General features: G+C 35.8%; 4 protein-coding genes across 7 annotated transcripts; all 4 read right to left on the bottom strand.

Annotated features, from left to right (window-relative positions):
- Nucleotides 1-36,391: 36,391 nt before the first annotated feature.
- LOC111895165 (transcription factor MYB4) lies at nt 36,392-38,125 on the bottom strand. 2 transcript variants are annotated; one of them, XM_023891264.3, is made up of 3 exons: nt 37,824-38,125; nt 37,552-37,681; nt 36,392-37,316 (listed from the first exon to the last, which is right to left on the bottom strand). In XM_023891264.3, the coding sequence occupies exons 1-3, from the start codon at nt 38,005-38,007 to the stop codon at nt 36,602-36,604; spliced, it is 1,029 nt and encodes a 342-aa protein (XP_023747032.1). In that variant the 5' UTR covers nt 38,008-38,125; the 3' UTR covers nt 36,392-36,601. The 2 variants fall into 2 exon arrangements, with proteins under 2 accessions (XP_023747032.1, XP_023747031.1); XM_023891263.3 differs by having other exon boundaries at nt 37,794-38,124.
- Nucleotides 38,126-45,327: 7,202 nt separating this feature from the next.
- On the bottom strand, nt 45,328-48,371 carry LOC111895184 (uncharacterized). Its single transcript, XM_023891284.3, has 5 exons — nt 48,265-48,371; nt 47,391-47,494; nt 47,155-47,306; nt 46,844-47,069; nt 45,328-45,686 (listed from the first exon to the last, which is right to left on the bottom strand). Exons 2-5 carry the CDS (start codon nt 47,443-47,445, stop codon nt 45,565-45,567), a joined length of 555 nt encoding a protein of 184 aa, XP_023747052.1. The 5' UTR covers nt 47,446-47,494; nt 48,265-48,371; the 3' UTR covers nt 45,328-45,564.
- On the bottom strand, nt 48,328-50,532 carry LOC111895183 (putative pentatricopeptide repeat-containing protein At3g16890, mitochondrial). The gene has a single exon (XM_023891283.3). It carries the CDS (start codon nt 50,460-50,462, stop codon nt 48,372-48,374), a length of 2,091 nt encoding a protein of 696 aa, XP_023747051.1. The 5' UTR covers nt 50,463-50,532; the 3' UTR covers nt 48,328-48,371.
- A 5,435-nt stretch (nt 50,533-55,967) lies between these two features.
- LOC111895175 (uncharacterized) lies at nt 55,968-59,933 on the bottom strand. Of its 3 annotated transcripts, XM_023891276.3 has the most exons (8): nt 59,780-59,931; nt 59,550-59,575; nt 59,376-59,434; nt 57,863-57,925; nt 57,697-57,744; nt 57,513-57,575; nt 56,375-56,437; nt 55,968-56,289 (listed from the first exon to the last, which is right to left on the bottom strand). In XM_023891276.3, exons 3-8 carry the CDS (start codon nt 59,430-59,432, stop codon nt 56,281-56,283), a joined length of 303 nt encoding a protein of 100 aa, XP_023747044.1. In that variant the 5' UTR covers nt 59,433-59,434; nt 59,550-59,575; nt 59,780-59,931; the 3' UTR covers nt 55,968-56,280. The 3 variants fall into 3 exon arrangements, with proteins under 3 accessions (XP_023747044.1, XP_023747045.1, XP_023747043.1); XM_023891277.3 differs by lacking the exon at nt 59,550-59,575 and having other exon boundaries at nt 59,780-59,933; XM_023891275.3 differs by lacking the exon at nt 59,780-59,931 and having other exon boundaries at nt 59,550-59,756.
- Nucleotides 59,934-72,089: the final 12,156 nt, after the last annotated feature.

Here is a 72,089-nt window from a genome sequence, read left to right as displayed (position 1 = left end):
TCGCCAACCCGTCAACCCGTTTATTTTTTGGGTTGGGTTGGGTTACTTCTTTGGGTTCACAGGTCAACCCGCCAACCCGTATATATTTAATTATTAATGAAATTTGATTTTCTTCCGTATTCGTAATATTTCGTATCATTCTATTACTTCCATATTCGTAGATGGCTAGTCTGTTTTTACGGTGCACAAATCAAAAAAGAAAAACACATGTCGTCATTTTTAGATACTCACGAGTCACGAACGAAGAACATTTCCACTTTAATGTTTTCATTATTCAATTTTATTTGGATGTTTTTGAAAACCTCTTTTTCATGTTAATTACTTTAATTAGTTTATGACTTTATGTTGAAAAAAACTCATTTTTGAAAATGCATAGCTTATTTATTAAACAAGTTATATGGTTTGGGTTCGACTCACTTATTTGTGAACCTGTGAACTCATATACTTAAACGTGTTATATAAGTTGGGACCCACCAACCCGTGACCCGCCAACCAGTCAACCCGTTTATTTCATGGGTTGTGTTGAGTTACTTCTTTGGGTTCGCGGGTCAACCCGCCAACCCGTATATATATTTAATTATTAATGAAATTTGATTTTCTTCCGTATTCGTAATATTTCGTATCATTGTATTACTTAAATATTTGTATGTGGCTAGTCTGTTTTTGCGGTGAGCAAATCAAAAAAGAAAAAACGCATGTCGTCATTTTTAGATAAACACAAGTCACGAACGAATAACGCATCCATTTTATATGATTGTTTTCATTTTTCAATTTTATTTGGATGTTACTGAGTTTATATGTTGAAAACCTCTTGTATGTTAATTACTTTAATTAGTTTATGACTTTATGTTGAAAAAAACTCATTTTTGAAAATGTGATGCTTATTTATTAAACGAGTTATATGGGTTGGATTCGACCCACTAACTTGTGAATCTGTGAACTCATATACCTAAAACGGTTATATGAGTTGGGACCTACCAACCCGTGACCCGCCAACCCATCAACCCGTATATTATATATGTTGGGTTGGGTTTCTGTTTTCTGACCCGCCATCCCGTGACCCACCAACCCGATTGTCAAACCTAGATGATAATGTTTACCAAATTTTTTTATATTAAGTATTAGGAAAATGAAGTTAATCATTAACTCGTTTTTCATTTCTGAATCATTATGCAATCATATGTTGTGTTAGTTAATACGTCAATTCGAACGTAACACTTTTGAATTATAAAAACACATGAAATTCAATAAAAAAATTGGTTAAATTTCTCAAATATAATTCAACGGGCAAAGTTATATTCAATTTTTATATTATAATGTTTGTTAAATATTCATATTAAATATATCATCAGTCAATAATTAAATATATCAAAAGAATACCATAAAAATGTTCTAAATATCTTGTTTATCTTTTTTTTTTTTTTTTTTTTTTTTTATTTTTTATTTTTTATTTTTTTTTAGAAGGGCTGGATTTTAAAATATCTTGTTTATCTGTTGTGCAGCAAATTTATTAATCCAAAATGTTATGATCTTTTTCTATATGATTATGCAATTTGGCGTATATAAATTATTAGAGATTTAGATGTGTTTTATGTGTCGTGAAATGTACGACAAAACATGTTTATGCATAAGTAAATGAGTTGAGATCTTATGCATACACATTTTACCGTTTACACAGTATACTTGTCCGGAGATTTCATATATACAAGTTTTGGTCATAATTTCTGCCACGTAACATCGTAGATAAATTCACTTTTACATTGTGAGTTGTAGATCATGACTCGTATCATTCATGTCAACCACCCATTTCTTAAAACTTTATTGACAATGATAGCCCTTAGTTTTTGGATTCTTCAGTGGACTACGTTAGCAAATTAACATTTGGGTACGTGCAATAAATAGCTATCTGCCTTCATTTTACTCTACAACTTAATTTTGTCAAAAGTTTATATATAGTTGTTGGATATTTTATGTTTTGTAAACTAAAACAAAAATTTTTTTTTTTCATTAACTATTACTGATTTAATATCGTATAATACATGGATAGTGGTATCATCTTTAATTTCATAAGCAATAATCATAATTTGGTAAATACAAACCATAACAATTAAAAATAAAACATCTTAACTAGACAAAGTAAACAAGATAGTCGTGACAATGTACAACTAAAGACACAAGATCACAAATGGACCAATCCAAAATGCATGAAGTTCTAATGTTCTTTGAGGCTTCACGTAATTTACAATGCTTGATTTCGAGTTAAATGGATAAATTTTTTTAGGCAATGAATGAGAATTTTGAACAAAAATGATGAACTCTTAGAACTTAGAAGACTAAAATCTTGACTATAGAATAAAAACTAAAAAGTGGTTTTGGATATAAGTAAAACATGTCCGATTGCAATCAGGTATTGGGTGACAACAAAACAAGTTAAGTACTTTAGATAAATATCAAAAAAGCAAACTTTGGTGAATTCACGAAAAATTCTAAAAAACATAAATAAAAAGAACACAATGTTTAACGTAGTTCGTACCAGATGACCTACGTCCACGGGCGAGAGAGAGAGAGAGAGAGAGAGAGAGAGAGAAGATCTTATTAACTTTCTGGAACTATTACAAGCACTCAAAATTATATCTCACTTTGAGCTCTCACAGAAATCTAGTAATTTACAATGATGAGGTATGAGCCTATTTATACTTAAGGAATCAGACCTAAAACCCTAATGGGCCAAGGGACTTGGCCCATGAATGGCGACAACCAATCATATTTTGTCATGCAACATCTTCTGAAACATTCTTCCATGTCATACAACCCATGAGCATTAGCAAAACACATGATGGAACACCTTCAAGGCTGACCTTACTATGGTTTTAATTAAGCTAGGGGTTAGGGCCCCACTTATAAAGGGGCCCCATTTCACCCCAAGAATTTTATACGTATGCTCCTAGTCCGCTACTCCTTTTGCTGTAAGCTACCCACGCCACATTAAAAAAATTATATTCATCAACCAAAATTGATTAATTGAAAGTATCGATTCTTGAATCTTGTTACAAGTGAGCATCATCTCCTGGTCTTCTTCCTTCTCTTCTTTGAATCTCGACTCTTTAAAGTTGAAAACCGAGCCTTGAAAAATACCTTCTATTCTTCACGTCTTCTTCTCTTCCTAGTGCCTTCTTTGTTCTCTGACTGAATATTGATTGTCCATCCTCTGAAAAATACCTCCCAATTCTCCATTATTGATTGTTCAAAAGACTCAAAACTTCAAGTCTTCAAGGCTGTCAAGAAGACAATTAGACAAGAAGTCAAGAACTGAATTACTAAAACGGTTTGTACAGGTTCCCATTTTCCAGTTTTGAGTAATTGACTTTTCCATTACCTGATTATGTATTAGGGTTAAACAATAGTCTATTTTAGGGTTAATTTTTTTAAAAAAAATTATCCATTGTCTAATTATAATTCTCCATTTTTGAGTAATTGAATTTTCCATTATCTAATAATGTATTGTCCTGATTTAGGGTTGGAACGAATTTGGTTGGAATTTGAGTTTTCCATTATCTTTTATTTTCAAGATTGTCAAGAACTAATTGTGTCAAGCAGGAAAAGATGGTACTTTTGTTCATTTGTAGTTGTCTACTTGTTTTGGTTCTTTTCCAAATGTATATGTTATGTTAACTATTGTTACATTGTCGTGTAAAAAGAAGTTTTTCTAAATTAAACTTGTTAAAAAATTATTTAAGATCTATAGTGTCACAAGCAATATTAAATGGATTAGTTATTTTGTCAACTAAAAAACATTTAGCAAAAGAATTTGATTATGAAAATTTTATTAACGAATTTGCATCTAAAAAAGGCTAGAAAAGTTAACTTTATGTCCTAAATATTTTCACAAAAAACATATATATATATATATATATATATATATATATAATTAAAAACAATTAACCGAAAATTATAAACTTTTTAGTTTATTATTGTTGGTCCAAAATTTTGATTCACTTAGAGCTCCTAAACTGATTGAGCCGCTATTGACCACCTTGACCATAATGGAGCATCAAGATGTACATGTGGCGCATCATGAACACTAATGGTCTAACATCCATCATGGTGGCACACTATGGTGTAAACCTTGAGCAATACCAACTTCTGATCATCTTTGAACGATCTTGAGCTCATAGAGGACTTCATTGATGGGTTTTGGCTATAAGAACATCCTATGTGCTCATACAAACCCTAATGCTTGGATCTAGGTTTCTCTATTGTACATGCAAGTTATCCAAGACTACAAACCATAGATCTAGAATATGATAATCAATATAACATATAATTGATGGGTTTTGGTCATAAGACATCCTATGTGCTCATACAAACCCTAATGCTTGGATCTAGGTTTCTCTATTTTACATGCTTTGAATCCAAGACTATAAACCCTAATTCTAGCATATGGAAATCGATATTAACATATAATTAGGTTTATGATATTACCTTGATTGTTATGTAGCAATAACGATCCCAATTCCTCCTTGAATTGACCTTGGAAGGCTTAGAGTCACAAGTGTCACTCCTCTAATGGCTTACAAACACCAAGAGCAAATGGAGAAGGTATAAAGAGAGAGGGGAGGTATTTAATTCGTTTCTAGGACCTCTTGGGAAGGCATGGACGAATTCATGAGCCTTGGGGGTCTTTATATAGGTGTAGAGATTAGAGTTTTAGTCCTTATCATTATCTAGTTGCTTGCCCACCAAGTAACCATAAGATAAGTCTTGAAACCCTTATCCTTGTCGAATTCTAAGGCCTTATCACCTTAAATTCGTCCAACCTATTAATAAGATAATCCTTACCTTATTTTGTAACTATCACATAATTACAATTCATCCCCTCTAGTTTAATTAATTACACTTGATCACAAAATTAATTCTTAATTAATTATTGACCAATATTAATTAAACAAATATGATTTCTCTTTTAATATATTATTCTTATAACATATTAATAAATCATAATAACCTATCTCTCTATTTATTTCTCCAATCAAGTTGCTTTGGTGAAGGCAACCCAAAAGGACCATGCACCATCGGGTCAAGTACATACCAAAATAGTTATGGACTTAGACACTAATCCAACAATCTCCCACTTTGATAAGTCTAATAACTATTATGCGTATGAATTCAGATCCTGATCTGCAATCGTAGCTTTCCAAAGCCGCTGTCAACTCTGATCCTATCAGATACGCGTGTCCTTAAGATAAGGGGTCATATATTCCTCCATTCTAGATATCATATGAGATATGATTTCAAATCATTGTCTTTGTACTATATCTCGATTCCGATTTTTGACGACTGACTAATTGAACAAATCAAATTAGCCCTAGCCCGGCCGAGCATTTACGTTTGTCATCACTAAATCATCGAGGGGCCCCACAGATATCGCTTTTATCCTAATTTGGATAAAAGGAACGGATAAACTTTGATATAATGCTTGCTTGCACTCACGCACCGAATCACACACAACAATATGTTTTATAACACCAAGTTACTAGTGCGTTTACATATTATCAATGTGCAACCGATTCGCAAGATACAACTCACACATCTCGGTTTCAAGAATATAAGATGTTATCGTCTCACCAATCACTCGTGATACAATTCATGGAGTGATCCAAGTGATCGTGGGTTTAATCCAATGCTCAAATCACATTCATAAGCACTCATGAACGTTGCAGCAAACATTTGCTTATGTCTAATGCTCTTTAGACAATCCACACACCAATTCACGACAGTCTTCATTCATATCTACTTCCAACATATGAACGACTGTGGCCCGTTTGAATAATTCGATTATTCTTAATAAACTCAATTATTCTGGAAGTCAAAACATGCAAATGTGAAACACAAGCATAATACTAATCCCATATGGCCTCAAACCTTTGAGTATAAATAAAACGCCTTTTATTTATCACCATATTGATTACTCATTATTTGTCGTTTCGGGTAATCAACTTCTTACTTGAATTACAACACTTGTCCCATGCTCCTAGTATGCACACAATGTTTACCTATGGTTCTTACTTTGTGAAATAGATCATATTGAACACATTTCCAATCATTCTCATTTCACAACTCCTAATCCTTTTCCATAAGTTTAAGAATATCAAATTCTTGCCACTTATAGAGTATGCTAGATTCTAACATTTTATGCAACGATCCTTTCGTAATGTCACTGCACCAAAGTCACAAAGACTATTGCCAATGATATTACAAAGTCCTCTATCGGAGATTGTTGCAAGACAATTCCTTAGATATGATGTCTCTCACTCAAAGTACTTTCCTTTGAACATCCTTTTGCATAAAAGTTTCTAATCTTAGACATAGATTTTTCAATATTCAATTCCCAATATGGACACGCTTCCATATTTTCCATATGACAACTCATTCTTAATAGAATCTTATCTATTCATAATGATGTCGATATAGTCCATCCAATATGGAAACATTTCCATATTTTCCAATACTATACTTCCAACTACTCACAAGCGACCAATCCTCGTCGAACTTTGGATTGTCCTTTGATAGTTGTTTAATTATTTTAGTCAAAACCGATTCTAGTCCTTTTTCCCTCTAAATGCGTTAGACATTTGGAAAATTTTAGAATGGTCAAACATTAAAACATTTGCAATCGATCCTATACCCGAAGCGTATGGGACACGACGCATAATGTTTTATTTGCTATGTTCTCAAAATTCGAATTGTGAAGAGGAATGCCGTAATCATAATCGAAATTTTAAGAACACACTATGTACCTTTGACTAAATTTATTAACATTTCTCAACCTAAGCCTTTAGATTTGAAATGAAGCATAATATTCTCTCCCTTAATTATAGCAAAACCACTATTCCATCCTTACAACTTTGCAAAGAATGACTCTTGTTTTCTATAATTAATATTGCCAGCTTGCAATACTTTCCTTAATAATCATACAATCATAACTTTTATGCTCCCACTATCATGATGATTATTATAAAACATAACACTTATGCTCCCACTAGCTTCGACATGTATTCATAAACATCTTAACTTTCAGAAAAACAATACCTATTGAATTTCTTAAGTCCATGTTTCTAATACTTAATGCTTTGATAATCTTTTATCAAGGCCTCTTAAACTTATACACCTTTGCCTTAGATCGTTCATATGTGTGTCTAAACATTTAAGACTAATTGCCAAACCTCACAATTCAAATCATGGAAAGGGATACCGTAACCATAATTGAATTCGAGAATGCAATTTTACAATCACTATCTTCTTAAAATCTTTCTTAGTGAAAGCATTTTCTCACAATCATTTTCATGAAAGAGGAAATCTTATGACACTTATATTTTACACAGTGTATGTGTTCCTATCAATGTGAATTTGTTGAAACTAAGGTTTACGACAAATTCAAACTCATATGGACCGATCTTTCTTAATCTTGATTTCTTGCCTTATGGTAGCACAGCTGCCCACCATGTCTTCCAAGTAGTTAAGCAGCTCACCCTTTCCTATCAATGTACCTTTCATTGATTAAGGTGCTTTGCCTTTTATTCGTTCAAAATGAGAACTCATAGAACTCACATGCATAATTAACTCAATTGGAACAGCACAGAAACAAAATAATGTCAACACGATAGGTTGTAAACCTCAACTCGTGTGCTAGTGATGATCGATAAGGTTCATTTGATTTGTTCCTGAAACCTTTCAAGACTATTAAGACTCCCACTGACTCCTTGACATATAAGACTCTCTTGTCAATAACCATTTCTTGACAAACAAATATTCAAGAGTTAGTGTAGCTTTTATCAAAACACTTCATAAATTGGTCCTAGTTGGTCTTTGTCTTATTCAAGACATCACAACTTTCCACATTTAATGAATGTTATAAACCTTCTTTATAAATACTCAATGTCACAATCTTAACCCTGAGACTTGTTTTGGAAAGAAGTATGATTGACTTTTTGATTTAACCATTTCTTCAATTCTTGATTCCTCTTCTTAGACATACAATTGTGCTAAGACTCACTTAGAGGATCAATTGAGATTTGGTTCTTAATCATTAAGACCTATCATAAAGCATAAAAGGTACTCTCCCTTCTTCTTAGAATGGAGAAACTTTGATCTTTCTGCCTACTTGATTCTTCTTATTCGTTCTGCTATTGATTTAAACATTTTCAATCAATTCAGAATTACACTTAATCTTATAAGTATAATCATATTTACTAAACCTTTAGTAAATCATGACGAATATCATTGTTACTCTTATGGTGGACTTGATTAACACACAACTTTGTGTATTCGATCTCCAAGTCCTTTACTTGACACTTTGTCAATGAATTAGTCCAAATATGAAATTTCTCATTCATCGTGCAACCAAGTTGCATGATTCCAAGTTTCTGTCCAATTGAAACTTGGGCGATGAGAAAACTCTCCCTATTTGGTAAACTCTCGACTTTCCATAAATAACATAAATAAGAATCATATCCATTTGTTGTAGAAATATGCAAACACCAATTTTCATAACGATTTCATTGCAAGGAAATAAACAAATAAATAAATAAGTCAAACAAAAATTTACTTTATTTATAAAAGCAGCGGAAAACATTTGTCCTTACAATGCAAAATCCATTGAAAACTATGTATTTCAAAAGGAAAATTTCTAACAACTCTATCATAACTATCTAAGCTCAAAATCTAATCTTCAAGTCCATACGACCAAGATCCATTCCTTGTGATTAGATTCATCTTGCTCTTTCACCAAGCTTCCTTTCTTTTCACCGATCCTGCAAAACATTCAAATGCAATCTTATCACATCATGTATTAAGAATCAATGAATAGGAACTTAACGGAGTTAGATAGTGGATTTTACCTGAAGCGTAGCCATACTCCTTGACTCTCCCATCTTCTGGACTTTTCAGGCTCTTTGGGCAGACTTGTATCCAACGCCCTTTCTTTTGGCAGCAAACGCAGGTCGGTTCTCCTAGAACGTCCTCGGAAGCATGGTCGGTTGACTTTTCCAACAAATACGCTCCATTGTTTCGCCAAATCATTTCTGATTCAGCAGCAATGAGCATGTAAGTTAGGTTAATGAGGTTGTCGTCATGGTCCATCATATAATACTTTCTTTTGAACTCATTATATGATTTAGGAAGTGACTGCAAAACCCAATTTACAGCCAACTCATCTGGAAAGGACATACCCAACATTATCAACCTATCAATGTGTGATTTCATTCCTAGAACGTGGGAACACACGGGTTTACCATCTTCATGTTTCATTTCCAATAGGGCCTTAGTGATATTGAACCTTTCAATTCTTCGATCTTGTGGGTTGGGGAGAACAATAGGAGGAGGAGGAGGAAGTGAAGCATGATTTCTCGTTCCTCGATTGAATCGTGGAATACCATCTTCATGTGGAATGCTTGTTCCACGGGATTTGGGAAGACCATAGTTGTCGAACTTTGACGGGAGAAAACGAATTCAAGTTAGTCGATTGAATGAGTCCTTAGCAAATCACCCAAATGAGATACTAAGGCTAGGACCCAACACAATATTCTACAACTCGGGAGAGGGATGTCGTAACCCTAATTGCAGAATATTTGAAGGTAAGTGAATGACAATTCACTAATTTCCACCATGAAAAAAATTTTAAGTTTTAAATCTATGAAAACTCCTAGATCCTTTGAGATTCATTGAACTTTCAATGGCATGTTTAAATCTCGATGTGCCCCTCTTGTTTGTGACTGGGATGCCGAGGATCACAAAGCGGGTGTGAATAACCATGCAAACTTACATGGTGCCCTCACATGTTACAGTCACCTATTCGATGTGCCGGTAAACCACACACGCTCCACCGAACTATGACAAACATTGAGTCACCCTTTTCTACCTTTGCTTAGAACCATTTAGTGTGCCGGTAAACCACACACGCTCCACTAAAGTCTTCGCAAGGGCACAAAGTGTAATTTCATGGAATTGCATCAATTCACTTTTGCCTAAGTAACTATGATTGGGAATTTTATGAAAACATTTAGTTACTTTGATAATTCATTATACTTATAATGGAAGGTTTCGTCCTATCCTACCCGTTCGGCTAACGACCCTCCACTACTCAAGAGTGCGGTGGGTAAGAGTGGATACCCATTCAATCGCCATTTTATAGGCAATTTCCTTAAACACCCCTTATAGACCAGCTTCATGAATGAGGCCTACTAACGGTAAGACTGACTTTTACTCATACATATATATAATGTTAGACTTTTAATGTTATATATAGTATAGGGTGTATTTTACACTTTTAAAATACTAGGTGGTCTAATTTAACAATTATACTTTTAATTCAATTAAATTGTAAACCTAAACTTTTATGGATTTATTAAACTTCTTTTAATTATACACCTTAATTAATTAATAAAACCATAAGGGTGTGATTTGAACTTTTCAAAACAATACTAGGGTTTTAGAATTTAACATTCCTAATTAAACTTTTAATCAACTTTTAAATTCCAAAACTTGAGGGCAAGTTTTGAAACATTTCAAAACATTAGGGTTTAGAATTTAAGTACACATCAAATTAAACTATTAATCCAAAATTTTAAATTCCAAAACTTGAGGGCAAGTTTTGAAACCTTTTTCAAAACATTAGGGTTTCAACTATTTAAATTTCAAAACTAAACTTTTGAGTTCTAATTTAAACTATAAAACCTAAAGGGATTAATTTGAAACTATTCCAAACTTTATCAAGAATATTCTAGATCACATAATTCAAATAAGGCAATTAACTATAATTGGTGGTTATCTAATTAGACCTAGTTCAAATTCTTGCAAGATAATGATCAAATAATTTCCATAACTTAAAATATATCAAATAAGGTAACAATTATCTAATTAGATGACCAAAATCTTTTATTTTGACAAGGATAATCATAAGGGATTAACAAAATTCGAATTTTATTAAGTTTAAACAATTATGGCAATTATCCTAAGTCAAAATAGGTAAAACTCCCGAAAATCCGCCTGTCTGACAGCTAAACTCGCTGAGTCCCCTTATGGACTCACCGAGTAGGGGCCTACTAGCCGAGTCCATAATGGGACTCGCCGAGTACATCAGGCAGGAGGCAAAAAATGATTTTTTTCAAGCATGAACAAATTATCAAGGCATCAATACAATAGAAACCAATCAAGGCTCTGATACCACTGATGGGTTTTGGTCATAAGACATCCTATGTGCTCATACAAACCTTAATGCTTGGATCTAGGTTTCTCTATTGTACATGCTTTGAATCCAAGACTATAAACCCTAATTCTAGCATATGGAAATCAATATTAACATATAATTAGGTTTATGATATTACCTTGATTGTTATGTAGCAATAACAATCCCAATTCCTCCTTGAATTGACCTTGGAAGGCTTAGAGTCACAAGTGTCACTCCTCTAATGGCTTACAAACACCAAGAGCAAATGGAGAAGGTATAAGGAGAGAGGGGAGGTTTTTAATTCATTTCTAGGACCTCTTGGGAAGGCATGGACGAATTCATGAGCCTTGGGGGGTCTTTATATAGGTGTAGAGATTAGGGTTTTAGTCCTTATCCTTATCTAGTTGCTTGCCCACCAAGTAACCATAAGATAAGTCTTGAAACCCTTATCCTTGTCGAATTCTAAGGCCTTATCACCTTAAATTCGTCCAACCTATTAATAAGATAATCCTTACCTTATTTTGTAACTATCACATAATTACAATTCAGCCCCTCTAGTTTAATTAATTACACTTGATCACAAAATTAATTCTTAATTAATTATTGACCAATATTAATTAAACAAATATGATTTCTCCTTTAATATATTATTCTTATAACATACTAATAAATCATAATAACCTCTCTCTCTATTTATTTCTCCAATCAAGTTGCTTTGGTGAAGGCAACCCAAAAGGACCATGCACCATCGGGTCAAGTACATACCAAAATAGTTATGGACTTAGACACTAATCCAACAATAATAAGGGTTTAAATCATATATTGATTGTTATGTAGCAATAACAATCTCAATTCCTCCTTGTATTGACTTTAGAAAGCTTAGAGTTACAAATGTCAGTCCTCTAATGGTTCACAAACACCAAGAGCAAGAGGATGAAGAGGAGAGAGGATGGAGGCTGCCCTAAAACGTGTGAAACCCTATAAGGATGATTAGCCACGTTTTTGGGTCATAAGGGGATGTATATATAGTTAGGCTATTAGGGTTATCTAACAAAGAAACCCTAATTTGGATGCTTAAGCCCTAAGCAACCCATGGATCCCTTTCCTTAAGGCCTTGGACGATTTCTTATGGGCTTCCCCATAGAATTCGTCCACTCCTTAATATAAGGCAATCCATGGCCCAAATTGCAATTATCTTATAATTACAATTCCATTCCCTTAAGTTTAATTAATCTCTTTTAGTCACAAAACTAATTACCAATTAATTCTTGACTAATATTAATTAAACAATATGATTTCTCCTTTAATATATTATTCTCATAATATATTAATAAATCATATTTAATCCTTTGTCTCCATAATTCATCCTATCAAGTTGCTTTGGTGAAGGCAACCCAAAAGGACCATGCACCATTGGGTCAAGTACATACCAAAATAGTTATGGACTTAGACACTAATCCAACATTCATAGCATACTTGGCTCATCATGGACCAAGATGGTCCATCTTGTGCCATCATGGCGCAACAAGAATATGGATGGCACAAGTGACTTCAAGTGTGGCAAAAGAGCATCAAGATTGGAGCAACAACACCACCATGACACAACAGGAAGATGCATGGCACAAGAGCATACCTCATGGCGCAAGAGGAGTACCCCATGGGATAAGAGGGATCCTCATGGCGCAAGAGGGAGCTTTATGGTGCAAGAAGGAATGTTATGGCACAATAGCATCCTTCTTGGCCCATCCCTTTAACATATGGCACAACAAGACCCCCCTGTTGCTCCATATCACTCCCAGCACTCTAAACCTCTTCCAGGTGCTCCAAACCCCCTTCTGCATGATCTGTTCCTTTGGCACTTGATCTGTTCCTTTGTCAGACGATCCATTCCTTTCTCAGATGATCTCTTCCTTTGTCATATGCTCCATGAACCCCAAGTGCTCCATTATGATCTAAGTGCTCCATGTTGGACAAGACTTCATACCCCAACAATCTCCCACTTGAAGGCTTGAACAACTTTATCTACCATTTAAATTTCGCTATTACTTAAAGTAGTCTCTCTTTCTCTCTCTTTCCCTTTCTATCTCTCTCTGCCAAGCCCTTTTCTTCAAACTTCCGAAAGACCAGTTGAAGCCATGCAAAGCTTCAACTTCTTAGTGTAGCCACCTTTGTGAACATATCAGCTGGATTCTTCATTCTAAGATTTTTCTTCAAGTTTAGAGTTCCTTCATTGATTATCTCTCGAATGAAATGGTACCTTATCTGAAGGTGTTTTGTTCTGCTGTAAAACACTGGATTCTTTGCTAAGGACTGAACTTTGGTTGTCATATTACAGTACACAATCTTCCTATTGCATTCCAAGTTCTGACAAGAAACTCTTCAACCATATGAGCTCTTTGGCAGCTTCTGCAAGTGCCATGTATTCTTCTTATGTGGTTAAAAGAGCAACAATCTTTTGTAACCTTGAGATCCAACTAATTGTTGTACCTCCAATTATGAACATATAAACTGTTGTGCTCTTGCTTGAATCTGCACATCTACCCAAGTCTACATCAGCGAACCCTTCTACAAATACTCCTTTTCTTCTGAAACATAAGGAACACTCAACTGTTCGTTTTAAGTAGTGTAGCAACCATTTCACTCCTTCCCAATGTTGTCTTCTTGGATTTGACATGAATCTGCTCACAACTCCCATTGCATGAGCAATGTCTAGTCTGGTGCATACCATTACATATATTAAACTACCAACTGCAAATGTGTATGGAACTTCAGCCATGTATTCTCTGTCTTCTTCCATTTTTAGGGATTGCTTCATGGTAAGTCTCAACTGACTCCCCGATGGTGTACTTCTGGCTTTCGCATCTGCCATGCTGAACTTCTCTAAGACTTTCTTAATGTACTTGTCTTGTGAAAGTTTTAGTGTACTTGTAACTCTGTCCCTGGCTATGCTTATGCCAAATATTTGTTTAGCAGCCCCTCATTCCTTCATCTCGAACTTACTGGCTAACTGCTTCTTTAGCTTGTTTATCTCCTACATGTCAGATCCCACAATCAACATGTCATCAACATATAACAATAGGATGATATAAGAGGACTTGAATTTCTTCGAATAACAACAGTGATCCATCTTACATCTATTATACCCATTCCTCTACCTGAAGCTATCAAACTTTAAGTACCATTTCCTTGGAGCATGCTTCAAACCATACAGTCTTTTCATTAGTTTTCACACCAGATCTTCCTAGCCAACAGTGGTAAAAACTTCTGGTTGTGCCATGTAGATGTCTTCTTCAAGGTCGTCATGGAGAAAGTTTTTTTTTCACATCTAGTTGCTCTAGATAGAGATCTTCAGAGGCTACAATTCTCAAAACCATTATGATTGTAGTCATTTTCATAATTGGAGAAAAGATCTCATTATAATCAACCCCTCTTTTCTTCTGGAACCCCTTGCTACTAGCCTTGCCTTGTATCTCTTGGTGCCATCAATCTCATCCTTAACCCGAAACACCCACTTGTTTTGCAGTGCTTTCTTCCCTGCTGGGAGCTTGACTAAGGACCAAGTGTGATTCATGTCAAGTAAGCTCAATTCTTCTTCCACAACCTTCTTCCAATATATGGATTCTTTCATCCTCAAGGATGCTGGATAATTGTATTGTATGTATAACTTGAGAAAAACCTAGATCCAAAGCATTAGGGTTGCATGTACACCATAGGAATGATGTAGTGCTCATAACCCATCGATAATAACCATCGGGCCCCGCCCAGTAAGCATACAAGCACATACCCATGCAAGAGTCACACAGACTTCTAGCATCTTCACATAACATATCATGGGCCGGATATGGAGCCTTAGACCTGTTAAACCTAGTGAGGAAACTCACCTCAAACTATTGAATCACACTGATAAATCTTTGGTTGTTGATCCGATAAATCCCCGCGCTATCAACACCAATAACATCTGATTAATAGTTGGATCTCGACTCACACTAGGAGTCCAAACTAGGGTAACAGACCTTTTTACCATTTCCCTAACTTGGCCCAAGTCCAAGGCCCAAACCAACTGTCCAAGAGGCTCAAAAATCTAAAATAATCACCCAAAGCCCAAATATGGCCCAATTTTCCAAATTGGGCCCAAATCCCTTTATTGGCCTTCAACCAAAAGAGTCCAATAAAATAACATTAGCCCAAAAATAGAATTATGATGGCCCAACAAGGCGTAAGACTACTAAGAGAAGCCCACTACTGAGTATGCAGGGCGTACTCAGCTCCTACGATTAACGTACTCGCTTTGGGGCTTGTACGCACAGCGTACCAGCTTGTACGCTCATCGTACTCCCCATCTTGGCCAACTTCCATCATTCAGTTATTAATCAATTAAGACTTCAACCCAACACTCAGATTTTACTTACTTAAGGTGGTTTATCACGTAAAGTTGGCAACTTTACGTGCATGCATGGTTTGGTGGGGCTCTTGAGCTCAAAAGAGTTTAACAAATGACTAAGATATGCATGAGTCCATAAATACCATAAAGTTCGCATTTTATGCTTAAGGGACCCTTAGTATGTCCAAATCTAAAACGTTTAGCTTCAAGAACGGCCTTAGCTCAACAAGACCAACCAAAAGGGACCAAAATGACCATAAATAAGCTAAAGAGTATATTATATCATCTTGGACTTTCAAATTTAATTGTTTGAATGACTATTTGATAGATTAAGTAGTTTAGTTTCATTTAAAGTCTCTCAATAATAAATTTTTTTAAATATAATTATATTATTTATAATTTGGTTATGTTAGACTGATATGAAAATTGATTAACTTCAGGAACAAAGGCTTACAATTGCAATCATCAATCAGAAGTTGCATGGTTCAAACTTTTAATTTGGTACATGTTTTTCTTATTAATAGGTTGAAAAACATTAAGAAAAAATGAAATAGCAATGAGAAATGCTTAACATGGATTAATTATAACAAATGTGGTAAGAAAAACTTTCATGGCTAAAATATTGTAACATAAAGAAACCTGAACAATGCAATGCTATTAATGGGTTGAATTTTAAAAGGGAAATAAGCTTATAATAATAACAAAAGTACAATGCTAAAAATGGTAAAATTTTCAATGTAAAAGGCCTTGACAAGTAAAAACTTGATTGAATTTTCACTGTAAATAACATTAATAACAAATAATTGAAATTTACAATGTTGAACAACCGTAGTCCTTTCAAAAGAAATGTGTATATAAGAATAAAAGCATAAAGTACAATGTTGAAGGTACAATGCAACAACTTGTATATTTTTCAGAGTAAAATATCTTGATAAGAAGATTTTGGATGGAGTTTTCAAAGTAAAAGCCTTTATGAGAAACTTTTTGAAATTTACATTTCGATGAAAGAAAAAAAAAGTGCAATGCTAAAAAAGAAACTGAAATTACAATGCTACATATGGTAGATTTTTCAAAGTAAAGTACTTAGAAAAAAATGATAGGTTTTAAAAAAAAATTGCTTATACATGAAATTTTTTATGGATTTTCAAAGTAAAATGGCTTGATAAATTGAATTAAATTTGAAAGTAATAATTTTGGACAAATGAAAGCTACCAATTGGTAGGTTTTCTTTTAGTCACAAAGTTGTAACATAATTAAAACTGAAAAGCGCAAAGATAAGTAAAATTTTAACATAATGGACTGAAAAGATATTGTTCCTTGACACCATTTGTGCACTTAAATAGGAGAATTGAAGACAATAAGTGAATACATATAAGCTTTCTTAGTAAGACATGGACTGTGCAATAAGTGAAGCACAATGGCATCAGGAGGATTGAATACAATCAAAGCCTATAGTTTTGTAGCATTGAGGTTGAAACTGTAAACATTAGTGCACTTAAATAGGGACAACTTCTTAATATGGTAAGTTGATCTCAATTCCACACAAATTAATCCCAAAATCAACATTCCATAGTTCAAGATAATTAAGATTGACAAATGCTTCAAACTCATTTGGTGGCTTGAAAAAACAGTTTTCTAATTCTAACATTGACTTGAATTAATGTGGATTGAGTTCCTTGACACCATTTCTTCATAAGAGTAACATCCAACAAATATTTCAAAGTATAATATCCTAATAAAAAAACTATTGAAAGTACAACGCTAAAATTGAGTTTGGGGTTGTAATTTTCCTTTTAAAACGTCTAAATGAGAAAATAAACTTAAGGGACTCGTCGAGTTGATGAGCCAACTCGACGAGTCGGCTAGGGTTTTCCCCCGACAAGTCTGGACATTAGTAACTCGACGAGTTAAGTTGGATTTTCGTGACATTTCTGAAGGAACGAGGGGACTCGATGACTCACATAGATGCACTCGATGACTCGGGTCGACATGGACTGTTGACTCGAGTGTTGACTTCGGTTGACTTTAGGGTTTGGTCAAGACAGGGATTATGGAGACCATGGAGGGATAAAATGGTCTTTTACCCATTCCAAGACTAGAGAGAGAAAATAGCTTGGTTTATTTAGATTTGTGATTTAAGTGTTAATTAGAGATAATTATCGCATGTGTTAGGCGGAGGTTAGATCAGTGATTCGTGTACGAGGTTTATTTGCATGCTTACGCGGTGAGTCTTCTCACTATACTTACCTTGATTGGTAATTTTGTGTGGCCGGAGGGTATTGTGTGCATATATTGAGTATTGTGATATCCTGCATTATGTCTTTGTGATTTATGTTGTGTATTATGCTGAGCTTTACTGAGTTAGGACCGGAGGGTCCACCCGAGTTGTGGGACCGGAGGGTTCCACTGAGACACATCGACCAGAGGGTCTTATTTGAGATATAGCCATGAGAGGTTAATGAGTTATGTGTGGTATTTTGGGGAACTCACTAAGCTTCGTGCTTACCATGTTATGTGATATGTGTTTTAGGTACTTCTCAGGATCACGGAAAGGCGTCAGCTTGATTGTATACACGAGATGAAGTTATGTTTTTGAGGATCCTGCATTTTTATTCAAACAGTTATGGATATGTGTTTTTGATAATTTGACACTTTGGGGTTTTTGTGAAATGTGATTATGAGAATTATGTGATTTTATAATGAAAAAAATTGTTTGAAAATTTACGGTGTTACAAGTTGGTATCAGAGCCTTAGTTTGAGGGATTCGGATGTACCTTCGGGTGTGTTTGGACTCAAACTGAGTATTTGAGAAAAAATTTCAAAAGAAATGATTTTTCCAAAATGAGAAAGAGTTTTAAGAGAAAAATGAGTTGGAGTAGTGTGTACAATTTGTTGGAATAGTGTCCAAGGTCATTAACTATTGGTGATATTTCTAATAATAGCAGGGTCCTTTTGGGTTGCTCTCAAGACCCAAATTGAGTAGAATAAATAAAGGAGAAATTAGTTTATTAATTATTATGGTTAATAATTAATTAGAAACTAATTGGAAATATATTTTGTAAATATATTTTGGGAATTAATTAACGTCTTAATTAATTAAAGGGTTGAATGTTCATTTGTTGATAGTTGGTTAATCAGGAGTGTTCCAGAACCTTATGAGATTAGGGTTGGATGAAAATCACTCCATCCCACATGGGAAAGGAGTGAAATTTCGTGGTTAGGCCTTCATCCCACATGGGAAGGAGTACTAAACCCTAGGAGGCATCCAAGACTATAAATATGGCCTTAGGGATTTCATTCCTCCTTGCACCTTGGCTTGAAGTATTCGCCAACCCTTCTTCCTCCTCTTCTTAGGGACGATTTCTAACTTTCTTTGGGTTTGTGAAATTGACCCTTTTCCTAGTTATTTTTATTCCACTTTTTGGTGTCATTGGGTGTGATACCATTAGAGGGATTCTGGTTTGGATCCTTTCATCCAAGCAACTTCATGGAGGTTCAAGATCTCAAGCATGGAGATCAAGGGCTACATAACATGTATGTTTTCTTACTTATGTTTTAGTTTTCTAGGGTTGATGTAATTAGCATGAAGCCATAGATCCATAGGATACATGTACACTTAGGTATATCGTTGTTTCGATTTTTCCGCTGCCTAGTGTTAGAGTGTATTTGATGCATAGAAAACCCAACAGTGGTATCAGAGCCATTGGTTCATGGTTACTTTCACCCTAGATCCATGTTTTCTGTAAAAACTTGTTTGAAACTGAATGATGGAAAAATAATTGAAAAATTCGTAATGTGTTAAAACTTTAGTCACAACTCACGACGTGAACTAGGAGTTCACGACATGAGCTCAGCAGAATCAGAATTTCAGATTTTTTTGCCATTTTTCGAATATGTGGCTTTGATAAACATGGATAAATACCTAATTTAAATTGTTTTTGAATCTGGAAAATTGATAAATATTATTTAAATGTGTTTATTTGAATTTGAATATTTATTTGATAATGGATAAATGTTATTTAAATATGTTTATTTGAATTTGAATATTTATTTGATAATTGATACATATTATTTAAATGTGTGTATTTGAATTTGAATATTTATTTGTTATTTAAATTGTGAATTTAAATATTTAACATTCTTTATAATATGGATTTATAAATTTGAATATTACCCCTCGTAATTTATTAATTGTTACATTGCGTCCTCGCAATTAATTAGAATTAATAACAGACAACTAAATTTAAAGAGTTTTAAATATACTTATTGTATATATATATATATATATATATATATATATATATATATATATATATATATATATATATATATATATATATATTAGAATTGTGTCTACTATATGTATAAGAAAGTTAAAACATGCGCCCTCGCATGTTTAAATATTGACATGGTCAGTCTGACCGTGACTAGGCTCACCCATTCTAATGTAATGGTTTAAGGAGGTCTCTTTGATTCCTAATGAGGTCGTTTTTAATATGTTCCGCGCTTACCACCCTCACCGTCCTATTGTATTTTGATAATGGAGTTACCGAAAAGGTTTGATAGTGATAATGACCAATCTAAAAGTATTCTAAATACAAGTATAAAAAAATTCCGTTTTATTAATAGAATGTGAGTTTGTATTATCCATGAAAATTGCACATTCTCTTTATATTCTATTGGTGGAGCTCATGTGGTTAACCGACACATAAATCTAGAATATAGTCGAGAATGATATGGAACTCGCGAATCTCAAGCGTAACTTGAGTCGGGGACCGTGCGATGTTGCAAGGTTAATTCTCAATCTATTTAATGTGAATCTTATGTTATCCATTAAAGTTGCACATTCTCTTTATAACTTGTTGATGTAGCTCGCGTGTTGAACCGGCACGTCAATTTGAGAGTATTGGTAGAGAATGATGTGGAACTCACGAATCTCAAGCGTAACTTGAGTAGGGGACCACGCGATTTTGTATGGTTGATTCACCATTTGTTCAATGATCCGCGGCGACCTCGTCGTTGAATTTGAGATGAACATAATCCGAGATTAACATGCCATTGATAGTTAATGAATCTCAAAGATCTAGGAGTTTCGTAGTGATCGAAATTGGCAAAGGGCTTTGCCTACCTAAATAACTTTATGGTGTGTTTACGGCATCCTTTTACACATCATGGAGCCAAATATGGATCCTAGCCTTCTAAAATAATTTAGGGTGATTATTTCCTAAGGATAAGTAAAACAAACTATAATGGAATTTGTAATTGAATGATGTCTATAACCTTATCCACTAAAATCTACTGCTATAAAACCTTTGAAAGGATTAGCTATGAGGATGATCAATCTTGTCAAATTCGTAGTTTGGGAATAGTTCTCATAAAAGAAAGGAAAGATCATGCCTTTGTTAAAGCTCTTCCTAAGTTACTTCAAACATTGCATTCTAAATTGTTAGAAAGAGCAATTATCAAATGTACGTTGTAAATTGACATACTGAAGTAAAATGGAATTTCCTTGAGTTAGGAGTTGACTATGGTTAGTCGACTAGCTAGCATGTACATATGATCAGTTCATTCTGATTTTGATATGAACAACTTGGAATATCCATTAAGGAGTTGTGTAACATGTTGTGGTTTCCTTTTGGAACTAACATGGCTAATCATAGAAACTCATACTTCGAAACACTCCCATATTTTACTCTCATGAATAGAAGTGTCAAGAAGAAGAAAGCCAATTGCACATGGTTTAAAAGGTGATTAGTATACCTAATCTAGGCCCTAATACCTAGGACAAAGGAAGGCGTATTCTAAGACATGTTCTGATAGCTGCTTGTTTCCATAACAAGAAAAGGACTAAGAAATCAAACTTACCCAAATGTATATTTGAGGTGAAAGGACTGGAACATGAAGAAGTTAAATTTGATCATGGATCATGAGCCCATGCTACTTTCCATTGGATCAAAGGATAACTAGTTCTTCCATGTTTGTTATTCAATCAAATATATGGACTTATAATGCCATCAAAACATTACTTCTAAACCTTGAGTCTGTTGCTAAGGATTAGTGCTGACATTTGCAAGAATGTGCAGTCACTAAAATGAAGTAAGAAGACTAAAACATGGAGAAGATAATTTGATCATGAATGCCAAGCCCTTGCTACATTCATAGGATCAAAAGACAACTATTTTCAAAATATTTAGTCTATGGTATTATAATTGAAATTGTTTATACTATGATTCTTGAGATAGTTCTAACTTATTTAAATGTGGAGCATTCTAACATGTTAAAAGAAAGTCATGAAATCTATGAATCTAGTATAGTAGAAATAGTTCCAAATTGATTCGAACATTTGAATAAGGTGTATTATTGTGAATATATGTTGATGTTAGTTCAACTAATGGATCGTTCAGATTGACCATAATAAGTACTTATTCCAATACGTCCAAATGTTTGGGTGAAATGTATTTGTGGAAACATAGTATTGGATTTATAAATGAGAAATTCATTACCAAGTATCCAGCTGGAACAAATTTTGGATATCATTTGACCTTGAGTCTTATGATAAATGCAAATCTTGTTTATCAAGATAGATGATGAATGCGTCACTGGGTGATGTGAGTATTTATTGGAATTAGTTCACACTAATGGACCGTTCAGATTAACCACGATACATAGTGAGACCAACTTCGTATGAATGTGAGTCCGGAACCTCTCAGGTGTTCAGAGCTCTCATATAGCGAAGTTAAGAATCAATTGGGCAATAGGATGAGACACTCATAGTGAGAATCTCAGTCCAAAATTTATCAATCATCTAAGTGATCGTGAAAGAGTTTCATGATCTATTTCCGCCCAAAACACTACCACCGAGAAGTGTTAGTTGGGTAGAGAAACAAATCGCTCATTGATTTTTTACTAGATGAGTCGCACTGTGTTTGCTAACAATTCGTAGATTGTACCATGAATAGTGCTACAAGAAGACCTTTGGTCTTGTGCCAACTAAGTAGGTTCTTGAAACACTATATGGTATGTGAAGTGGGATTCTACCCTCACTGCCATATATGGAAATCTACGATTATAAGGCTTACGCTCGTCATGAAGTGCTCGACAATCTAGGACTTTGAATAGAGATGTGTTATCTCGTTGGAGATCCCATCAAGCATTTTAGATAATTGTTTAACAACCTTATAAGAACAAAGTGTATGTTGCTCAAAGGGTAGTCTTCCAAGAGAAGGAGCTAATTTCCAAAAGGGCTAGTGGAAGCCACATTGATCTTGATAAGATTCAAGAGTCGAAGAGCCTAAAGTTGTACATAACATTCAATTTGGAATTGAAAGAGCTATTAAGGAAACTAACATATTTCCATTTTTCCTTATAGATCTGATAGAAGACGTCATGGACCTAGTTATATAAGAGTTTATATTGCTAAGGTATTTGAGTCACTAATAGATAGCAATCAGAGTGTACTAGCTATCGGAAGCTATGGTAGGACCTAAAGGCAACAACATAGAAAGAGGAATTGGAAAGCGAGATTCAATCCATGTATGTTGTTATTTGGTGGACCTAGCACTTGATGTTAACCCTTAGGTGCAAGTGGATCTTCAAGTAGAGACAATCATGGATAGGAAAAAACATATAATTAAACCAAGATAGTTTTTGAAGGATGTAGGCTTAATAAGTTTATTTATGGACCGAAATAAGCATATCACAAGTGGGATCATTATTTCAATGAGAAAGTTCAAGGAGTTTGAATTTCGAGAAATAAAGATAAGCCATAAATATATCAAAGCTAGTGGGAGTAATTGGAATCTTTGTTTCAATGAGAAAAGTTCAAGGAGTTTGAATTTCGAGAAGCATAGATAAGCCATATATATGTCAGTGCTAGTGGGAGCACTGTAGTCATCCTTATATTGTACATAGACAATGTACGATTTATAGGAAACTATATTCTAACTTGGCAAGTGTAAAAGCTTGGCTTGGTATGAGAACTATGGAGACTATGATATACATGGGAGATACAAGACACGTGCATAATAAGGATCTATGGAGATAGATCAAAGTGATTCATTGGATTAAGCCAAAGTACATGGAATGTTGAGGAAATTGGAAAACAATTTTAGGCTTATTACAATATGGCATGACATTGAGCCATGCTAATGTCTTGGTTCTATTATTGAGATAAAGCAAATGATTCGTGTCCCACATGCTTCTGCTATGGGATCGATCATACATGTCATGACATGTTCCACATCTAATGACTTGTATGCCTCGTGCAACACAAGTTGGATTAGTTTAATTTTGGGAAGAATCAATGAATCAAGATCAAGAACATTATTAAGTGTCCTTGGAGGACTGAAGATATGATCTTGATAGTATGGAAGAGATCATTGTAAGAGTTACACTGATGCTAAGTTCCATACTAAATAGACATTTCTGTTTGCAGTCAGATTTCGTGCTTCTCTGAATGGTGAAGTTTTAGCTTGGAAGAGTACCAAGTATTACACCAAAGTGGATTTTGCAAACTTAGAGTATGTTGCGGTTGATTAAATTGCAAAGAAGACAATGTGGCTGAAAGAGATTCATTAGTGACATCTTTGTTGAAATTCAATCATTGATGGTCCTTATGAAGTCTCTTTGTGACTTTAAGGGTGAACTTACCTCGAGTTTGGATCCCAAGTCACACAAGCTCACATGACATATACTCAGTATGTACCATCACGTTTGATAGTGATTCAAATGTGAAAATGTCATAGTCAATTAGGCATATCGAAAGATAATCTTGTCGATCTATTCCATAAGCCGATGTCATTGACCAAGTCTGATAGTCGGACAAAGTCAAGAGGCATTAGATTTGCAAATGAATTGGCTTAAACTCTCTTAGTTTGGTTTGTTTTAAAACCCGAGAACTTTAAGCAGTATAAGTTTTAATTTGATTTGCCGATTATTTAATGGTGATCTTAATATATGATGGATTTCGGTCATTTCAATTAGCCTATCACTGTGTTCTCACTTTTGCATGTTTGGAACCCACTTTCCGAGTATTAATTTACTCAAACGTCCACAGTCGGTCATACTCTTGGAAGTAAGTAGTGATTCAAGACTGTCATGTGTATTAGTGGGTTGTCCATAATGATTGGACATAGCATAGAGATTGCGATAAAACTCATGAGTGCTTAATAGAGATTTAAGTATTGGACCAACCCATGCTTAGAGATTACTTCATGGATTCAGTCACGAGTAATTCTAAGATGATAATATCTTCTATTCTTCAAACCTAGATACATGTGGGGTTTTGCTCTATGATTATGTTATGTATTGGTCTACTCCAACGCTAACCGTTACTGGTAGTTATAAAGGGTATGTCCATGTGTGACATGATAAAATAGACAAAAACTATGTAGTCAAATTTTATTCATTCCTTCTGCCTTAATAGGAGAAGTGATATCTATGGGCCCCTAGATGATTTGGTGCTGACATCTAAAGTGCTTGGCCGAGCCCTGATTGGAATTGATGTGTTCAATTTAGTAGTCAGATGCAATCGTCACAAATCTATATCGAGATACATAATCTTGAATTCTTGAGATTGAACATTATCCATGTCTCGAATTCATATAGATACCATAGAACGAAGGGATAGTTGATCACTTATCTAAGGGTTGAATCTTGATTAGATCAAGACTTCGGTAGTTGCATTGGATGGCTAACTCTCTGTTGATTATTGGAGAAATATTAGTCCTCATATAGTTGATGACTTGTCCAAATAGGAGACTGTTGGAATAGTGTCCAAGGTCATTAACTATTGGTAATATTTCTAATAATAGCAGGGTCCTTTTGGTTGCCCGCAAGACCAAAATTAAGTAGAATAAATAAAGGAGAAATTAGTTTATTAATTATTATGGTTAATAATTAATTAGAAACTAACTGGAAATATATTTTGGAAATATACTTTGGGAATTAATTAACAGTGTAATTAATTAAAGGGTTAAATGTTCATTAATCGATAGTTGGTTAATCAAGAATGTTCCAGAACATTATGGGATTAGGGTTGGAAGAAAACACTCCATCCTACATGGGAAAGGAGTGAAATTTCGTGATTAGGCCTCCATCCCACATAGGAAGGAGTACTAAACCCTAGGAGGCATCCAAGGCTATAAATAGGGCCTTAGGGATTTCATTCCTCCTTGCACCTTGGCTTGAAGTATTCGCCAACCCTTCTTCCTCCTCTTCTTAGGAACGATTTCTAACTCTCTTTGGGTTTGTGAAATTGACCATTCTCTTAGTTATTTTTATTCCACTCTTTGGTGTCATTGGGTGTGATACCATTAGAGGGATTCTGGTTTGGTTCCTTTCATCCAAGCGACTTCATGGAGGTTCAAGATCTCAAGCATGGAGATCAAGGGCTACATAAGAGGTATGTTTTCTTACTTATGTTTTAGTTTTCTAGGGTTGATGTAATTAGCATGAAGCCATAGATCCATAGGATGCATGTACGCTTAGGTATATTTTTGTTTTGATTTTTCCGCTGCCTAGTTTTAGAGTGTATTTGATGCATAGAAAACCCAACACAATCAGCCAGAGCCTGGACGGTGATTTCCTAAAATACCCTTACTTATTTGTATTATGAGATATTAAGGATGTATGCTAGAGGATAGGCTAGGTATTTCATATCTTAGGGATAGAGTTGCCTGATTTGTGATGCCTTAGCTTAAGAGATGCTATTGATCGATGTTATATGTTATTTGCTTTGAGTATGTGTTGAGTAAGAGTATCTAGCAGGAATCACTTAAAAAGAGTTCTGAGTTAAGAGACAATATAGGAGAGATACCTAGATGAGCATATTAGGGTCTACTGAGAGAGTAGTCTGATGATATTCATGAGAGATAGAGTACTTGTGAATTGGGATCCTGGAAGGAGGACTTGGGGTGACTATAGGTTGGTGTGGAAGGTAGTATTGGGCCTATACTACCGATAACACCGGATCTGTATGCAACCCAAGTAAGAATCCTTAGTGTACTTAGGAGCATTTAGGGCGGGAAATCGAGTGTGAGTATGCTCCAACGAGTCTCTGATGATTTTTGTGTTGTGTTTCAGAGACATCATGGTGGGTACACGCCACAACCCCGAGGGCAGTAGTGCCACTGACAAGGAGATCTGCATGATCATTCATGAGGAGGTGGTCGCAGCTATCTGAGAGGCGATACTAGAGATGTTTGGGTCTATCAAGACCACACTGATTGAGACATTCGATGAGCGAGATGCTGCTGTTACTGAGGCTGCTGCTGTTGCAGCCACCGCAACCGTAGCTGCTGCTAGGCCATAGGGAGGTGACTCGTTGTTGTTCCGGGAGTTCAGCAACACGAAGCCACCAGAGTTTGATGGTACACATGATCCGATTGCTGCTATGAGATGGATCTCCGACATTGAGGGGTGTTTTTACACGTGTTCATGCCCCGAGCACCTGAGAGTTCGGTTTGCACTGAACCAACTTTGTTTGTGAGCGAAGGACTGGTGAAAGTTCATGATAGCTATCTTTACTCCTACAGATCATGCTGCGGTGACATGGGAGAGATTTACATAGTTTTTCCGAGACGGGTATGTTCCCCCGGTGGAGAGGGAACAGTTAGCCCAGGAGTTTCTGTCTCTCAAGCAGAAGATATAAAGTATGACTGAGATCTCGAGGATGTTCCATGAGATGGCGTTGTTTTTCCCTAAGCACGTGTCAACTGAGCAGGCACGTGTGAGCCGATATATGAGCATACTAAGGAGGGATAAACAGGAGTTCGTGGAGAACTCGTCATACTGGAAATTGGTTGAGCTTCAGACCAATTCCAGTAGGAGGGAGATTAAGCTAGAGTTGCAGACCAGAGAGGAGGAGGAGTCCCGAGGTAGAGACAGGAGGTCGGTACAGTCGCAGTCGGCGACAAAGCGGGCAAAGCCCGCTGATACGAGAGATGGGGGCCAGAAGGGCCGCACTTGTGGCAAGTGTAGCAAAAGTAATAAGGGATCGTATCGGGCAAGGATTTGCTACAAATGTGGCAAAGAGGGGTACATGGCGAAGGATTGCCTCAAGGGGTTTGCAGTTTTCTTTCACTACAACTAGATTGACCATCGGAAGGCTGAGTGCCCTCAGCTCATTCAGGGATCAGCCCAGGGTTCTGCACTTGCTGCTTTACTTGCTACTGATAGTCAGCCAACGAAGGTCGAGACACCGAGATCTCGTGGGAGAGCTTTTTAGCTGATAGCGGAGGAGGTCCGTGCAGCACCTGATGTCGTGCCTGGTTCGTATTTCCTAATTTATATTATTTTGAGATCTGTTGTGCTTATACTATGTTGTATATAATTACTTTTCTTGTGAGTTTTGTACCTGATTTGGTTTTATTTGACTCGTGTGCGAGTCGATCCTTCGTGTCTTCAGCTTTTAGTCGTCACATCAGTACAGACGTGAGGCGTTGAGTCGACCTCTAATTATTTCTATATCCGACGAGCATGCGGTTTTTGACACTGATGTATTCCGGGGATGTGTACTAGAGATTTTTGGTGTTGAGTTCCCGATGGACCTGGTGCCAATAGCGATGGGTGACGTCTGTGTAATCGTGGGCATGGATTAGTTAAGTCGGTTAGGAGTTGTGATCGACTGTAAGCGTCAGATGGTGACCATACGAGACCCTAGTGGGGGAGTGCTTACGGTGTATGGCTAGGATACCAGATCTGGATCAGTTTTCTGCTTTGCTGCCAGATCGAGACAGAGTCTACAACAGGGTTCTATGGGCTTTTTGGCGTACGTGATGCATACGCAGGTTGCTACAGAGAGGATGGGTTCTATCTCCGAGGTTCTGATAGTGTGCAAGTTCTCGGATGTTTTCCCCGAGGATTTGTCGGGTGTGCTTCCCAAGAGGCAGGTGGAGTTCCAGATTGATTTGGTTTCGGGTGCGATGCCTATTGCCAAGGCACCTTATCACCTTGCTCGCCTGAGATGCAGGAGTTATCCTCACAGCTCCAGGAGCTGTTGGGGAAGGGTTTTATCAGACCGAGTAGCTCACCATGGGGTGCACCGATCCTTTTTGTTAAGAAGAAGGATGGTTCACACCGGATGTGCATCGATTACCGGGAGTTGAACAAGTTGACGGTAAAGAACCGGTATCCGGTATCCACTACCAAGAATCGACGACTTATTCGCTCAATTTCAAGGGGCATCTTGGTTTTCCAAGATTGATTTGAGTTATGGATATCATCAGACGAGAGTTTGCGAGGAAGATATCTAGAAGACGGCCTTTAGGACTCATTATGGGCACTACAAGTTTGTGGTGATGCCTTTCGGACTCACCAATGCACCGGCAGTGTTCATGGATCTCATGAACCGGGTGTGCAGGCCCATGTTGGTTCTGTCGGCGATCGTGTTCATCGACGATATTCTGGTATACTTGAGGTCCAGAGAGCAGCACGAGGTGCATTTTCGGGAGATTCTTGGAGTATTGAGGGCGGAGAGACTTTACTCCAAATTCTCCAAGTGTGACTTCTGGTTATAAGAGGTCCATTTTCTGGGACACCTCGTTAATCATAATGGGATATTGGTCGACCCGGCCAAGATTGATGCAGTTATGAGATGGGAGGTGTCGAGATCCCCGTCTGAGATCAGGAGTTTTCTGGGTTTGGCCGGCTACTACCAGAGATTTATTAGAGATTTCTCCAAGATTGATGTTCCTCTTACTAGATTGGCCCAGAAGGGTGTTACTTTTTCCTGGGGGCCCGAGCAGCAGGCCTCATTTGAGATTCTTCGCTAGAGATTGTGCGAAGCTCCAGTGTTAGCTCTTCCCGAGGGAGTAGAGGACTTTGTAGTTTCCTGTGATGCATCTAAATCAGGGATGGGTGTGGTGTTGATGCAGAGGGGGAATGTGATAGCATATGCATCAAGGCATTTGAAGCCTCATGAGATGAGGTATCCCACCCATGATTTGGAGTTCGCCTTATGTGTATGGAGTCCGATGTACCATATGCACATACCATAAGAGTTTGAAGTACCCTATTGATCAGCCTAATCTGAATATGAGACAGAGGAGGTGGTTGGATGTAGTGAAAGACTACGACTGCGAGATCTTGTATCACCCAGGCAAGGCTAATGTAGCCGATGCCTTGAACCATAGAGCAGAGAGTGCTCCAATTCGAGACATGTTTATGAGGACGACGTTGATGACTCCAGTCCTAGATATCATCCGAGAGGCTCAGGTGGAGGCTGTGAGGCCGTAGAACCATAAGAGGGAGCGAGTGATCGGATAGGTTTCCGAGTTTGAGACAGAAAGTCAGGGGCTTATGACTTTCCATGGGCAGATTTAGGTGCCCTATACAGGAGGAGCTCGACGCATACTGATGGAGGAGGCACATAGATCGAGGTTTTAGATCCATCCAGGGGCCACTAAGATGTATTTGGATCTGAATAGGGATTATTAGTGGCCCTACATGAAGAGAGATATGGCATGGGTAGTTGAGAGGTGCTTAACCTGTCGTCAGGTTAAGGCGGAGCACCAGCCTCCATACGACCCGTTGTAGCCTCTAGAGATTCCCAAGTGGAAGAGGGAACAAATTTCCATGGATTTTATCACCAAGTTACCGAGAACCATGCGAGTTGTCGACGCGATATGGGTGATTTTGGACCGGCTGATAAAGAGTGCTCACTTTTTGGCTATCAATGAGAATTCTTTCTGCAGAGAAATTGGTCGAGATTTATGTGAGAGAGGTGGTAGCACGACATGGAGTGCCGACATCGATAGTGTCAGATCAAGATGTGTGCTTTACTTCAAGGTTCTGGAAGAAGTTTCATGAGGAGTTGGGTACCCGGTTGCACTTCAGTACCACATACCACCCACAGACAGACGCGTAGAGTGAGCGGGTAATTTAGATGCCCGAGGACATGCTCCGTGCATGTGTTATGGACTTCGATGGAAGTTGGGACACTTATTTTCCCTTGGTTGAGTTTTCATACAACAACATCCATCACTCTAGTATATGTATGCCTCCTTTTGAGCTCTTATTCGGGAGAAGATGCCATACTCCAATTTGTTGGGGTGAGGTAGGGCAGAGAGTGATGGGGAACACTAAGATAGTGCTCAAGACGACCGAGCAGATTCAGCACGTCAGGCAGAGGCAACTGACGACACAGAGTCGCCAAAAGAGTTACATAGACCGGCGACGACCCAAGATAGAGTTCCAGGTTGGAGATTTTGTCCTCCTTAAGGTATCCCTACGGAAAAGGGTGATCCGATTCAGGAAGCGGGGCAAGCTGAGCCCTAGATACATTGTTCGTTTCAGGGTGATCGCCCGAGTGGGTAAGGTAGCTTACCGGTTGGAGCTACTTTTAGAGTTGAGCCAGATTCATAACACCTTCCACGTGTCTCAGCTGAGGAAGTGTGTAGCTGATGAGACGGCAGTGGTACTGTTAGAGGACATTCAGGTTGATGCAAGTTTGAACTATATTGAGAGACCGATAGCGATTTTGGATAAAAAAGTTAAGACCCTGAGGAACAAGGAGGTGTGACTAGTTTAGGTGTAGTGGGAGCACCGCAGAGGATTGGAGTGGACTTGGGAGCTGGAGTTTGAGATACGGGAGCAGTACCCAGAGTTGTTTCCGGAGCATGACTTCGAGGGCGAAGTCTGATTCTAGTGGGGGAGAATTGTAATATCCCGACTCCCATGTATAATATTTTTATAATTTTCATGATTTTTATTGAGCAACTCGACGATTTGGGGGCCCCAACTCGTCGAGTAGAGAAGGGTTTTGGCCGTGTGGCTTTTACGATCGACTCGGCGAGTTGGAAGGACCAACTCGACGAGTTGGAATTGTGAGAGGAAACCCTAATTTTTTGGGGTTGTGTCCTATTTAAAGGACCTTAAGCGCTCATTTCCGCCTCCCATGTCACCCTACTCCCCTGTGTAAAACCCTAATCGTTTAGATTGATCTAAGAGAGAAAGAAGAGCTAACTTTGAGCATTCTAGTGCACTTTTGGAAGAGAAGAAAAGAGTACCAAGTCTTGGAATGAGGAGGGACTATTGTATCCAATGTTTATCCATCCTTAGCTTTTGTTTGAAGGTAAAAGTTACCACCTTGCTCATTATTTTGATTAGATCTCGTGTTTAGGAAGTTTTAAGGGATTTTTCCATCTTTCCTTGAGACTCTGAGTATTATGAGCTTGCCAAGAGAATGAGACTTCAGATCTGGACCATGTGAGGTCCCTTAAGCCCAAAGGTCCAAGCTTTATCAAGCTAGAGGAGAGCTTTTATACTTAGGACTCTAAATGGAACTTGTTTTGGCATTTCAAGCCCTAAGTGCCATGCATGGACGTAAAGCTTGCAGCTTTACGTGGTATCTCAGCCTTGGGAGGCTAGATCTAGAGTTTGGGGTTGTAGTTCTGCCTTAAAACGCCTGAATAAGAAAATAGACTTAAGGGATTCGCCGAGTTGATGAGCCAACCCGACGAGTTGGCTAGGGTTTTCCTCGACGAGTCTGAACATGAGTAACTCGGCGAGTTGATAAGACAACTCGACGAGTTAAGTTGGATTTTCGAGACATTTCTGAAGGAACAAGGTGACTCGACGAGTCACATAGATGCACTCGATGAGTCGGGTCAACATGGCCTCTTGACTCGAGTGTTGACTTCGATTGAATTTAGGGTTTGGTTAAGACACAGATTATGGAGACTATGGAGGGGTAAAATGGTCTTTGATAAATTCCAAGAGATTGGAGAGATAAAATAGCTTGGTTTATTTAGATTTTTTTATTTAAGTGTTAATTAGAGATAATTATCATATGTGTTAGGCGGAGGCTAGACCAGTCATTCGTGTACGAGGTTTATTTGCTTGCTTACGAGGTAAGTCTTCTCACTATACTTACATTGAGTGGTAATTTTGTGTGACCGGAGGGTCTTGTGTGCTTATATTGAGTATTGTGATATACTGCATTATGCCTTTGTGATTTATGTTGTGTATTATGTTGAGCTTTACTGACTTAGGACCGGAGGGTCCACCCGAGTTGTGGGACCGGAGGGTTCCACTGAGACACATCGATCAGAGGGTCTTATTTGAGATATAGCCATAAGAGGATAATGTGTTATGTGTGGTATTTTGGGGAACTCACTAAGCTTCGTGCTTACCATGTTATGTGATATGTGTTTCAGGTACTTCTCAGGATTGCAGGAAGGCTTCGACTTGATTGTACACATGGGATGGAGTTATGTTTTTGAGGATCCTGGATTTTTATTCAAACAATTATGGATATGTGTTTTTGATAATTTGACACTTTGGGTTTTTTTTTTGAAATGTGATTATGAGAATTATAAAATGAAAAAATTGTTTGAAAATTTATGGTGTTACACCAGCCTAACTGTAGCTAGCAGTTGAGGTGCGTGATTGTCAATCCCGTATAGATCTATACACAAATATCTCGCTCTCCCTACAAGAGACTCTAGTTATAATTCAGGACTTTCGCTGGCACTTAGATAAGTACTTGAAGACGTCTCACAAATTGCTTCAACGAGTTTACGACAAATGAACTGAAAACCCTTTTAGTAAATGAAATGTAATACCCTTTAGTAAATGAAATTGTAACTTTTCCATAGAAATTTCTAAGTGTATAATTATTGTAAAGTGAACCATAAACTATACCTATTATAATTTATACTGTATATTCTGTTGAAATGAAAACCATTGCGTTTTAACATGTTTTATAAATGTTTGTAAATTTGATAGTAACGTTGTTTCGCATATTTAATATTTTCATGTAAAAATGTATATAAACAGTAAGAAAACATAATAAGCGATTTATATTTTTAAACACAAGATTTCTTGTGTTTTACTTGTATTCCCCCTAAAACAACGAAAAATCGTGAAAACGTAGGGGTATGAACTCACATCGGGTGTGTGTTTGTAACAACGTAAATTTTCAAACCAAAATTTTCAATTTTAAAACACATTTATTCCAATAATAAAACCACAAAATGTGACAATGTCAAATCATCAAAACTCAAATCCAAAAATTGTATATGAAACTCTAGGATCCTCTCAATCTCTGATGTGTGTACAATCAAGCTGGCGCCTTCCCGTGATCCTGAGAAGCCCCTGAAACACATAACACATAACACATAACACGGTAAGCACAAAGCTTACTGAGTTCCCCAAAATACCACACACAACTCAATAGCCACTCTAGGCTATATCTCAATAAGACCCTCTGGTCAATGTGTCTCAGTGGGACCCTCTGGCCCCAACTCGATAAGCTCATAAAAATAATACTCAACATAAATCACAAAGATATAATGCAGAATATTAAGATACATAGGTAAGCACAATAAACAGCTCAGTCACACCAAAATACCACTCATGGTAAGTATAATGAGAAGACTCACCTCGTAAGCTAGCAAGTAAAACTCTCGTACTCGGGAATCTCGAACTAGCCTGCGCCTAACACATTGGATAATTGTCTCTAATCTATACTCTACTCATACTAAAATACACCAAAGGTTGATCTCTCATTCTCTCTAACTCTTGGAATGGGTAAAAGACCATTTTACCCTCCATGGTCTCCATTACTTATGTTGACCAAACCCTAAAGTCAATAGAAGTCAAACTCGAGTCAACAGTCCAGGTTTGACCTGACTCTCCGAATGCACTCAGGTGACTCGTCGAGTCCACTCGTTCCTCACAAGTCTCACGAAGGTCTAGCTCGTCGAGTTAACTCCTAACTCGCCGAGCTATCGCATGGTCCAGCCCATCGGGACAAACCCTAACCGACTCGTCGAATCACCTCATGGACTCGGCGAGTCTCTTCGATCTAATTTCTCATTCAGACGTTTTAAGGCAGATCTATCACTCTAAATACTAGATCTACCATCCTAAAGCTCTATTGTCACGTAAAGCTTCGATCTTTACGCTCATGCATGGTGGTTTTGCTCTCATCCACTAATACATGTTCTCATAAGGTGTTAAACACCATACTCCTCATATGGATGAATAAAGTTGGGACCTTTGGGCTCTAGGGACCTCACAAGATCCAGATCTGAGGTCTAAACCACTGATAACTGAGTATGCTCTAAGCCTCAAAACAAAATGTGATGAAAACCCTAATTTCTCAGCTCATAAGATCTAATCAAATAATGGGGAAAGATTCAAGATTTTTACCTTCCTCTCTTGAAGCTCTGGACGAAATGGCCTGAACCCCAACAACTCCTTCTTGTTCCTTGCTGAACAAACTTCTCTTCCCCCTCAAAGATACACTAAAATCCTTCAAGGTTAGCTTGGAGACTCCCTTAGCTCACTACACTCGATTAGGGTCTCACACAGAAAGGTTAAGCAGTTGATGAGCCGCAAATGAGGCTATAAGTGCCTTATATAGGCCCCAAACCTAGGGATTTAGGGTTTCACTGCCCAGCGTCTGCTTGGTGAGTTGACTCTCTGACTCGTTGAGTAGATCATTAATCCCACGTGACGCAATGCGACTCTACTCCACGAGTTGTAGCACCAACTCGTCGAGTTGCTCAATAGTCCTCAAAATAAATAAATAAACAATATACCTGAAAGTCCGGATGTTATAGTGTTCTTGGTTAGGTATGACGTGGTTGTGATGATCTTCGGGTTAGAACACATGTGTAAAATCGTAATCCTAGTAGTATTTAACACATAATAATATGTGTATAATTAGTTGAAATAATAGTAAATATGTTATAGAATATTGAGTTATGTAAGAATTACGTACAAAGGTTTCTATAAATCAAACTTGAAAGTATTTGGTTTCCTGGGAAATGGTTGAAGATGTTCTTATGAATGTTTGAAGATTTAAAGGTTTTCTGGGAACTGCTTGATGATATGAAGGTTTGTATATGGGTTTTGAGAGCAAATGTATGAAACTTAGGAGTGGAGAATTGGAATTGTGAAGGTTGATTTCGGTTGAACATATAAATATGGATAACATATGATGGGATGTTTATGTTGGAATGTGTAACATATCACTTTGAGAACTTAATCAAGGTAAAATATCTAGATCTTTAAGGGAGTTTTCGGCCAAAACTAAACTAATTCCATAAGGGTTTTCGGCCTAGGTAGTAAACACAAGGGATTTCGGTCCTAACATGACCAAAATCTCTTTGCTTACACACTAAGATGTTGATTTCGGTCATTGCTTCATTCAAGAAGGAGATTTCAGCCTTAGTCGAGCATCCAAAACCGAAAACTAATGTTTTCCAAGATTCCTAAAACCGAAAACTCACATGAGGTATAATATATATGGTTTTAACTTAACCTTTTTGACTTATGTTGACTTGTACTAACTTACTTCAACATGGTATATAAGTATATATATGTCATATAAGGATGGCTTTCAAGTATAATTTTATATATTAACATATATAAACATGCCCTCATGGCTAATTGTGAATGTCATTGGACTCAAATGTGAATGTCTACAACTAGCTAGTTACTTCACAATTACCTAAGGAAAATATTATCGCCACAATAAATTCATTCCAAGGCCTACAAGTGGATCATGTGTCAATGTACAATTCAAATAATTTTAATTTTACACATTTCAAATATATTATATATTTGGATGCTAAAACTAAAATAAAACAAAATTATCAAACATCATTACGTTATTTCTGATAAACCGTATCATACCAAATAAAGTTTAGTTTAATCAGTTAAACCGAGTAACAAACCATTAACCGATTAAGCTCAACCAAATAAACCAAAACCTTATTTGGTTCCATTGGTTTATTCAATTGTTTTTCTCAACACTCCTAACTAAAACCCAATACTGCAGATAATAATAATAATAATAATAATAATAATAATAGTAGTAGTAGTAGTAGTGTAAACATCATGAAATATTAAAAGTATTAAAAGATAGATCCCTTTGTTTGGCTACATCAACGGTGTAGTTCTTCGTCAACCACTTATCGATCTTGATCAAGATGTTCATTCTTCCATTCCTTTTAAAATTGCTACAGAGAAAGCTTTTGTTGTGTTTAAGGATTGCCATCTTCCCATAGCCAAACCAACACGTCATCTCCTTCGTCACAAGGATCAAACCCAGTAAAACCGAACTCCATATCCCACTCAATATCATTAAAACCAGAACTTATTGTTTTCGAAGAACTGAACGACAAGTCATATTCTCTCTCATCAACGTTCCTTTCACTGTACGTGAAGTTTCCAGCATAAGTTTCTGCCAACATTTGTTCTATCTGATCCTCATCACGGATGCTCAAAACCCCACTTGAATCCATAGCCTCACTTTCTAAAAAATATCCGATGTCAATAGACTCGTCATCTAGTGACCTTAACCCGCTAAATCCAAACTCATCGCTAACACCAATATTAATGTCATAAACTTGACTTTCTTCTACATTTTTCGGGACAAAAGATGAACAATCCCCTATGTTTGGATCGACTTGATTATTCACTGCTATTGGTGGGGATGATAATTTGGTTGCAGGAAGAGCGGATGACTTATAATTTTTGAAACCCTTATCATTGTTATACTTTTTAGCGACATTACGGCTTACACGACCAACTCTTTGTGTCTTTTGATTGACTAATATGGCTACATCGGTTGATGATTGTGTCTCACCGGTTTTCCCAGTGAAGAAGCGGTAGATTTGACGACTTAGACGAGAATTCCAATAGTTCTTGATCTCGTTATCTGTTCGCCCTGGTAAATGACTAGCTATCATAGACCACCTACCAACAAATTCAAGAATTAATCAATTGTACATATACTTACATCGAGTTTTCAACATTTCGAAAAGAATATGTACCCAATTATGTATTTATTAATGAAGTCTTTTGGAAAGAATCTTGTTGCAAGACAAATATGTTAATTTACATCTGAATTATGACATTATATATATAATAACATGACAGAACTTTATTTATAAAACACATGCATGCTACATGACGGAAGAATTCAACACACCTGTTCCCAAAAGATTTATGTAACTTGACAATCAGTTCATCCTCTTCGAGAGTCATATTACCTCTTTTCAAGTCTCCTCTCAAGTAATTTATCCATCTCAGCCTACAACTTTTTCCGCACCTCAACAACCCTTCGGGGAAATCAATAAGTCAACAACATTAATTAGCTAGTCGTGTAAAGATTCAAATTGTTTATGTAATACAATTTATTTGATAACTATAACTCTGTCGTGTAAATGGTACCTGCATTTTTTGGTAAAGATTTCCAATTACCTTCTCCATTAGCTTTAATGTATTTAATTAAGGTGTCATCTTCTTCGGCCGTCCATCTCCCCCTCTTGAGCCCAACCTTTTCGCAACAAGGTGCTCTTCCCATTTCAAACGATGCCAATGGAAAATACAATCGCATGCCCGGTATAAAGTAAAGTAGAGATAGATAGAGAAAAAAGTATGGCATTACAAAGATATTGGTTGCATAGAAACCTAACTTTATAGTTGTAAGTGAGAGAAAAGAGGATGTTCATTAATCTTCGAGGGTAGAGTAGTACACATAATTGGTTAGAACATTGAACATCAATATTGAATATGCATTTATTTTCGTATTTTGTTATATATATATATATATATATATATATATATATATATATATATATATATATATATATATATATATATATATATATATATATATATATATATATACTAGTTTATAACTCGTGGTCGTGGGAATCAGGGTTAGAAAATTAATTAAATTTCTAAGTAAAAACTCAAAACTATTAATTAATAATTTTAAATAACTTATTAATTAAAAGATATTTTTTAGTTATATATAAAATTATAATTGTTGATTCAACTAAATACATAAAATATATCATCTTATAATTTGTATAAATTTTATTTTATTATAATTTGTATAATTTTTATTTTATTTTTATTCTAGTATTATTAATTTAATGTGATTAAAATGTGATTTAAATTTTGAAATTTGAAATTTGAAATAAAGAATTAATAGATTGATAAGTGTCATGATATTAATTACAAGTGTCAATAGATTGACAAGTGTCATGATATTTATTACAATGCCTAACATGGTGACACATGGCAAAATAACTACTCTTTTATTAATATAGGGATATATATATATATATATATATATATATATATATATATATATATATATATATATATATATATATATATATATATATATATATATATAAAAGGAAAAATGAATATACCTTTAAAAGTATATAAGCTTAAATATCAAAACACATTGTTTTGTATCATATATTTATTATAATGTTTTTAAACTTCAACCCTAACTTGATTTAGTTTTAATATTTTCATCTTATATCACATATTTTTGTCGATCACCTACCAAACTATACATATTATAGTTGAAAATAAAACTTATATAAGAGCAAAATAATTGTAAAATTTATAAATTTTTTGGAAGTAAACCAAGTTAGGAGTTGAATTTTAAGAAATTTCGACGATTACCACTACAAGAAAATCACTTTTTAGCGGCGACGCTATTACCGGCGACATGAACCTTTAGCGGCGACACTCTCTAGAGTCGCCGCTAAAGGTCTATGTCACCGGTAATAACGTCGCCGCTAACCAAAATCATTAATTAAAAAAAAATGAAAACTGTTATTATCGGCGACAAGGGTCATTACCGGCGACATGTTTATTAACAGCGACACTACTCATTAGCAGCGACAGGGTCAATAGCGGCGACATTTCTTATTAGCGGCGACATAGTGATCAATAGCGACGAAGCAGTACCGGCGACTCAGTACCAGCGACGCGTCGCCGCTATTAGTATTACCGGCGACTTTTGGGACTTTTACCGATGACTTTTGTCGCCGGTAATAGCCTTTTTCCTTGTAGTGTACATTGTATATATGATAAAAAAACGACATAGTATGGTTAGTTTAGATACATAAGCTTATATACCCTTAAAGGTATTCATTAATTTGCCTATATATAGGTCTTAATTGTAATAACGGTTTTGACCGATCCCGACGACATATCGTCAGTATAGCTCTTTGATTGAAAACAGCTACAACCCTTTGGAGACGATATGTCGTCGCCATAGAGCCAACCTATCCCGTTAGCATATCGTCGGTATAGATTTGGCTATCCCGACAACATGTCTTCGGTAAAATCTATTAATAAAACTTTATTTTTTAAAAAAAAATTCATTCCTGACGAAACTTGTGACGAAGCTTTGGTCGTCAATATAGCATATCCGACAACATGTGTTCGGCATAGGGTTTGAAAGTGTACTCGCCATGCATTATGTCCTTGTGGCCTTGATCTTTTATAGTAGATTGTAAACATGGGGGGGGGGGGGGGGGCAAAGTTAGCAGTTGTGCAAGGTTCAATTTTTTTTCATTATATATTTTTATTTAAAAATAAAAAATTATAATAAAGATAAGGATCCACTTTTTGTTCGTCTTGTCGTTGTTGATGGTGAACTCACTTTGTTCGGTAGCAATCTCTTGTCTCATTTTTTTTCTCTAATGTTGTTTGAAAATACGTCGTTTGCGTAGCAAAGAGACACGTCCCCTTCATCCCACTCCTCGTTAGTCCTCATGTAAGTACTGATCAAATTAGTTCATACGTGTATACACTCTGCACCTCGTAACAAGTGTATGAGCTATTAATTTTGTTTGGTAGCCGTGTATATTTCAATTACCCGAAATAGCATCAATAACCAAAATTAGAGAAATTCTAGAATATGTGGTCCTTGACGAGTGGGGTCTAATTGCATATAATAAAATGGTCAATAATATGTGTAAATGCACAAGATATTCTCTTAGAATTTGGTGAAATTTTCTTGACAGACCTTGCATGGCCTACAGTCTTATATAGGATGTATGCGTACTTACTTTACTTGACACATCATGTGAACCAATCAGACTCCAATCGCTCTATATATAATGCTTAAAGAATTTGCTTTAAATATTAAAGAGAATGTTATGTTAGTTATATAATCTCAATTGTTAGAATATCGATCTCAAATATGCAAACGGTTTCTTCCATCGCTTGAATAGACCATGGATGATGGATTAGCAACAAAATTTTATTTAAATACGACTGATGAATTAAGATGGATAGTTTGATCGTTAATTGTTTGTAGTGAAACCAAATATCTTTTTAATGTTAATTTGAGTTTTTATCTATCTACGTTAAATGCATTTCTACATATAAATTATTTAGAAAAACGTAAATTTTCTACTAATTCCCCTAAGAAAAATATTAAAATATGCTTAATCTTCACAATCGTGTCGGTGGGGGAATTTTTGGTCGGGAGGGACTCCAATTGACATTTCAACAAGCAATCGCTCAACTAGTATGAAGGTAAAAAATTATGTAAAAAATGATTATAGAGTATATAAATCATTGGTCTTTACAAGAATTCATTTGCTAATTAATAAAGATTGACTAAAAAGGACATTCCATTTTATAATTTAGACACTCTTAATAAATATTACGTGTTTTAGAAAAAATATAATAAATTAATCAAATGTATATTGACCAATAATTGATAACCAATAGGCAACAATTATGTCGTTTATAAAGTAGTGCATCCTATATGTGTTTGTCGTATGCAACCAATCCACGTTCTTCTATTAACTCAGACATAAAACCAATTAACTTATCCACGTTCTTCTATTAACTCAGACATAAACCCTATTATCTCACCTCAAATCTGACATGTTAAACCTTGATCAAATTTAAAAACACATACTATATATGATGTATATTCGTATACATCTATGTTTGTGTTTGTGTATTTACACGAGTATTCTTGGGACCAAATGTCAAGTTTGAATCGAGGTATTTTTCATATTTAAATCTATTAATTAGACAATTAGATACGAAAACATAAACAAAGTTGCCATTAAGGCCTGTATTAGATACAGTTTCTTAAAACCAATTCGTGCAGCTATCGGATGTTTGCTTTCAAATATACAACAGTCAAAACTGTTCTTCAAGACCATCGAACATCACTATATCTGAAATTCAACTCCATGCAAAGCTTGATTTGTGCGCGACGTACAGTTGCATTGCGTAAAAAGAGAGCAGAAACGGTATTCAGTGTTTGTATTTTTTATGTGTATTAGGAAACAACATTTATATAACAATCACCGTTTTGATAATTATTCAGTCTTGTATACACATATTCTAACTAAAACATGTATGTAATTCGCTCGTATACATAACAAATGAAACCGGAAAATATGTTTTACTTCTTTCTATACAAACATTTTCAGTACCAAAATTTAAGCACCGATATTTTAGTATTTTAGAATTTTTAAAGCCACTGTTTGAGTTTCATCAACATATAATTGTCTTCACTTTGGACATTGGGTATAAGTTTTGCCAAGACAGAGAAATTATGGTTCAAAACGAATAATAACTTTTTATTACAACACAATCAAATCTCAAAAAAAAAAAAAAAAAAAAAAAAAACCCTTCTTTCTGTTTCATAGTTTGTTCTTTGTTGCAACTTGCAAACTTGCAGTGATAAGGTGGTGTAAATGATCTTACGTATCAATCATTGATGAACCAACTTGTTCCGACTACAATTTAGTAGTGGTTGAAGTAATGTCATTTCACAAATTTCGGTCATAATTAAAACCAACAAACCACAAAAATGGGAGAGCATTTTTCATTAACTTTTATGTCAAATATGTACATATATTAAATGACAATTTGAAAATTTAATGATGGCCCATTCCAGAACAATTAGTTAAAGATGCCGTACAACCTTTAATAGTAAGGGCCCTTCTCCTGTTTGCCTTGGCATATAATACGTTGGAGTTTTGGACAAACTCTACACAAAAGATACCAAATTTTATTAAAAAAATCGATTTTAACACCGTGTTATTTTTTTCTATAAAAAAACGTTTACTTTTCATAAAAGTTCGGTTTTAACGTTATATAGTTCAATTCGTTTCAATGTTTGACTATTTGACCGGTCAATCCAATTGTCAGCTGGCGTGACATGGTGACGTGACAGTTTTTGATAATGTCATGCAGTGGCGAATCTAGACCAAAAAATCACATGGTTCCCAAATTAAGTGAGACCAATAAAAAAAGTCAACAACACTTGTCTGTGGTCAGGTCGGGTACCTTAAAAAAACTAGACGAATCAGTTCAACTTGTTAAAACCGATCAGACACCACCAATTAAAAATTTTAACAAAACGATTGAAATATAAATGACAAAAGCATTACATTTTTAATGAAAAACTAGTTGATTATTAATTCATTGATAAAACGGTGAACGGAGAGTGAGAGTCTTTAGCATGTGGACTTTTTTTTATTACAACAATTTATTTATTTATTGATATTTTGAGAGTGCCAATTAAGAATGGTTAATTTTTAGTTATCCATTCCATAATTTAAAATAACAAATTGATTCTAATAACTTATTTTTTCTTCTTTTAAAATGATTTTTTAAGATATTTTTAAAAAAACCAAACTCAAGATAGGTCTCTTATTTTTTTCTAAGTTAACTCCTAATTTTTCTACAATATATATTGTAAATGAAATTGAAAATTTAGGTAAGTCCTAGGACTTACCTTGGGCCATACAAGATACATCCATGTGTCATAGGGATGTCAAAAAAGCCCGAACCCGACGGGAAAACCCGAAACCCGATCATTTCAGGTCGAGTAACAGGTCGTTATCGGGTTTTTTATCGCGTTCGGGGCAGGGAGTGGGTTGTCCTCGCCCCGACCCGCTCTGCCCCGATTATATATATATATATATATATATATATATATATATATATATATATATATATATATATATACACACACACACACACACGAATACTTTTGATGTTAATTGCACGCATTCAAATATAAAATATTTATTGTGGATATTCTTTTTAGTTTTTAAAATTATTGTGTGAATGATATTTTTTATGTTTTGATGTATTACATTAAACTTAAATCAAATGTTTTTTTAGTTATTAACAATTATTTATGTTTTGACGTATTATACTAAACTTAAATCAAATAATTTTTTATATAATGTTTATTTTATTAAAACGATGCATCATATTTTTATTTTAAAATGGAGGCTAGAACATGTATTTTTTATAAGACATCGGGGTAATCTAAAACGGAATAAAGATTTTGTTATTAATTGTTATAAACCCAATAAGATACCTGAAACCCGACGAGAAAACCCGAAACCCAATGAAGCGCCTCGATAAAATACCCGAAAAATATCAGGGCGAGTTTGGGAAACCATGCCCCGCCCTGAACCCGCCCCGTTGCCATTCCTGATGTATCATGCTGGCATGGCATGTCGTGATGTTTTTTGGTGACATCACTTTTTTCCTCCTACTTTTTATGTTTATAAATATTCCTATCCAGTAATATTATGACACGTGTCATCATTCTATCATTCAGTTTAATTTTATTTGATATATTTAATATACTTTTAATGAGATAGTTAAAAAATATGAAATTGTGACACTTGTAATTATATTAGTGTGTAGAGTATATGTGGACGTAAAAAGTAGGAAGCAATTTAATCTCTCTCTCTCTCTCACTCCATATATATATATATATATATATATATATATATATATATATATATATATATATATATATATATATATATATATATATATATATATATATATATATATATATATATATATATATATATAGCAACTTAATTGAAAAAAAAAACTATGTCGAGATCAAATTTTTCTAAAAAATTAATGTTTTTTGTACAATTTACACTTACAATAACATAATAATCAAAACTTGTTAAATTAGGGTTTGACACCACAAAGTGATGTCACACAAAAGTATCACAACATCATGTTATGTCGGTGCCACGTCATCAAGGATTGTTATGTTACCATGTCACATCAGTTAGCAACTGAGTTGACCGGTCAAATAGTCAACACGGAAACAAATTATAAAATATAGTATTAAAATTGAACTTTTGTGAAAAATTAGTGTTTTAATTATAAGAAAAGTAACATAGTGTTAAACCCGAATTTTTATGAAAATTTAGTGTCTTTTATATAATTCACCTTAATATGTTTGGACGTGGCAATAAAATATGTTTTGTTTAGATGAAAACATATCCAACTTTTATATATATATATATATATATATATATATATATATATATATATATATATATATATATATATATATATATATATATATATATATATATATATATATATATATATATATATATATATATATATATATATATATATATATATATATATATATATATATATATATATATATATTGAACATCAATGATATTTATAGATCCCTTTGAACATCTATCATCCTATCATCCTGATTTGTACATCCCTTTGAACATCTATGATCCTAAAAATTTGTACATCCTTAGATATAAAATATAGAGATGTATCGGTGAAAAAAGATCAAATTTGTACAATAAGTATTGTTTGTATATACAAAATATAGAGATTTATTGGTGAAAAAGGATCAAATTTGTACAATAAGTATTTAACAAACAGGGAGAAGCATTATAGAGATTAGTTTTTGTACTCTGAGGATTTTGACGAAGTATTTTGTTTCCTTCGTGAGTTATTTAGAGAAGAAATCACAACCAAATAATCTAACATATAAAAAGATAAACAATTGGGGACATCTTGCTCATAATTTTAAAATATGCGTAACAGCTGTGCATGACATATCTATCATATGTCCTCTTTTGAAAAATTGTTGGCAGCAATTTCAGTTTTTATTACTACTGACCGAAGACATTCATAAAGGTGCTTACAATATACTTATTATGAATTTTAAGTTTTAAATGTAACAGTAAAAACTTTATTTGATAATATTTTTACAAAAACCTTTTCTATAGAGCATCAATTTGATTTTCATACAGTGACTTCAAAATATCATATGATTGGACATGATTTTAACATAAACAAATCTCACTTACACATAAAAGAAAAAAAAAAAAACAATAACAAAAGGAAATCAGAATAATAGAGTAAAAACAACAAACAAAGATTGAAACCCAAACAGTATAGAGTTGGTGTAGTAAATTTTGTATGCATTGCTTTCATCATCTTCAATGTGTTCAGCCACATTAAAATCACCTGTAACCACCCAAAAACAAAATAATTCACTTTTCAAATAACGTATTTCACTTTTAGTAGACATATCGACCCTTGACATCATTTTACACCATTTTGCAATAATAACTCACTTTGCAAAAATATTTTTATATTAAAAAGATATATTCCAAATACATCCTCTTTGTTTTTTAACTTGTCTAGATTAATAAAAAAATACTTTTGTGTATTTGTTTTTAGACAAATTTGTCTTGTACCTTTTTTATTATTAAACAAAGATAACCACAAAAATAATAATTCGTATACAATTAACTTCAATTAATTATAATATTATACAAACAAACAGTTTATTGAATAAAAAAATTACATTTATAAAACATTCATTTTACGAAACAACTATCACAAATATGTAAACTCAATCTTAAAACTAAAATAAACCAAATATTAACAAATTCATGTATAAATTCAAACTTGAAGAACCATAAATGACACCAAAACTTTAACACCAAATTTAGTGGTTAATAAACAGTACAACATTTTATGTTATACTATTCATAACACCAAGCTTGATGTTGAAAATGATGTTCCCTTCGAGTATCTTAACACCATATTTACACCAAAAATAGTGTTAGTTTAAAGATTCCTTTTAATTTATATTATTCTTCTAGCAACCCTGAGTTAGCGAGCATATATATACACGGACGTCAGATATGTTATGTGTTTGACATAAATGCTTACCCTAGTACAAACAGAATCCAATCCATAATGGAATTAAACCTTCCATGCTGTAAGTCTGTAACTATTGAGACTCAAACCACATATATACACAGACGTCAGAGAGACACAGACGTATCTGACGTCAGACACACACAGGCGTATTTCACGTCAGACACGCAGTCGAGTTGCGTATCTGACGTCTGACATTAGCGTTTGCCCTAGTACCAACAAAGAGCCGAATCCACAATGGAATTAAAGCTCCAACACTATAAATATGTAACTATCGAGACTCGAACCACATATATACACACACATATCTGACGTCTGACATAAGTGTTTGCCCTAGTACCAACAAAGAGCCAAATCAACAATTGAATTAAAACTCCCACACTGTAAGTCTAACTGCTAAAACTAAAACCCTTAACCGTTACTACAAGTATACCACCCGATAACCAAACTATTACCTCTATGTGGGCCATAGCTACAACCCGCTTTTATCGTTTCCTTCACATCATTTACAGTAGCATGATTATAAAAAACATAATGTGATAACATATCATCAATGCAATTAAGCACAAGATGCGTCTCCTTTAAACACGGCCCATTGCAGTATTCATCGGTGTATCCAGGTGGCACGTTGAGTTGACCGCTCTCAGTCAACCGACAAGACTCTTCACAACTCCTATAAATCTGCCACCAATCAAAATCCATGCATCAGAGTTGTACCTAACTGTACAACTAGTTAAAGCAAGGTTACATAACCTATTAACCTTACATGCTTATCACTAAAACATTGAAGAGCCTTCGCAATAACCACCTCAGGTTCATCCCCACCACCACCACTCACCACCCCATGACCACCATTACCACCGCCTGGTTCAGGTAAATACCCGATTCCAGTTCCAGCAATTCCCGTTTCAGATTCCCCTGTAACATATCACTTTCATCAAGAAAACTTTTGTATCAATTTTTTTTTGTTTTTTTGGTTGAAATTTAGCAAAAGGGTTTTACCTATTTTGACAAGAAGTAAGAACAGCAGCATCAGAGGTAAAAGAGATTGCTTCATGTTGGTGAAGGATGTGTTGTGTATGTAATGAAGAATTATATGATTATATCTGCCATTTATTACATTCTTGATGAATGGAAATTCATCTTTGTGGGTAAAAAGTGTGTAGAAAAAATATCTTTTGGGGAAATTTGATTGGTAAATGAGAAAAAATTCAAGAAAATTGGTGGGTTAAGGTTGACTAAAAAGATATAGTAGCTGGGAGGAGAATCACCAACATTTTTCTTCATTCAACGTTTCTTTGGCTAAAATCAAACCTAATTTACAGTTTTTCCATTGAGCATGCATACCACGAACAGGGGCAATAAGGTAATTTTGACTAAGGTCTCTTGGATTTGCAGATTATTCTTGATACAAGAATTCAAAACACTGAACACCCTCTTGTGGTTTTTATTTTATCAAAATTGATACTCGTTTTGTCAAAAGAAAATTGGAATGCTTGAGTGATGAGTGATCGCATCGAAATATACATGAAATGACCAAAATACCCTTTGACATTGACATGATAAGGTAGCCTTCTAGACCCAAATCAATGTCGTCAATCTTTTCTCATTGTAAAAAAGGGTAACCAAGTAACTCTTGAAAACTTTCCAAAATTTTTTTTTATTGTTGTGACTATTCGTAAAATGACCAAAATGCCCTTTGACATTGACATGATAAGGTAGCCTTCTAGACCCAAATCAATGTTGTCAATCTTTTCTCATTGTAACAAAGGGTAACCAAGTAACTCTTGAAAACTTTCCAAAAAAACGTATTGTTGTAACTATTCGTGAAATGTCCAAAAGATCCTTCAACATTGATTTTATATCTGTCACTAACCTTGATGTACTGTAGATTGAAACCGGCAATGAGGCTGCAAGGAAACTCCAGGATGTACAACCATTAAAGCCAAAGGTACAAATCTTTAAATTACTTGTGATTTTTTTTTATAAAATTGAAATTGGTTTCAAAACAATTCCCTTCTCTTTACATTTGAGAAACATATCTCGGGCCTCAATAAACCTACCAGATTGAACTAAACCATCAATATACAAATTACATGTAAAAGAATCAGGGGTACATCCGTAATCTTCCATTGATACAAACAACTCTTTAGCTTCTTTATATCTCCCCAAATCAAACAACATCTTAATAAAACCACTATAAGTAAAGTTATCAGGAGTCAAACCTAAAGTCAACATCATCTGTAAAACCCTTTTCGCCTTCTCAACTTCTGTCATCCTACAAAAACTCTGAATCAAAGCATTGAATGAATAAACATCCGGTTTGACCCCGTTGACTTTCATCTTCTTTAACAAACTCTTTGCTTTATAAACATCACCAATTATACATAAAGAACGAATCAAGATATTGTAAGTTATAGAATTCGGATGAACACCCCACTCAACCATTTCTTTCAAACAATCAAAAGCATCGTCAATTTGGTGGGTCCTACAAAGCCCATGAATTAATGAACTAAAACTATAAATGTCTGGTTTAAATCCACTTTGTATTAACATCTTAAGAAGCTCTCTTGCTTCTTGCATATCACCAATCTTGCAATGACATGAAATTAGAGTGTTGAAAGTGACAAGATTTGGAGAAATGTTGAGGCGAATCATGTCTAGGAATGTTTTCATTGCTTTATTGATCATGCAAGTTTTGCAAAAGGTGTCGATTAACATGTTGTATGATGTCACATTTGTTAAAAGACCATTTTCAAGAATCTTGTTTAGATACTTTTCGCCTTTCAATGAGCTTCCATTCTTGTATAAAGATTCAATAAGAAGAAGGTAAGTATTGAATCCAAGATTTGTGCCTTTTTGAATCAAATCATCAACAATGTCACATGTTTCCATGAGATCAAATCCTTTAAGTAAAGAAGTGATAGTGATGTTGAAAGTCATAGTATCAGGAACATAACCTCTCTTGATAACTTTCTTCAAGAAAATAGCGGTTTCTTTACACATAGAAGTGGTTGAAAGACAATGCAAACAAGATTCACAGGCTGCTATGGGTAACACTTGTTCATGGTCTATGAAATCAGATAATGGTTTAAAGGCCTCGAGTGGATGAAAATTACGAAAAAGCCCATTGACTAATGATCTAAATGTAGCTTCATTAGGTCTCACTTTATACTCTTTCATTGTCTCCAAGATCTTAAAGGCTTCTTTGATTCTTTTTGCATTACAATACCCGTCAATAAGTATTGTATAAGTAAATACATTTGGTGAATACCCGATTTCTTGCATTTGTTTCAATAATCTTGAGGCTTCATCTACAACTCCGATTTTGCAGACTCCATGGATGAGGAAGTTATAAGTAAACCTATCAGGGTCGCATCTGTCAGCTTTCATTTGATGGAATTTTAAATATGCCAAGTCAAGTGCATTGGACTTTACCAATGCATCGATTACTGCATTATACAATCGCGTAGTAGGAGTAAGGCCTAAATATGAAATTTGATCGAAAACCTGAGAGCAATACTTTGCTAAACCTAATCTTCCCCAACTGCTTATCAAAATACAAAGGGAATCCTCTGTAATAGAACACCCGGAAGTTCTAACAAGACTAATAAGCTCCTTCGATAATAAAACCGGTCCTTTTCTGTAAAGGGTATTTGCTAAAACGCCTCGAATCGATTGGTTCTTCGCGAACAACGGGTTGATATTCGAGACCCACAAATAAAAAATCAAATTATTTAATGGGTTTTCCTGATTCTGTAGAACGCTCACTATAATCCGAGGGTTTAAGCTAAGTTTTTTGGATTTTAGGTCGTGGTTTAGTAGCAAATACCAATCTTTACTTGAAAGAATCTGAGAAATGTACTGATGATCAATGGGTTTATGAGTGGGGGTTTTCGATTGGGAGTTAACTGAAGAAAACTTACCTCTTGCGGTGAAATTAGTGGTGATGACTGGAGGGTTTTGGTGGTGGGATGAAGAATTGGATTGAATCTTTGATTGATTTTGTGACTTGAGTGTAATTTGATTTGGGATTTGCTCAACCCTAGAAGCAAGAGCAGAAAGGCGTCTCATGTCCGCAGAGCCCAAGCACCTGTAGTTTGATTTCCAGGTTCAGGTCAGTAAAAATATTTGGCAAAACTGAACCGGATACACGGTTTTTTAAAAGTGAACCGAACCCCCATTCAATCCAAATAATACATTGGTTAATTACAAAAAAAATTCTTATGTTACATACACCATCTTCGGTCTTCAAATAAATTCTTAGAACCAAGAGAGTGGGGGTGTTAACCACGGTCGTTAAACTCGTTGGAACACCGTCTCCTAACGCGCGTTAGAGAGGTCGTTAAACCTTCCTCGTTAAATCCATTGCGTGATGGGAGAGAAACGAACAAAGCATTCTCATTGGTGGAGGATAGGTTGGCCCAAATTGTTTTGATCAAATTTAATTTCTAACATTTAAATTTTCACCAATTTTTGTAGAATTTAATAAAAAAACATTTTTTATTAATAAAATTCAAAATTTTCAATTATAATTCCAATACTCAACATTTCACACACATAAAATATCATTATTTCCTAACATATTTTCTCAATTCATCAAAGAAAAATGTCTTCATCTAACCCAAATAAAACCCCAATAAACAAAACAAAATCATAAAACCTTCAATCTTTAAACCCTCAATCACCAAAACTTCCATCACCACCGTGTTATCTACCTTCATTTGATCAACCCGTTTATTAACCTGCTAGCTACTACTTTCTGTCTATGGCTCCACAAATGTTTCCATTCAATACGTACTCTTCTCAACCCATGAAATTTTACCAATACCAATCACAACCAATGCATCGTCCAAATTTGGATCTTGATTAATTTTAGACGGTTCAAGATACTTAATTTTTTCACAACCTCAACCCCAAATAATTTTCAATGTCAATCATGTCGCCTACTCGACGAGTCAACCGATTCCTCCGATGAAAGACCCGTTGAAGAGTCATTTCAAGAGCCCGGACTCGAACCAACAAGAAAAAAAATAAAGGAAAATGGAAGGCTCCATGCAAAGAGAAGGCTCGATGCAAAGGGTGGACAGATAATGAATAAAGGGCACTAGCGCAAGCATGACTAGTTGTGTCGGAGGATTCAACGATGGGCGACGACCAAGATTGAACAACCTTCAAAGCTAGAGTTTGGCCTAATTTTTGTTCATCGAATGAAAAAGTACTACTGCAATCCTGATCAACTTTACTCGAAATGAAGACCACCAGTAAAGCCTCAATGGAGTTCAACGACATCTACATGAACGCGATCCGCAACCCCCAAAGCGATGCAAATGAGGTGGGTGTGTTAGCAAAAGTTCGTCAGATTTACAAGGCGAACGTCGGAAAACCTTTTAACAATGAGGCGTTTTGGGGAGTTGTGAAGGGTAAACGAAAATGGCTTAATCTAAAAAGTATTGATGATTACGCGGATGCTTCCAAACATAGCAAAACTTTCAAGTCCACCCACAGTCAATCTTCTGATGCGCGTCTCAGAAAGATTGACCTCAACAACGTCGATTCATATGAAGTTCCAACTCGTCCAATGAGACAAGACAAAGCAAAAAAAAAAAAAAAAAAAAAAAAAAAAAAGCTAAAAGGTGGTCAGAATTTATCGACTGAAATGGAGGAGATAAGGTCTAGCATCAAAGGGTGGGACAGACCGGACAGTAAGCTTGAAGGTTATTTGGAATTAAGAAGGGAAAAAGAAAAGAAACATTCGCTAAAGCTTTGGTTAAACCCGGGAAAGGACTTGTCCGAGGAGGATTGTTGGGGTTTCAACAATGCAATGAAGAATATTGCTAAAAAATACCAGTTGGATATGCAGTATTATTTTTATGTCTTAAATGTAGTTTTAATTTATGTTTTTTTGTCTAGTATTAATTTGTGTTTTCGTCTAGTAGTAAGTTGTGTTTAGGGGTGTAAACGAGCCGAGCCGAATCGAGCACGAGCCTGACCAAACTCGAGCTAGGCTCGTTTAATTTTGAGGAAGCTCGAGCTCGATTCGAGCCTTAAAATGAAGCTCGAGCTCGGCTCGTTAACAATTTAGTGGACTCGCGAGCCTAATTGAGCCTAAACGAGCCTATATATATATATATATATATATATATATATATATATATATATATATATATATATATATATATATATATATATATATATATATATATATATATATAAAAGCTCGTTTAGGCTCGCAAGCCCATGAATTGAAGCTTGGCTCGAGCTCGTTTAATAAACGAGCATCGTATTTAGGCTCGAGCTCGGCTCAAGCTCATTTAATTTGATCTCGATTCGAGCTTTTAACGAGTCGATCCCGAGTAGCTCGGCTCACTTACACCCCTAGTTGTGTTTTAATCTAGTATTAAGTTGTGTTTCAAGTATTAAGTCAGGTTTTTAGGTTTTACATAAGTTTTTAGAAAGTAAGTTATGTTTTAATTTTTTTAATCGTATTTTATCTTTTAAATTAATATAATATTTTTTATTTAAATATTAAGTGTTTGTTTTTTAACGTTTTTTTTTTATTTTTAAAAAAATATTTAAAGTGTGTGTTAAAAAAAATTATTTAATATTAATTGTTTATGTATTAAAAAAATATAATTTAGTTAAATTTGAAAAAGAAAATTAAAAAAAATGGAGTGCTAGGAGTGTTATTACTCCCTCCCAAATGCTAAAAATTATATGCTAAGAGAGAAAAACAGCGTGACCCTAAAATAGATAATGTGATAAGGTGCTAGGAGTGTTACCACTCATCTAGCCTTATGTTAATATGTTATACTGCATTTTGGTCCGGTTACCAGATGTGGATAGATGTTATATATATATATATATATATATATATATATATATATATATATATATATATATATATATATATATATATATATATATATATATATATATATATATATATATTGATTCTAATAAGCATCGAAAGAAAAAAAAATGCAACATGTTGCCCGTTTCTTCTATATTAAGGAACTATGTGATGGTCATACGTTCAATTTGGGTTCACTAGAGCTATTGGGATACCGGTCAGGTCATTTTTCCAGCCATGTGAGACGTCCAAGTAGGCCCTTTAATAACTTTATAAATTTTTCTGCAACCTAAGTGGTGAGGTTTTGCCTATTTTTGTTTTAGCTAGGCAGTGTTCTTTTGTCAAGTTCTCTTTTGTTTTTTCCCATTGAGTAGGTCGGTTGTGTCTTGAATCCGGCTTACATGTGGTATAGTAAGTGCATGATCACGATTATTCATGTACCATTTGGTGTTATGAATTTTACTAACCTATGTATAGTGGATGTTATTGCTGAGAATCGACACATGGCGCTTCTTCTGAATATGATGTTGTATGGTTGTGGTGCTCTTACAACGACATCCGTTTGTGTTACGAAAGAAAGACTACTCATCTTGGCTACATTGAGTGGCTAAAAAGCTAATTATGTGCATCATTTTAGTGATCCTACCTTTTCCTATAGGATGGTTGGCAGGATTTTGAAGCATTTTTCGAACATAACTTCTATTAATTATTAAAGTTCCTTAATCTAGGTGCACCATGTCCATGTGAAGGCCTCCCTACAGATCTATGGATTAGTATTAGCACTTCGTCCCAACAATGATAAGGTTGTCGAACCAGGTTGATGAAATTTACTTTTGTGCTTTTATTGAAATAAAATATTTGTGTGAGGTCCTTTATAATAAGAATCTATTGATTCCTAGTACTCCTTTCCAAGGGTCATCTTTAATTTCTTCTAAAAACGTGTTGGTTTACGTCTTTCTGACATGTAACTCCTTAGATGATATTTTAATTCTCTTTTTAACATATTGTACATAGAAGCTTCATAGCCATAGCTTATATGATACTCTTAATATATAGTATTTGTATGTCTTGGGGGATTTTGTTTTGGGATTTTTGTTACTATGTGTCAGTTACGATGAGTGCTTCCGACTTTGATTATCTGATCCCCCATGGTTTATTGGTCGGAACTTTTGTGTATATTATAGTGTTTTGTTGAACTTCACCAATTTTTATGTATGTTTGTATTCACCAGTTTGATTATTCTGTTATGAAATTGTTTTGGTCAATCAATTTTCCATGTGACAATGGTGTTTTGCTTCCTAACTTGCCTTTAACTTTTTATGTTATGGCATCCTCGTGTATGAGGAAATGAAATGTATGTGATCTATGAGCTTTTTATGTGTTCTTGATGGTTTGTTGGATATCTTTTCTTCAAAGAAAACTAGGCTAGCTGAGGATGCCAGCAACAAAGCAACAACCCAGGCCCATTGTGTGGTGGAAGAATAACATCATCGTCAACCATGGTAGGGTTATTGGAAGAAGCCATCGACAACTAAGAAATGAAAGAGAAGGATAGTACACGGGGGAGAGAAAGGAAAAGGCAAGATTTTAAGAGAACATAAATGGAAAGAAATCAATTCGGTCTCATATCATGTTATGTAATAAATTTCCTTCACAGACACAATATATACAAAGGAATATAACGCCATGGGCTAAAAAATACTATGGGTTATACAATGTTGGCATAGGCTAAAGGCATACACAAATAACATAGTCTAACAACCTACATACACTTACTACAAGAATCAAGTAATAACTACTTGAATACAATAATTTTTGTTTGCATGAAATTTCTTAATACTATACAAGTTTACATAAACATTGATGAAATAACATAAACGAAAGAAATATATATGTAAGAAAAAACGCTCTATTTCACTTGTTACGCATAAGGCTCCTCGGTGTGGTGCGGTCTGAGACCGCGTTTGCCTGCCAACTCAGCATGGAACACCGCCCCTAGGGTGCGGTTTGCTGTGGTCTAAACCGCGGTGCGGCCCCTCAAGACCGCGTTTTCTGATTGGCTGGTCACTTTTTTGACCGTTGAAATTGAAGATTCGTTTTTCTTTCTTTTTTTTCTTTTTTTTTTTGTTTTTTCTTTCCTATATATACACATATCAACTTAACTTTTTTATTCACAACACAATCTTCTCTATCTCTCAAAAAAAAATAAATTTTTTTTAAATCACTACTCTCCCAAAATGTCATCTTCTTCATCTCGGAGAACGACTTTATGTAGTTTCCTTTAGTTATTTTATTTATGTTTTTTAAGTTTTTAGGATTATTTAAATGTCATGTGTGTGGTTTTTTTTTTTTTTTTTTTTTTTTTTGGTAACGCAATGTACTGTTTTTTTTTTTATTTTCAAGTAATGAAGAATTATGTTTTTTTTTTTATTAAAATAGAAGGTATATTAAATTAAATTAGTTAGAAAAAAAGAAGTTTTATTAAATTAAAATACTTAAAAAAAAACAAAAAAAATAAAAGAAATGAAAAGTGTAGCAAGAAACCACACTTGAGTGGTAAAAAGTGACATGGCGCTGATGTGGCGGGGGAGGGAGTGCGGTTTCGGTGGCACCACTCCCTCCAGCCTAAGCCAATCCACGGTAAAACAAGTAGGGTTATTAATCTTTGAGATTTCATTTTAAAATACACATTACACGTTTCTTGTAAATATTCATAATGTTGGATATCTCCAAAACCAATTTTATACTGCATTGACAAGCATGCATATCATGCATTAAAATAAAGTACATGCAATGTTTTGGCCATGCAAATAAAACGCTTAACATTTTGTCATCACTAAAATAAAATAAACTTTCTTACGGCATTGAAATCACCAAAACCAATTTTATACTGCATTGACAAGCATATCATGCATTGAAATCGCATATTATACTGGATTTGACCAGTTCAACACCAAAGAAAAGTTTATATCTTTAACTTAAATCACCATTAAAATTGCTAGCATGTCCTAGCATCCTTTTGTGCATTTTGTACACTTGTTACTCTACCTGAAAAATAAGAAAGAATAAAATATTAAAACTTAGGTTAAAAATGACATTAAAAATTATAATCTTATAATACTTAGAAACTCACATGGTTGTCTCCTCCAGATATACAAGCAGGTCGTCTTGGAGGCAAACACTGACGAGGTGTTCTCTACATTCAATGTTCACTTATTGTTAATATAGAAAATAACATTCTATTATTTAATTTGACGATTTTTATTTTCTAAAGTTAACCAACAAAATATTTTGTTTCTCTTTCAAAAAAAAAAAAAAAAACAAAACAAAATATTTTGTTATGATACTTATGTAGTGTTTTGACAAAACTAGTTGTTAGTTGTTAGATATGTAATAGTTGTAACTTGTAAGTTATTTATTTGTTGTGTTTAGTTGTTAGTTAGTAGCTGGAAGTTAGAAGGTGCAAGTTAGTAGCTGGAGGTGGAAGTTAGAAGGTGCAAGTTAGTAGCTGGAGGTGGAAGTTAGAATGTGCAAGTTAGTAGCTCCAAGTTAGAAGATGCAATTTTTTTAATGAAGTGTTTGACAAAAATAATTGATAGTTTTTAAAGATGTAAAATTAGATAAAAATCAAAAGCCAAAAGCTCAAAAAAAAGTTTTTTATTTAATAAAAAAGTTAAAAGTTTATGTCATCAAACCAAACTTTTTTTCTCCTTTAACCTCCCAAAGTTCTCTAAAGCTCCATGCCAAATTTTTGCATGTAAACTAAAAACTTCACAATCATATCAACTATGAACATGATAATAAGCGAAAATAATTTGTCTAAGAAAATAGTTATATAGATTGCAGTCTAATTTAACTGAAGAAACATCATGTAAGTGATATAATGATAAAATTATAACCATGAGATTGATAAACTTTTTTTTTGTTAGATTATGTAAATGGATAAAATATAAAAATTCAATCACATTTTATCTTGCTTTGACAATTAGATATACAGTTTAAATTAAATCATCGCGTATTTAACAAAGACGTAATTACATATAAGTTATAACTATATTCTTCATTTCAAAATTATATATTATTTAATACATTAAAAAGTATAAAATGCAATATGACAATACATGCCATATGAAGTTACTTGACATGTCGCGCATGAGATTTCATTAAAGAAAACCAATCAAATAAACAATTATATACTATACTAAGATATTATAGAAATAATAAATAATATGCATTGTTTTATTCAACTTCAAAATTTAATTTAAAAATACCTCTAATTTTGGTCGCAAGGTCTCTATAGCTATCGTTGATTTCTCATTTATCCCTGCACCTTGCTGCTCAATAACATGCAAGCTCATTAGTTTATATTTAGCCAATTTTGGAATGATCCGACCCAACAATATGGGCCAACATCGGGTCATTAATTATACTTAAATTAAATTAATTAAAAGTTACCTTGCATAGGGCCCAATCTGCTGAATCAAAAAAAGCACGTTCATGATCCTGCTCGAATGCATAACACAAAATGTGATGGAAATAAGTAAACCCATAGAGGGATAAAATGGTAATTTTGCATGAAAAATCTAGAGAAAGGGTAGGTAAATAAGTAATTTTAGCATGCCTTTGAGATTAAGGGCTTCTTCTTTGGTGCTAGACCTCCATATTTCTGTTCCATTGTTGCCCCCTAAAGTTATGCGAAAAGAAATATAACTTTTAGTTAACAATTATAAATTTTAAATTGATGTGCTTACACTTTATATATCTATAATATAAAAATACTTTATTAAAATCTTATTAGTACAAAAATAATTAAAGCTAACAATCGGAAACCAATTATCCTTTTTAAATTAATTGTGATGTATCTTTTAGCCTAACTAACGTACTATTGTCTCTTTCATAAAGTTGGAATAAATTTTAGGTATTTAGCCAATAAATATGATAGAAAACTAAAAAAAAATACTTGAATTTAACATTTATGATAACAAAGTTTTTAGTTTTATTTAAAAGCAAAGATGTGAACAAAGTGATAGAAGCGTGTATATGTATGTGCACAAGTCGTTTTCTTTCAAGGGGCAATCCACATGATTCACTTGACATCCCAACAACATATGATGTATCGCATACATGTGAAATTACCATATCACCCTTCAAACCTAATTGGCCAAAATGAATAAAGAAATATCTTAATTATGGACCACCTATACTAATATGGTAGGCCACTTCCCACGTGATTAATCTAGTTCTAGGACCGCTATGAAAAAAAATAATGCATTTTCTTACTTTATATAATATTTTGATACAAATTAAAAGGAAAATATATGATTTTTTTTTCAGAAAAACTTGTTTCAAAGCTGATTGTCGAAGGAAATGTGATGAAGGAAAAGATTGATGTAGTAATTTTCTATTTAAAGAACGAAATCGTTCACGATCAAACGTGAGCTACTATATATAGAAATAATATTTATATCAAAATCGAGACAATCCAACACGTAGTAATAGTATGATAGACCTTTAGTCACACGTAACACAGACCGAACAACAAAAAAAATAATGTTATCATAATGTTTCGGAAACACGTATAAAAATTGTCATTTCTATATAAAACCTAATTTGTTAACATTTACAGGCATATTTTGTTAGACCTTTTATGCACCATATACATAAATCAGATAAATAGTGAAACGATAATACAATTAAAAAAGATACTGAAAACTCTTGTGAAAACATCGTCCTTATTAAACACTAACATTTTATTTCATTTGAATTTCGTGTTAGCAAGTATGAATTTGTGTACGTGAGAATGGGGGTAGGAATGTCAAATGGCAAAATATTTTTAGATTTTTAATATATAACTTATATGTCATGTATCATGTGTTTGTAGAACCACCAAGTCAGTATATATTAATTAATCACAAGTATTCAATTAGAGGCCCTTTTTAGATAATTTATTCTCCAAAACCGTTGTTTTTATGTACAATTTTATGTTTTGTTTCCTACTTCCAGTATAAGTAAAACCATAACATCTATATATGTAAAAAGATTAATAAAAAAGAAATGAAGAGTAACGGAATTTTATAGTTTTCACATTAAAACTGAACAAAAGATACTCGAAGAAAGTTTAATTACAATATTACCTCGCGTTCATGACCATTTTTGGAGATAAACTCATCGTTTCTCTCATATCCTGCCATTTCTGGGTAAATTTGAAACAACAAATTAACATTTAATAACTCAAAAACTTCAAAAACACGTACATATAATCATAAAGATGGCTTCTTTTCATTGTACTTCACATGCTTAAGTCTCACCTCTTTCGCCCAACAGAGAAAGATGACTTGAAATGTAGAAGAGCAATACAAAGACGAAAATGGTTAGGAAGAAATCAAAACATAAGTGATAATTTATATACATCTCCTAGGCCAAAAAAAGCATCTAAGTCATGATTGGAAAAGAATATACTTATATGTATCTATATATGTTTCTATATGTATCTAGAGAGAGAGAGAGAGAGAGAGAGAGAGAGAGGGAGAGAGATTACCTCCAAGTAGAGAAATGAAGAAAGGAAGCAAAGGAAGATGGATGGAGATGAAAAGAACAAAGTGAGAAATATATATATTAATAAGTCAAATAGAATAAAAATTGTGAAAGAAAGGTAGGGGGTTGGGGTTAGGAGGGAGGAGGGTTTGAGTGAAGAGGAGAAACAAGAATATATATATATATATATATATATATATATATATATATATATATATATATATATATATATATATATATATATATATATATATATATATATATATATATATATATATATATATATATATATATATATATATATAAAAGGATTGGTGTAAGACTAAAAATTGGTAAGGAACCTTTAAGATAAGATTGAAAAAGTAAATTGTGATGTTTCTTAAGAAAGATGATATGATATTTTGATAATTTTTATAATATTTTGATAATTTATGAAAAAAATGGTATTTATTTAGAGGATACAAATAACAAACATAAAAAAGATAAAAAAAAAATCCAAAAATCAACACCCCTTACACACTTACACACGTCCCTACCTCTAGTGTCACCCCGTCATTGATTGAGTCTTTTTTTCGCTAGATTTGTTTTTCAGCTATAATTTTTTTTGTGACAAAAAAAATAAAAAAACCAAAGTTATTAAAATTTAATTTTCTGCAAAATGAACATAGCTATTAATATTTGGAAAAAATTATTTTTTTTAATATTCTTTTTTTATAAAAACCCAAAAAGTAAAAAAAGTTCTAAAAATTTAAGAAATACTTCTACTCATTAGATTAGTGACTTTGTAAAAAAAATTTAAAACTAAGTTTTTGAAGTTTTCATAATTTAATTTTAATAATTATTGTTTTTATAAAATATAACGATTTTTTATCCAAATTCAAAAAACAAATTATAGAGAAATCAAAAATTCATGAAAGCCCGAAATTTTTTTAAAAACATAAAAAAAATATACTTTGATTATTTTTAGGTATTCTAAATTTGTGAGATATATATATATATATATATATATATATATATATATATATATATATATATATATATATATATATATATATATATATATATATATATATATATATATATATATATATATATATATAAAATCAATTTTATTTAATATTTATATAAGTTCAATGTTGAGATTGACATGTGTTGCATCAGCTAACTTTCACATTTGAAATGATTCTAAGTTATATGCTGCCAAGATTGCAGATTACTAATGATACGTTTTGATTACAAATAGATATATGATCATCATCATCCGAATGCATTTTCTAAAATTAAAATAATATATAAAGTATGTAAATATGTATGTATTTTCTAAAATTAAAATCTAACCTAATAAATAAAAATCATTTTTGCCGAGTGTCATGTTCTTATTGAATTTGATACATGTTATTTTTAGGATTTTTTGAATTATTTTTTTCCACTTGTCATTTTTTTATATTTTTTATTTTTCTTAAATTTCAAATCCAAACAGTAAGTTTTATATATATGTAAGGTAGATCATTATATTAAATATCATATAAATGTTATTTATGTGTTTCTTTCCTATTTGTTTCAAATCTCCTAGAATATGTATTAAATTAATTACTTTATTTATTATATCTTTTATATTTCTATAAAACTATTGCTTTAAAAATTACATAATGCTTATAATTTTATATTAAACTTTTGCTTTTAATAAATCCGTGTATTACACGGGTCTTACACCTAGTAATAAATAAAGGTCTTACACCTAGTAATAAATATGTAAATATGTATGTTAATAAATATTTAAACTAAAGGGTCGTTTGATAGTTGTTAACTAAGTTAGAACTGACTGGGTTAGAATCTGACTAGGTTAGAACTTTTGACTGAAACTTGTTGTTTGATTTTGCATCCAACTAACTGTGTAAAATGACTATACTACCCTCAAACAACATTTTTTTATAATAATTCATTTGATTTACAATTTAATTTATGACATTTACATCTAATAATTCTTTTATCATCCAAAAAAAATATTGACATCATTACAAGTCGAGTCATCACCGCTGATAAATACTATAATCTTTAAAATAAACATGAATATTAAAATTGGTTACTAAGTAATGGCATTTTCCTTTAATGTTTCAAGACTTGACAAGATTTTAACACAACTAAAAGTTATGTACATTCTTTAGCTGTCATCAAGTTACACACATACACACCATACACACGATATGAAGAATAGAAAGAAAAAAAGCGATTCAAAAAATGATTAACAGCAAATTAGATAACAACCAAGCAACCAAATAATATTCTTTGCGTTGAAGAGAAGAACCACGTACACAACTGAAACAACACAATTACTGTAAAAAAAATTCAAACCCAATTCAAATTCAGATATTTTTGTTCATTTGTAATCATTTATAACAACAGTTTACACGATTATTTGATAATCAAATCATTAGCGTAATCACATCTTAAGGAAGAAATCGATGATCCAAAGATCAACATCAAAAATTAAACTAGACAAATCAATGAAATTCGAAATTGATTCAATGACGTAATTGTAGAACATAAACTTCATTTTCTTGATCCCATTTACAAATCAATTTTTGAGAAAAAAAAAATCATAGACGCACTTGCACGCAGGGGAGGGGAGCAACTTCGATCGTTTCTGTGGGGGTGTATGTGGGAAAAACGGGAAAATTTGGTTTTGTTCATACCTTGGAGCGAATCCTGCTTTATGGAGAGAGGGGACTGGATCCTTCACTTTTGATGGACCGAGTCCAAGAGTTTAAAGATAATATCAAACAAGCTAAACATAATATCAAACATCGGTCACACAAAGATACCACTCATAGTAAGTATAGTGAGAAGACTTACCTCGCAAAAAATCGGATGACCTCGAACTCAAATCACTGGTCTAGCTTTTGCCTAACACATACGATAATTATCCCTAATGACTAATGGCTCTCAATGAAGCTAGACTAACCCTTCTACAAACTCACATAAGGGTAAAAGACCATTTTACCCCTCCATGGCCTTAATAGTCCACAAATTGACCAAACCCTAAAAGTCAACGACAATGTGTACGCTGTGCCTACAAGCTCTCTACATTGGGCATACTCCAATGCCATCAATGCATCAGGGTTTCTTGACCATACGCTGCACGTACTGGGATTACGCTCGGCGTACATCCTAGTTTTGCTCTTCCTACTCGTTTGGTCTTAATTGGTTAAGACCTTAGCTCATATCCCAGATCTGGACTCCCTAAAAGCTCTTACTCCATAAAGTCTATGACTTTAAGCCTTTGCATGGCTGATAAAGTCACAAACACCCAAAACTCTCATTCTCTTATCTCAAAATGCTCATATCTCATGCATGGGTTGATTCACACGTCCAAGTCTTGATTTTTATGACACTATACCACTAAAGACACTCAAAGGAGCTGATCATAGTCTCTAGAGCTCAATATCTCATAAAGCATCCAAGTTTGGGACAAAAACCCTAAAATGATCTAACATGATGCACAAATCAAAAGACTAAGAAAGCTTTGAGCTTTATACCTCAAAATGAAGCTCCACACTCAAATAAGCTCGGATCCAAAGCCTAGAATCCCACTCCTTCTTCTTTAAGGCTCCTTCTTCACTCCAAATAAACACAAGATCACTCAATAACTCACAAATGGACACACAAGCTCATTGGACAAGTATTTAGGGTTTGAGAGGGTTGTTTGTCTGAGGATGCTGGCTAGGAATGAGGCCATCATATCCTTTATATAGGAACACACCCCAAATTAGGGTTTTCACCCTGGGGCTAGTACGCCCAGCGTACTAGGTGGCCTCCGCGTAAAAAACACACATATAACGGCCTGTGTACTCATTTACCACCTTTTTCTAAATAAGGGCTAAACTTGTCAATTTACCAAAAGAACAAGGGCTTATAAGGTATACATGGTCTTGGGATGTTACAATTCGCCCCCACTAGAATCAGACTTCGCCCTCGAAGTTAGGCTCCGAAAATAACTATGGATACTGCTCGCGCATCTCGGTCTCCGGCTCCCAAGTGTACTCGGATCCCTTCCGATGTTGCCATTAGACCTAAACCAAAGACACCTCCTTGTTCCTCAAAACCTTCACCTTCCGATCCAAAATCGCAATCGGTCTCAATATAATTTAAGCTCGTATCCACCTGGATGTCCTCTAATGGTAACACTACCGTCTCATCGGCTAGACACTTCCTCAATTGGGACACGTGGAAGGTGTTATGAATCTGGATCAACTCTGCTGGTAGCTCTAACCGGTAGGCTACCCTACCTACTATGGCGATCACTCTAAGAGGACCAATGTATCGGGGCCCCATCTTGCCCTGTTTCCTGAATCGAATCACCCCTTTCCATAGGGATACCTTCAAGAGGACAAAATCTCCAACCTAGAACTCTAGCTCAGATCATCGTCGATCTGCGTAACTCTTTTGGCGACTCTGGGCTGTCAGTAACCTCTGTCTGACCTGCTGAATCTGCTCGGTCGTCTTTAGCACTATCTTAGTGCCACGCATCTCTCGTTGCCCTACCTCTCCCCAACAAATGGGAGTCCGACACCTCCTCCCATATTGAAGCTCAAAGGGAAGCATACCAATACTCGTATTATGGCTGTTGCTGTAAGAAAACTCAGCCAAGGGAAAATAAGTATCCCAATTTCCTCCGAAGTCCATAACACTTGCACACAACATGTCCTCAAGCGTCTGAATCGTCCGCTCGTTCTGCCCGTCTGTCTGCGATTGGTATGCGATACTGAAATGAAAACGGGTACCCAAATCCTCATGAAATTTCTTCTAGAACCTAGAAGTAAAGCGCACGTCTCGATCTGACACTCTGAGTGGACATAGGAGCCGGAGGCTGAGATGCGCACGCAGTATCTTGAGATGTTCACCGCAGCGGAATTCAAGTTGGGGAGAAATGTAACCCCCCGACTCTCACGTATTAATTTCCAGATTTATTTTTCATATTGAAAAGAATACTCGACGAGTTGGAGGCCCTAACTCATCGAGTAGGAACGTTTTTTACCGCGAATTTAAGTGACCAACTCGGCGAGTCGGAGGACACGACTCTACGAGTTGGAGGTGGAGGATGAAACCCTAATTTCTGGGGTTTCGCACCCTATTTAAAGGGTTATTAGCCTCCCTTACAGCCCCTTGTGAGTCCAGAAACCCTAAATCGTCGTTTTCTCTCCACACCGGGGTGTTTTAAGCTTGGAAGGTGGATCTTGGTGAGAGGAGATTGAAGATCAAGAAGTTTGAGGCAAGGAACGTGTGTGGATATGAATTCTACCCCAGTTTAGCATCATTTGAGGGTATCAAGTCGTTACATTGATCTTCTTCTAGCAAGATCCTTCTATATTTGAGTTTTAGGGCTATTTTGGAGTATTGGTACTTCATTTAGAGTGATGAACCAAGATCTGAAGTTGCAACTTCGGATCTAGGCTCATCTTGGTCCTTTCAATCATAAAGTCTCAATATTTAGCATGTTAGTGTATTTCCCTTGCCAAGAATCTCTTCCTTAGCTTGATTTAAGTCATTATCACCTTGCATGTACGTAAAGTTTGCAACTTTACGTAAGAAGTATGCATTACGAGCTTAGATATACATTATGGAGCTTTGGAATGGCTTAAAAAGCATCTGGATAGAGAAAGGACTAAAGGGACTCGATGAGTTGCATGGTCAACTCGGCGAGTCCGATGAAGATTGTCGTGCAAGGGTTTCTGCATGGACTCGGTGAGTCAGCTAGGGTTTTGCGGACTTTTGAACATGCATGAACTCGGCGAGTTGCAGGGAAACTCAATGAGTCGATGGGGGATTTCACGACTTCTCGAGTTTAGGAAGGACTAGATGAGTCGGTGAACTACACTCGACGAGTCGGGTCAACATGGACTGTTGAACTTGACCATTGATTGACCAAGGGTTGACTAGTTGACTTCTGGGGCATTTTGGGAAATCAGAAATTTATAGATATGGTTCTATGGTGAATATAAGTGGTGGAGTTTGTAGCGGTGATCTGAGAGCTTGAGCTTATTACTTCAGCGTGACAGTTGTGAGGTGAGTTATCCTCACTATATCAACTAGGTTTAAGGCACCAATGCCGACCCTTATCGGATTTGTATCCAGGTTTATTGCATGATATGCTTATTGATTTACATCCTGGTAGTTAGGATGGTGATATGCTTAGTGACTTGGTTAGGTCGGTATCCTGGTATATAAGATGTTGCTATGATTAGTGATATGTTAGATCGGTTTGACTGTTATATATGCTAGCGTATGATATGTATGTATGCATGTTTGTTGATTGGGGGTTGGGTTGAGGCGGTCCTGCTTTGTGCTGAAGGCCAACATACCCAGGGCGGTCCAGATAAACTGAGGGCCCTACAAAGGGGTTCAGTTAGGTCGAAGACCCAACAAGTGGTCCGGATAGGCTGTAGGCCCTGCAAGGCGGTCTAAACGTGTCGAAGGCTCGGAGAGGGGTCCAGATAAGTTGAAGGCCTGCGAGGCGGTTCAGTTAGGCTGAAGGCTCATTATGCATGATGTTTTCTTATATGTTTTATGATATGGTTATATCTGTATGGTGTTTGTATTTTGGGGTTAACTCACTAAGCCTTCGAGCTTACATTTATCGGTTATTGTTTTAGGTACTTCTGATGATCGCAGGAAGGCGAAGGCGTGATCATACACCTCTTTATATTTTCATGATTTGATTATGGGGATACTCTGATGCTTAAACTATTTTGAAAACAAATTGTAATAACCTAATGTTTTTAATGTTTTAAAAAGTTTTAAAACATGGGTAGGTATGGAAGTTAGTATGGGCCGGTAGGTCAGTTATACGACAGTTAGCTTTCCTCTAGGAGTGAGGATTGAGCGACCACCATGTATTTGTATATTGTTAGGGTGTTGTGGTGATATTTGAGACAAATATAGGTAGGTGTGGAAGGTAGTATGGGCCCGTACTACTGAAAGCAGAGGACCCATACGCGTAGCAAGGAAGTCACAACCTCTAGGGTTTAGTTGGGAGTTGGTTCCCTGTTATTCATGCGGACTATCTGATATCCTCGTATTATTATTTTTTTCAGTATGGTGGTTACGAGGCGTTTTGTGACTAGATCGAGATCGGGATCAGGGCAGGGCGATCAGGAGGCCCCGACGGCGCCCAAGGTTATCGGCCAGGATGGTTCAGTGTTGACATATGATCGTGTCAGGGAGATCAGCCTCGAGGAGGTGGTCGAGATTGTCTGGGGTCAGACCGGAGATGTTTGGATCTATTAAGACCTCTATGATGGAGTTTCTCGATGGCAGATATGCAACCCTTGCTGATACGGCCGCCACAGTAACTTCAACGGCTATAATAGGGGCAGGGGGAGGAGCTAATAGTGCATTCCAGTACCGGGACTTCGATAACACGAAGCCCCCTAATTTTGATGGGACTCAAGATCCCATCAAGACCATGAGATGGCTATCTGATGTGGAGGGGTGTTTCTTCACATGTTCATGTCCTACTGACCAGAAGGTCAGATGTGCCCTGAACCTGCTGAGGTCTAGGGGAAAAGACTAGTGGAGGTTGATGACTGGGTCTTATTCGGATGACCAGAGAGCTGCGATTACTTGGGAGCAGTTCAAGGATATGTTTCGCTCCCACTATATTCCACGGGTCGAGTAGGAGCGGCTGGATCAGGAGTTTTTGGATTTGAGACAGGATGGTGAGACCATGAATGAGATCACCCGTATGTTCATGGAGAGGGCGATGTTTTGCCTGGAGTTTGCCTCGGAGCAAGCTCAGATGACACGTTATCTGAGCATGCTCAAGACTGACTTCCATCAGTTTTTTGCTACGCAGCGGTGTGATACCCTACTAGAGCTACAGGAGGCCTCCAGGCGGTGTGAGTTGGAGATTGATCTGCAGTTGAGGGAGTAGCGGCGGGCCCCGACACAGTAACAGTCGGCGCCAAAATGGTCTAAGATCGCTGATTTCAGGTCTGGAGGGCAGCAAGGCTGCACTTGTTGGAAGTGCGGGAAGGTTCATTCAGGAGTGTGCCGATCGGGTAGCGGGTGCCACAAATGTGGCAAGGTGGGGCATTAGGCGAGGGACTGCCTCCAGACTTCTCCAACCACATATATGAGGATATGTTATCATTGTCATCAGGTTGGTCACTTGAAGACCAACTGTCTGCAACTAGCTGCTAGGCCATTGCATGCTCCAACACCGGCTACACTAAGGATTACCGATGGGAGGCTAGGTAGAGCAGAGCCCCCGAGGGCTCAGCGACGCGCCTTCCAGCTTACAGCCAAGGAGGCTAGAGCAGCACCGAATGTGGTTGTTGGTATGTGTTCTATCCCTTTTTTTTATTAGTTATATCTATTTTATGGTTATCTGTTGTACCTCTGATTAGGTACGTTTTTAGTGAACTCCTTGCCTGCATTGGTTTTATTTGACTCGGGGAAAGTCGGTCATTTGTATCTTAGGCATTTAGTGGAGAGTTCAGAGTGCCAGTAGGAGAGCTAAAGTGTCCGTTGCGAGACTCTATCGCCAACGAACACAGAGTTTCTGCTTCTTCAGTCTATCGAGGATGTGAGTTGGAGATCTTCGGAGTGTCCTTCCCGATCGACTTGATTCCGATCGCCATGGGGGATGTGTGTGTGATTGTGGGTTTGGACTGGCTTAGTCGCTTCGGTGCTATGATCGACTGCGAGGGTTAGCGAGTGGTGGTTCGAACCCCAAGTGGGGGAGAACTGACTGTCTATGGCGAGGGTACCAGGCTGGGATCAGGGTTTTGTTCGGCTTCCAGGGTTCGACAGTATATTCAGCATGGGTGTGCGGGTTATCTAGCATATAAGGTGAATACGCGGGTCAGAGATCAGATTTCAGTATCAGAGGTTTCAGTGGTCAGAGAGTTTGCCGATGTATTCCCGAAGGAGTTACCCGGAGTGCCTCCGGAGAGGCAGGTCGAGTTTAGGATCGACCTAGTGCCAGGTGCGGCACCCATCGCCAAGGCGCCGTACCGTTTGGCACCACCAGAGATGCAAGAGCTGTCATCATAGCTGCAGGAACTGCTGGGCAAGCAGTTCATCCGTCCGAGCAGTTCCCCCTGGGGAGCACCGATACTCTTTGTCAAGAAAAGGGATGGTTCACACCGGATGTGCATCGACTACCGAGAGTTGAACAAGCTGATGGTGAAGAACCGCTATCCACTCCCGAGGATAGATGACTTATTTGATCGGTTACAGGGTACATATTGGTTCTCCAAGATAGACCTGAGGTTCGGGTACCATCAGGTCAGGGTTAGGGAGGAGGACGTGGAGAAGACCGCATTCCGGACTCGTTATGGACATTACAAGTTCGTGGTGATGCCGTTTGGGCTCACCAACTCACCAGCAATATTCATGGGCCTGATGAATAGGGTCTGCAGACCGATGCTCGACCGCTTGGTCATCGTATTCATAGATGATATCTTGGTATACTCCAAGACCCAAGAGTAGTATGAGGAGCATCTACAGGAGTTATTGGGAGTTCTGAGGCGAGAACGGCTATATGCTAAGTTCTCGAAGTGTGAGTTTTAGTTACGAGAGGTTCAGTTCCTAGGACATCTCATTAACAAGGAGGGGATTTTGGTCGATCCATCCAAAATAGAGGCGGATATGCAGTGGGAGGTTCCAAAATCTCCCTCAGACATCAGGATCTTTTTGGAATTGGCAGGGTACTATCGGAGATTCATATAGGATTTCTCCAAGATTTCAGTACCCCTCACTCGTCTGAAAAGGAAGGGGGTGGATTTCCGGTGGGGCCTTGAGCAACAGAGGGTGTTTGAGACCCTCCGACAACGTTTGTGCGAGGCTCCAATATTGATTCTTCCGGAGGGAGTCGAGGATTTTGTGGTGTTCTGTGATGCATCTATCACAAGACTAGGAGCGGTTCTCATGAAGAGAGGACGGGTGATAGTGTATGCATCACGACAACTGAATCCGCATGAGACGAGGTACCCTACTCAAGATCTGGAGCTGGGGGCGTTGGTATTCACCCTCAAGATTTGGAGGCATTATCTCTATGGGGTCCGTTGTACCATCTACACGGACCACAAGATCCTGAGACACATCATGGATCAGCCGAACTTGAACATGAGACAGTGCAGGTGGATAGATGTAGTCAAGGACTACGACTATGAGATCCTTTACCATCCAGGTAAAGTGAACATGGTGGCGGACGCATTGAGCCAAAAGTTAGCTGGGTCTTCCACACCAGTGTCATGTATTAGAATATTAGTGGACTCTCCACTTATGAGTTTGATTAGAGATGCTCAGGCAGAGGGAATGCAACCCGAGAACTGGAAACTAGAGAGGATCAGGGGTGAGAACACCCGATTTGTGTAGGATAATTGGGGATTGTTGACCTGATGCGGTCGGGTATGGGTTATGATGTCTGGTGGGGTTAGACTGACGGTGATGGAAGAGGCTCATATTTCCCACTTCTCTATTCACCCGGGAGCCACTAAGATGTATCGGGATCTAAGCTTGAGCTATTGGTGGCCGTGCATGAAGCAAGAAATCGCTTGGTACGTTGAAAGGTACCTAACCTACCGGATGGTCAAGGCCGAGCATCAGAGGCCATATGGAAAGCTGCAGCCTCTAGAGATTCCTATGTGGAAATGGGAACAGATCACGATGGACTTCATTACCAAGTTGTCGAGGACGGCGAAGGGATTTGATGCTATATGAGTCATCGTGGATCGATTAACCAAGAGTGCCCATTTCCTAGCCATACGAGAGAGCTCATCGGCCGAGAAGCTGGCTGACGTGTATGTCCGCGAGATCGTTGCTTGCCACGGAGTTCCGGTCTCTATTGTGTCCGACCGGGATGTTAGATTCACCTCTCATTTTTGGCAGAAGTTCCACGAGGAGCTAGGCACTCGGCTGCATTTCAGCACAGCATATCATCCGCAGACCGATGGCCAGAGTGAGTGGACTATACAGATCCTCAAGGACATGTTGAGAGCTTGTGTCATTGATTTTGATGGGAGATGGGATTCCCACCTACCCCTTGCAAAGTTCGCCTACATCAACAGTTATCATTCCATTATTGGTGCCCCACTTTTTGAGCTGTTGTATAGGCGGAGATGTCGCACGGCGGTCTTGCAGACTACCGCACCGTGGTAGTCTTGCAGACTACCACGATAATTTAACACATCAGACAGCAGTTGCAGACCGCACAAAGTAGACAAAAGAGCTATGCCGACCGGCACCGATCAGAGTTAGAGTTCCAGGTCGGTGATATGGTACTCCTGACCGTCTCACCCTGGAAGGGTGTGATCCGCTTCAAGAAGAGGGGGAAATTGGGCCCCTGATACATTGGACCGTTTAGGATCATTGCTAGGGTTGGCAAGGTGGCATATAGATTAGATCTTCCTGAGGAGCTCATGTTTCGCAATTGCGAAAGTGCATTCTGGATGAGTAGGCGGTGGTATCATTGGATGACATTCAGGTTGATGAGCGCGTGAATTATGTGGAGAGGCCCATGGTCATTCTGGAGAGGAAAGTGAAGATTCTGTGGAACAAGGAGATACCTTTGGTAAAGGTACAGTGGGAGCACCGTAGAGGGTCTGAGTGGACGTGGGAGCCGGAGGCTGAGATGCGCGAGCACTATCCGGAGATGTTTAGCGCAGCGGACTTCAAGGACTAAGTCTAGTTCAAGTGGGTGAGAATTGTAATGCCCCGACTCTCAGGTATTAATTTTGAGCTTTATTTTTCATATTGAAAAGTCTACTCGACGAGTGGGAGGCCCTAACTCGTCGAGTAGGAACGCTTTTGACCGTGAATTTAAGTGACCAACTCGGCGAGTCGGAGGACACGACTCGACGAGTTGGAGCTGGAGAATGAAAACCTGATTTCCGAGGTTTCGCACCCTATTAAAAGGTCATTAGCCTCCCTTACAGCCCCTTGTGAGTCCAAAAACCCTAAATCGTCGTTTTCTCTCCATACCTGTGTGTTTTAATCTTGGAAGGTGGATCTTGGTGAGAGGAGCTTGAAGATCAAGAAGTTTGAGGCAAGTAACGTGTGTGGATCTGAAGTCTACCCCAGTTTAGCATCATTTAAAGGTATCAAGTCGTTACCTTGATCTTCTTCTAGCTAGATCCTTCTATATTTGAGTTTTAGGGCTATTTTGGTGTGTTGGTACTTCATTTCGAGTGATGAACCAAGATCTAAAGTTGCAACTTCAGATCTAGGCTCATCTTGGTCCTTTCAATCATAAAGTCTTAGTCTTTAGCATGCTAATGTATATCCCTTGCCTAGAATCTCTTCTTTAGCTT

The sequence above is a fragment of the Lactuca sativa genome, chromosome 6 (genome assembly GCF_002870075.4).
Source record: "Lactuca sativa cultivar Salinas chromosome 6, Lsat_Salinas_v11, whole genome shotgun sequence".
Taxonomy (NCBI): domain Eukaryota; kingdom Viridiplantae; phylum Streptophyta; class Magnoliopsida; order Asterales; family Asteraceae; genus Lactuca; species Lactuca sativa.
This window is presented reverse-complemented; position numbering and strand designations above follow the sequence as displayed.

Bases quoted from the DNA above. Each gene is read 5' to 3' on its own strand.
- LOC111895165 (XM_023891263.3), bottom strand. From the start codon at position 38,007: ATGCCATACTTTTTTCTCTATCTATCTCTACTTTACTTTATACCGGGC. The intron at 37,682-37,793 runs GTACCATTTACA...ATTTCCCCGAAG, and splicing joins ATCTTTACCAAAAAATGCAG to GGTTGTTGAGGTGCGGAAAA. The intron at 37,317-37,551 runs GTGTGTTGAATT...ATTTGTTGGTAG, and splicing joins CATAAATCTTTTGGGAACAG to GTGGTCTATGATAGCTAGTC.
- LOC111895183 (XM_023891283.3), bottom strand. From the start codon at position 50,462: ATGAGACGCCTTTCTGCTCTTGCTTCTAGGGTTGAGCAAATCCCAAAT.
- LOC111895175 (XM_023891275.3), bottom strand. From the start codon at position 59,652: ATGTATATAAATTATCACTTATGTTTTGATTTCTTCCTAACCATTTTC. The intron at 59,435-59,549 runs GTGAGACTTAAG...AAATTTACCCAG, and splicing joins TTCTCTGTTGGGCGAAAGAG to AAATGGCAGGATATGAGAGA. The intron at 57,576-57,696 runs GTAACTTTTAAT...GTTATTGAGCAG, and splicing joins CAGATTGGGCCCTATGCAAG to CAAGGTGCAGGGATAAATGA.
- LOC111895184 (XM_023891284.3), bottom strand. From the start codon at position 47,445: ATGAAGCAATCTCTTTTACCTCTGATGCTGCTGTTCTTACTTCTTGTC. The intron at 47,307-47,390 runs GTAAAACCCTTT...GATATGTTACAG, and splicing joins CTTACTTCTTGTCAAAATAG to GGGAATCTGAAACGGGAATT. The intron at 47,070-47,154 runs GTAAGGTTAATA...GATTGGTGGCAG, and splicing joins AATGTTTTAGTGATAAGCAT to ATTTATAGGAGTTGTGAAGA.